The 68,154-nt window shown below is 47.6% G+C and overlaps 1 long non-coding RNA gene across 1 annotated transcript; it reads left to right on the top strand.

Annotated features, from left to right (window-relative positions):
• Nucleotides 1-21,007: 21,007 nt before the first annotated feature.
• On the top strand, nucleotides 21,008-59,645 carry LOC133246697 (uncharacterized). The gene is made up of 3 exons (XR_009736115.1): nucleotides 21,008-21,192; nucleotides 22,720-22,820; nucleotides 58,563-59,645. It is a non-coding gene; the product is annotated as an uncharacterized LOC133246697 (long non-coding RNA).
• The last annotated feature ends 8,509 nt before the right edge of the window (nucleotides 59,646-68,154 follow it).

Raw genomic sequence — 68,154 nt, 5'->3', positions numbered from 1 at the left:
CCTTTGTTGGCAAAGTAATGTCTCTGCTTTTGAATATGCTATCTAGGTTGGTCATAACTTTCCTTCCAAGGAGTAAGCGTCTTTTAATTTCATGGCTGCAGTCACCATCTGCAGTGATTTTGGAGTCCAGAAAAATAAACTCTGACACTGTTTCCATTGTTTCCCCATCTATTTCCCATGAAGTGATGGGACCAGATGCCATGATCTTAGTTTTCTGAATGTTGAGTTTTAAGCCAACTTTTTCACTCTCTTCTTTCACCTTCATCAAGAGGCTTTATAGTTCCTCTTCACTTTCTGCCATTAGGGTGGTGTCATCTGCATATCTGAGGTTATTGATATTTCTCATGGCAATCTTGATTCCATCTTGTGCTTCTTCCAGCCCAGCATTTCTCATGATGTACTCTGCATATAAGTTAAATAAGCAGAGTGACAATATACAGCCTTGATGTACTCCTTTCCCTATTTGGAACCAGTCTGTTGTTCCATGTCCAGTTCTAACTGTTGCTTCCTGACCTGCATACAGATTTCTCAAGAGGCAGGTCAGGTGGTCTGGTATTCCCATCTCTTTCAGAATTTTCCAGTTTATTGTGATCCACACAGTGTAATTGATTCCCCCAATATTTCAGCATTTTCAAACTGTTTCAGTTACTGACAACTAGTAGTTTAGTTTCAGAATGTGGTTTATCTTGACGAATATTCCATATGAACTTGTGAAGAATGTACATTGTGCTGTTGTTGAATGAACTATTCTTTAAATGTCAATTAAATTTGGTTGAATGATGGTGCTGGTCAGCTCAACTATGTCCTTAATGATTTTCTACAGGCTGGATCTGTCATTTACTGTCACTCCCATTTACTGTCACTACCATTTACTGATGGGAGGCTGTTGAAGTTTCCACTTATAATAGTGGATTTATCTATTTCTTCTTGCAGATCTGTAAATTTGTGCCTCACATATTTTGACCTGTTGTTAGGTACATACACATTAAAAATAGTTATGTCTTCATGTAGAGTTGACCCCTTTATCATTATGAAATGCCTGTCTTTATCTTTGATGATTATCCTCTCCTTAGGTTGGCTTTGTTTGACATCAATACAACTTCTCCAGCTTTCTTTTGATTAGTGCTAACATGGTATATCTGTCTCTATCCCTTTACTGTTAATCTAGCATTGTCTTTATATAAAGTGGGTTTCTTTTAAACAACATGTAGTTGACTGTTGTATTTTAATCCACTTTGTCAGTCTCTGTGTTTTAATGTAATACATTAAATCATTCACTTATAAAGTGATTATTATATAGTTGGATTAATATTTATTGCTATATATGTTTTTTTAATTTTTTTGGTATTTGTTGTTTCTTTTTGGTCTTTCCTTCTTTTTCTGCCTTTTGTGATTTTACTTGAACATTTTATATTGTTTCGTTTTCCCTCCTTTCTTAGTATATCAATTATACTCCTTTAAAAGTTATTTTAGTGGAGACTTCCCTGGTGGCTCAGATGGTAAAGCGTCTGCCTACTATGCGGGAGACCCGGGTTCAGTTCCTGGGTCAGGAAGATCTCCTGGAGAAGGAAATGGCCATCCAGTCCATTATTCTTGCTTGGAAAATCCCATGGACGGAGGAGCCTGCTCCAGTCCATGGGGTCTCAAAGCATCGGACACGACTGAGCGACTTCACTCACTCACTCACTCACTCACTAAGTCTACTGTATACATTTGCAGCTAACCTGATCTGATTTCAAATAACATTATGCTGCTTCATGGATATGAGTAGATGCTACACTCTCTGCCATTCCTTATAACGTTGGTGTCATTTCACTTATCTGTAGGCTATAAATCATCCAATATGTTGCTCTTTGTTGATTATATTGAAGAAACAATAGATCTATTAGATCAGTGAAGAACATGAAAAAATGAAAAATTTTGTTTTGCCTTCATCTGTTCCTTCTCTAACCATCTTTTTTATTCAAATGTACTTTTTAAAAAGTATATTTGAATTTCTGACCATGTCATTTCCCTTCTTTCTGAAAAACTTTAGGCATTTCTTGAAAGACAATTTTCCTGGGAGCAAATTCCTTCAGGTTTTTTTTGTCTGAAAAGGTCTACATTTCTCCGTTATTTTAAAAACAATTTATCTAGGTGAAATTTACACAGCATAAAGTTAACCGTTTTACAGTGAACAATTCAGTGGCATTTAACATCTTCAAAATGTGCAACTACCACCTCTGATTAGTTCCAAAACATTCTGATAACTCCATGGAGAAAATAAAATCCCATACCATTCCCTCCTCCCCCCTGGCAACCACCAGTCTGCATTCTAACTCTATGGATTTACCTACTCTGGATATCTCATATACATAGAATCACACACTATATGACTTTTTGTGTCTGATCTTTGTAAGTTAGCATAATGGTTTTGAGGTGCATCCCTGTTGTAGTCTATGTCTGCACGTCATTCTTTTTTCTGGCTGAGTAATATTCTACTGTATGTATGTGCCACAATTTGTATATCCATTCTTCATTCTCCGATGCCCGGGCTGCTCCCATGTTTTGGCTGATGTCAGTACCGCTGCTGTGAACACACATGTACTTGCATATGTTCAATATCTATTTTCAATTCTTTCGTGTACACGCCAGGAGTGAGATTGCTGAGTCATACGGTATGTGACCACCACACTGTTTTATGTGGCAGATGCACCATTTCACATTGTCCGTAATGCACCAGTTCAGTTTCTCTACATTATCTCCAACGCTTGCTATTTTGAACTTAAAAATGTTACAGCCATCCTAATAGTCGTGAGGTGGTATCTCACTGTGATTTTAATTTGCATTTCCTTAATAACTAATGACATTGAGGAGCTTTCCATGTGCTTGGAGACCATTTGTATATTGTCTTTGAAGAAATGTTTATTCAAGTCACTTGCTCATTTTTAAATTGGATTGTATGCTTGTTTTTGAATTTTAGGAGATCTTTATATATTCTGGAAATGAAACGTTTATCATATATGGATTTGCAAATATTTTTTCCCATTTTGTGGTGTGTCTTTTCACTCCCTTCATACGTCTTCTTCTATAAGCAGACGGGTCATAGTTTAATAGTCCCATTGATCTGTGTTTTCTTTTGTTGATGCTCTTGGTGTCGTATCCAAGACATCACACTAAATCCAATGTCATGCAGATTTTCCGTTAATGTTTTCTTCGAAGAGTTCTGTAGTTTTAGCTCTTACACTTAGTTCTTCAATCTATTTTGAGTTAATGCTTGTATATGGTGTAAGGCAAAGGTGCAGTTCATCCTTTTGCACGTGGATATCTATTTTTCCCAGCACCATTTTCTGGGAAGATACCACCCTTTCCCCATTGGATGGCCTTGGCACCTTTGCTAAAAATCAGTTAACCATAGACGTATACCTGGAATCTCAGTTCTAGTACATTGGTCTATGTGTCTGTCCTTATGCTGGTGCGAGTCGTATTTTGCAGTAAGTTTTGAAATTGAGCCGTAGGAGACTACAATTTTACTCTTCTGTTTCAGGATTGTTTTAGCTATTTTGGGTCCCTTGAGCTTCCATATAAGTTTTAGAATTTATTTTCCCATTTCCACAAAAATACTATTGGGATTTTGATAGGGGTTCATTGCAATGAATCTCTGCACCGCATTTGGTAGGACTGTCATTTTAACAGTATTAAGCCTTCCAATCCAAGAACACAGGACATCTTTCCATTTATTACGGTCTTCTTTGATTTCTTTCAGCAAGATTTTGCAGTTTTCAGTGTAAAAGCCTTACACCTCCTTGCATAAATTTATTCCTAAATATGTTATTCTTTGGGATGCAGTTGAAAATTGAATTATTTCCTTTTCAGATTATTGTTAGTGTCCCCTTCACTTTGAAAGGATAATTTCACTAAATACAGAATTCTAGGTTAGTGGGTTTTTTTTTTTTTTTCCAATGCTTTAAATATTTTACTGCACTTTTTTCTTGCTTGCCTGATTTCTGAAGGGAAGTCTGATGTAAATATTGTCCTTATCCCTCTATAGGTAAGATGGGTTTTTTTTTCTCTTGACTTTCAAGATCCCGTCTCTTCCTTTGGCTTTCTGTGATTTGTATGTGATGTGCCAGGCATACAATTTTTGGCATTTCTCTTGGTTGATGTTGCTGGGCTTCCTGGATCTGTGGTTTGGTGGCTACCATTAATTTTGAAAATTCTTATCCATTATTATTTCAAATATTTCTTTTTCCCACCTCTTTCCTTCTCCTTCTGATGGTCTAATTGCACAAATGTTAAATCTTTGGGAACTGTCCCACAGTTACTGGATGTTCTCTTTCTTTTTCCTTCTTTATCCTCTCTGCATTTCAGTTTGGGAGGTTTTCACTGGTGTGTCTTCAAGCTCGCTGAGTCTGTCCCTGGCCGCGTGCCACAGTCTCCTGATGAGCCAGAAGAGGCACTCAGTTCTCTACAGTAGTTTTGATTTCTCGGGTTTCCTTTTGACTCCTTCTTAGAATTTCCGTCTCTGCTTAAATTACCTGTCTGTTCTTGCGTGTTGTTCATTTTATCCCACTCGAACCATCATCCTATTTGTCGTTGTTCTAAAAAAGACCCATTTGATAATTTCAAAATCTGTGCCATATTGGAGTCCGGTTCACATGCTTGCTTTGTCTTTTCAGACCTCAGGTTTTTTAAAAAGCAGATTTGTTTCGTGAGTCTCTGGCTTCGCTGGGCTTGGTTGCTGTGGGGGCTTTTTCTGGCTGTGGCGAGCAGGGGCCACTGTCCGTCTCGGTGCTCGGGCTCCCTGTTGCAGCGGTTCCTCTTGTTGTGGAGCACAGGCCCTAGGGCGTGTGGGCTTCAGTAGCTGTGGTGTCTGTGGCATGTGGGAGCTTCCCGGACCGGGGATCGAACCCATGTCCCCTGCACTGGCAGGTGGCTCCCCATCTGCTGCGCCACCAGGGACGTCCCGACAGCGGTTTTTAAAGTGCCTTTTGTATGTCTTATTATTTTTGGTGGGAGCCAGGCATGTTTTGGGTAATAGGAAGTGAGGTAAGTAGACCTTGAGTGTAGTGTTCTTTGCTTCTCTGGTGAGGAGCTGTGCTGTGTTTAATCCTTGCTGTAGCTGGAGGCACCAACGCTTCCATTTCCACTGAGGTCTTTGTTCTTCTTTCCCCTACTGCCATTGGATTTCCCCTGAAACTCTTAGATAGATGCTCTGCCTCATCTCTCTTAGTCGTAATCCACTCTGATTATCCTGGAGCCCTGCTGATGTGGTGGCTGGGTATGGGGCAGGAGAAGCATTCTATAATCTTAGGATAAATCTTCACTTTTTAACGGGCCAGTGTCCATGGGCTGTGAACTTGACAAAAGTCCGTCAGCCTTCCTCGCCTCCCTCGTATGAGACAGGAAGAATAGCTGGGGATCGACTCACCCACCTGTCCTCTCCCCAGGTCCCTGGCTGCAACAGCGAAGTTTCCCATGAGGGCAGGTCTCTGGGCAAAGAAGAGAAAGCTCCGTGTGTGTTTCAAAATGCCGCTTCCTTTGCGTGTTCCCTCCCACTGCCATGGACCCCGGGGAGGGGAGTCTTCCTGCAAGATTCACCATGAGAACCTGGTGAAACTCCTGGTGGTGAAACTCGCAGAAGACCTGGCCTCCCAGTGGCTTTCAGCTCTTTTTTTTTTTTTATTTTGAAAGCTGTATTATTTACATCTCATAACACAAAACAGTACAGAAAACTCATGTTCTTTTTTTGACATTGACCTAATAATTAAGAAAAAAGTATTATGAATTTAGCTTTTATTCAAAATTAAATAAGCAAAAGCAAAATTTTTAAGAAACTTGGCTTTCAGCTCTTAAGCTGGTCCACGCGCCAGTGATTAGAGAGCCAGGTCTGTTTCTTGCGTGATGGCTTGCCCTCTGATCCTAATCTCTGGTCATCCTAAGAAAAGTTGTTGATTTTTTCAGCTCTTTCCTTGTGAGTATGGGAGTGATGTCTGCAAGCTATTTACGTGTCAAAGTAAAAGTCAGCATTGTGAGTCTAGATGTTTTGTCTTGTTTTTTTCCCCATATAACTGTCTTCTTCTTGGGTTACTTTCTTTCATTCCCTTTCATTGGGTAATTTTTCTTTGTCCCTCCCTCATTATCTGTTCTTTTAGTTTTTCAACCTTTTACTTTATATGATCCCTGAATTTTTTTACTTTCTCCCTTAGCTCTCTTGTATCTACTATTTATTTGGTATATATATGTTTCTAAACTCTTCCCTGATTGTTTTTTACTTTCATAAATTATCAGTAAGTTATTGAATAAATAGATGTTTATTTGTATACTTTCAAGTTTTGGGTTTTCAAAAAGAAAAACGTCACTGTTTTGTAAAATCACAGACCCTTTTAAACAACTTCTAGTAATATATAACTGTACAAAGAAGAAAGTGAACACACACACACGTATAAAACTACGTGGACAGACTTAAGGCCCCACCACAAGGAGTAGTCATCATGAACATTTGGTGAACACCATTTAGCCATCTCTCCAATGCATGTATACAAAGCGAGAGACTGTGAAAATGAATGTGTGATCAAGGGAATCACACTTGACATGCTATTTAAAAAATAAAAAGTATTGAGGGTTGTTTTTAGATAAAATTTTTTAATAGAATGTTTTTGTTTCCAAAAGGCCTTTCTAAAACATAAGAAGGTTATGAAAGCAGTGAAGTATCGCTGTCCTGGCATCATGATCGAAATTGATCTACCAAAGCGCCTACAGAACTAGCTCTAGAGAGACGTCCCCTCCACGCTGCACTATCAGCTGTGCCGCAGCTCCTCCGTCCACCTCTGACCGAGGGCGGACACTGTACACTTTAAGAACATGAGGCAAAGGATTGCAAAGCTGAGATTACAGATCTTGTGAGCATCACGACGTACTGTAGCTGATGGAAATGGCCTCGTGGGAAAAGCCATTGCTGATTGAAGATCTGGTGGATTCAGACTAGGTGGTGACTTTAGAGGAGATGGACAAGGATGATCACCAGGAAAGGGGCTTCGGAGGAGAAAGGCTTTGAGGCTGAAGGGTTAAGAGAAGCTCCTAGGCACACCGTGAGGAATGTCTCAAGTCATCTGCGACGAAAGACTCTGCTGTAAAAGGCAAAGCTGAAGCGAAAGGATGTGAAAACACAGCTTTTTGACCAGGCGCTTTTATTTACATCATGATTTGGCTCCTGGTTATACCTCTGTCAGAGCTGGTAATGACGTCTACACGCCTCTGCTCCCTCGTGCAGTGGAAGTAAAGAAAGACCGACCAGGAAGACGTGCTATTGATTAAGGGTTTTCTATCAAGGGGGCGTTGGCCACCAGCACTCCTGTTCAGCAGAGCCTCGAAGACGGGCAGGAGTGAAAGGGGGGAGGCTCAGTGTGCCCTGCGGGAGGCCGTGGGCACAGGGAAGCTGGAGATGGGGACATCTGGTGTGCCTGGTTTGGGGCACACTTAGCTTTTCTGCTTTGCCCTGACTTGACAGGATGGATAAAACACGCCAAAGCTGGAGTGGATCAATCCTGACTGCCTGGCCTGGTGGCTGCAGAGGCGATGGGCTGGCTTCCTGGCTGCTTGCTGCCAGACTGTGGGTCAGTATTCTGTTATCACATACGGTCTGGCTGTTGTCTCTCTGTAAGCTCAGTCCGTCCATGATTCCATGTCCGTTGTCTGTGGTCACAGTAATGACCCATCACAGCCCCTCTCCACCCGGGACTCAGCAGGTTTCAAGCAGTAAGACTCATCCGGGCTGTGAGTAAGTCCACAGGTTGGGGATTTTAGCTGGGCTTAGCCGGAGGCCTCAGCAGGGATGACTTCTTACACCAACAGGCAACTTACTCAGGAAGAAACCGAAAAGCGCTCTCATTCAAGTGGGCTTGGTGGCCTCGGCAACTGGGGTCACTCAGTCCTGCCGCACGAGCACTGCCGCTCAGGCCGGCCCAGGCGTGTTCTCCGCGGGGCTGCTCAGGGCTGTGTGCGCGTGTGCGGCTGCGCTGACAGCCAGAGCAGGTCCAGGCCGGGGCCCGGATCAGAGGGTGGCACCCCGGAGCGCCTGGGAGACCGTGGGTGCGCGAGGACGGGGGGGCCAGGCTGCGGGGAGCGCTTCGCCCGACTCTGCGCCCCTCCGGCCGCCCCTCCACGGCCCCTGTGCGGGGCCACAGCGTGTGCTTTGTCCGGGGAAGTGAAGCTGTCCGGGAAGACAGCCTCATTGACCGTAGTTCATTCGTTTACACGTGCGAAACGTATCATTACTAGTTTTTAAGTGAAATCTTAGCTCATGGGCCAGAATTTATTAATTAATCAAGAAATTATTTAGAACGAGTCCATTAAACTACTTTTATGCAGTTGCCTGTGTGTTTCTTCAGAGATAATTTGGAAGTAAATGTTTTGTGACAATTCAGTGTCATACATGTCATACATGTGGTATTTATTCTCACTGTTACTGAAATCCTCTAGAAGTTTCTATATGAAGTATCCATGATTTTTTTTGCCAACTGCACTCAGTTTCTTAGTTCTGAGCCTTTAGGTAGCAACGGTCTTACACACAGGTTATACTTTTCATTCATATTAAATCCTATTATAATAACTGTCACTGTCTCTTTATTGCCCTTAAAATGAATCATAAAGAAAGTGAGTTTGGAGTATATTTAAGTACAGCAGGTGTGTGAATTTTGTAAGAAGACGTCACGTTTTGTGTGCACAGCAATGCATGAAGTTGAATACTGAAAGGGTCCAGCTGCCTCTGTTGTGACAGTGTCGAGCAGGAAATAAACACCACGTTGGAACAAATGCCATGTTGAGAACTTTTACGAAGCTTAAACGCCTTTAACAGAAAAAGAGGTAGTCTTGTGTCAGTAGAGATACAAAAAGAAACTCCTAAATAAAAGATAGTACATAAAAAATGAGTTCTCTTTTTCTAAAGTTGATCTATTATATGATAATCCTCTGAGTGGCTTGGTTTGGAAGTATTTTCATGTATAGTATATTTTAAATAAAGTTTGTTCCTGTGTTGTTCTCAGCATAACTAATTTACATGGCCATTATTTCTAAATACATGTTTGATTGCCTAGTCATTAAACTAATATTTATGAAACGCTTAGTCTATGAAAGTATGATGCCAGGAACTCCAGTGACATCGAAGTGAAATCAGTTCAGAGTCCTGCCCTCAAGGAGATTATTGTTTAGAAAGAGAAGAAACCATGCACGTGAAGAACTGGCATTAAGATAAAAAGAGTTGCCGTCCACTCTTGGAGGAGGAGGGATAAGCTAGGGCGGGGGAGCTGGGGGCGGGCAGTGATGACAAGGGTTTGGGGTGAGAATGCAAGATCAGAGAAGACCTGAGGGGAAGTGGGCCAGAAGAGACAAAGCAACCTGAGCAGCATGTGCAGAGCAAGGTCCTGAAAGGAGCCACACAGGTGAGCAGCTGGGGCAGGCGTGTGTCCAGGGCCCGGGAGAGCAAGCTCGGGTGTGGCAGGAGGGGAGGGGGGACAGGCTTGCAGAGAGCGGGGTGGGAAGGGGAGGGCTGGAGGTGCAGCTTGAGGGCAGGCCTGGTGGCCCCGTGCTGCTCAGATAGGAGAGCCTGGGTTGGGGAAGGGGCGGGGGGGGGGGGGCTTTGGGGAAGGGATGCGGTGTCAGGGGCGCGGGTGGCCAGGAGGTGGCCCCATGGGACCCCCAGGATGGCCATGAGGGGCCAGGTACCCTGGAGCTCGGGGAGCACGTTTGCAGAGGCGCAGGAGAGAACGTTCAGTGCACAACGCCAGGTTTACCTGTGTGGCCTCACACCATCACGACTCATTAGAAATGGTTTCAATGTGGGAAAGAAGAAAGCTTTAGCTCCATAATCAAGGCTTATTTTTTTCTGTAGGGATTTCTATAATAACTTTAACAAAAGATGTCGACGGCCAAGAAACTAAGCGTCACTAAGCACGGCCAGTGAGTCCACTTTGCTTGAGAGTGAAGCGTGAAAGCGGCTCCTTGCTGTCACTTCTGGCGTTTCCACGGCTCAGGGCTTCCTGCGTGTTTCATCGATTCTGATCTCACGGAAACGGGCCAGCCGCTTTCATTCCACAGTTTGCAACTTCCCTATTTTTGTTCTCTGATTATCAATTGTCGCCCAAATTGTGTCACCTAATTTTTCTGGGTAGTTGTAGAGAATACAAGGATTATTCAAAATTTAAAATGTTAGCTCCAGTTTGAATTTACTGGTTTTTGGATTCTGGCAGGTGGAGAGGGCAATGGCACCCCACTCCAGTACTCTTGCCTGGAAAATCCCACGGACGGAGGAGCCTGGTGGGCTGCAGTCCACGGGGTCGCTAAGACTCAGACACGACTGAGCGACTTCACTTTCACTTTCACTTTTCACTTTTATGCATTGGAGAAGGAAATGGCAACCCACTCCAGTGTTCTTGCCTGGAGAATCCCAGGGATGGGGGAGCCTGGTGGGCTGCCGTCTGTGGGGTTGCACAGAGTCGGACACGACTGAAGCGACTTAGCAGCAGCAGATTCTGGCAGGACATCTGAATCCAAAACTACATTAAAAAAAAATCAAACCAAGAAGTCTGATGGAACTGAAAACTGTTTTACTTGACTTTCTTCACTGTGGTGTTCCCAGCATGCAGCTCAGTAACCCACCCACAGCAGGCACCTAGCAACCCAGTGCGGACTTCATCCTTTTCCAAGCTGGAATAGCCATGTAATTTAAACCTTCAGTTAGGGATAAAAAAGAAGGACTTTTTTCTTGGATTCTGGAAGGATTTTGAAATAAAAGATCTGCGTGTCAATTCTTAAACCATTATAGAGACTGTTTATTGGGCTCCCCTGGTGGCTCAGTGGTAAGGAATCTGCCTGCAGTGCAGGAGACACAGGAGATGCGGGTTTGATCCCTGGGTGAGGAAGATCCCCTGGAGGAGGGCATGGCAACCCGCTCCAGTACTGCCTGGAGAATCCCATGGACAGAGGAGCCTGGTGGGCTACAATCCACGGAGTCGCAAAGAACTGGACATGACTCAAGCGACTGAGCACACACGGTAAATATTAGGATAAACTGTTCTTACTGCAGAGCAGTAAGATTTGGGTTTTAGAAGTGAAAAGACTTCGGTTGGAGTCCAGGCTCTGTCACTTACGAGGTGTGTGTGGTCTTGGGCAGCACAGCCAACTTCCTGTGCCTTGGCTTCCTCCCTCGGCGAATGGGAGTAGTCACGTCTGCATTAGATCACGTGAGGGCTGCATGCACACCGTGAGGGACTCTGTAGGCTCACTGAGGGAGTGTGTGTAGAGCGCTCCCCCAGTGCCTGCAGGTAGCTCGTGCTTGTGGATGGGTGGTGTTTTTGCTGCGATTAGTGGTTACAGGTGGCGTGAGGTACGAGCCGGCTGAGCGGGTGTTCCTCTTCCCATATTATTTGACGACCATTCCTGATCGGAGCATCCCTGGTGAGTCCACAAGGTGAGAGCAGGTTGCGTGGTTCCATGCCATCTGAGTGGCCATAGATAAACTACAAATTATTTTCAACTATGAAAAGAGAGGGCTTCCCTGGTGGCTCAGCTAGTAAAGAATCTGCCTGCAACGCAGGAGACACAGTTTTGGTCTCTGGGTTGGGAAGATCCCCTGGAGGAGGGCATGGCTACCCACTCCAGTGTTCTTGCCTGGAGAATCCCATGGACAGAGGAGGATGGTGAGCTACAGTCCACGGGGCTGCAAGGAGTCAGACGTGACTGATCAACCAACAACAATGAAAAGAGAGGCAAATTAACACGTTTTATTGGAACTTACGCTACTTAGTTTAAACTTTACGACTGGATTTCAGACAAGAGCAGATTGAAATCACAGTTCTCTGAACAATGGAAACTTCAGTGCTTGTAGTCTGTGAGTTTTATTTATATCTTTTCCTTCTTATTTAAAGCTCTTCGTTCTTTGAGAATGTAGTCAAGTTCTATCATTTCAGACCTCAGAATTAGCATTGAAAACATGGGATTCTTTACCAGGATTGATGAAAGTAATTTATTGTTTGCCGGGTCAAACACAGCATGCTATTTGTCACCCTGTGGTTTGTGTATCTTTCTAGAAGCTTTCAACTTTGATCTGAGTCAAAGTACACTCAGTAGCACAGATGACAGAGTTAGGAAAAAACCAAGTGATGTACACTGTCACTCACAGAAACTCTAAGTCAACAAGCACAGAGACGCAGAGTGAAAAACCCAAGCCCTTTAAAGAGGCTTGTACGTTCTTGTGAGAGAGCAGGCCGGTCTTTCTCGGCGAGACAAAGGTGCGGGACAGTTTATTAGTTCAAGGCTGAGCTCCCTGGCTGCCACTGCCGGCGCCTCTTCAAGGCCAGCTCCCGGCCCTTGCCGGTCCTTCAGGTAAACACTCGCATTTAAAAGGCCTTGCACCGCAGGGCTCCCCGCACATAAAAGCAGCTTTCTTAAACTGTCATCAGAGCGGATTTCAGAACGTGCTTTTAATACTTACAAGGTTGATGTTTGCCTTTTAAAAATGCTATTTGAGATAGCTTTTTATTTAACTTTCCCCTCGGCCTGGCTTTTACCTGATGGGCGGCAGCATTAAGGAAACTCGCCTTGTTGTGAGACCAGACAAAGATTTAGGGAAACGGTGCTCATGTGACCTTTTGAAAGTCAAGGCTTTAAAAAAAATCCTTGTTTCAACACCATAAAAACTGGATGGAAAACAAAGGCATGTAATCTTCATCTGAACATTTGGTTTCAGATTCTTTTTATTGAGCCTGTGTTGATTATATTGGGAGATAAATTAATTGTTTTCTGGGATGCCCTGTACTTCTATTTCCTCTCAGGTTTTAACAAGCAATGGCTCAAATCAATAAAAAGGTGAAGGAGGGAGGAGTGGGACAGGGGACATTTGGGTATGCTTAACTCGTAACTCTTCTAGATTACGATTCTCATAAAAGAAATTTAGCTCTGCTCTTCAAGCTGCATTTGTAGAGTTAATTATTGGTAGGAAATTCAAGCTTGTCTATTACAAGTATAATCAATAGCTGCAAAGTAATCCGTGGTATGGGTGTACCAGAATTTACCCAGGTAAAAAATAATTTACCATTATTTTTTGACATTCCCTTTGTCTCCTCTTTGAAGCAATACTATTCCTTTAAATTTATATTTCTACACCTGGAATATTTATAAAGTTAAATATATCAAGGTAAAAAATACACACGCCTTTTTGATTGTACAGTTCCATGCATTTTGATGAACACAAACAATCACGTAACCAGCACCAAAACCAAGACATACAACCCATCATCATAAACATCTCCTTCCGTCCATTGTAACCAATTCCTTCCCTTTGTCCCCAGCCCCTGGCAGCCATGCAGCTGCTTTCTGTCCCTGCAGCTTTGCCCACTCTAGTGTGTCCTGTACACGTAGTCACACCGTATGTGACCTCTTGGGTCTGGCCTAGGTGTGATGTGGCTGAGATTCATCCGTGTTGCAACATGCAAGCCAAGTTCCTTTTTTACTGCTGAGACACATTCCATTTGGGGAGTGTGCCTCACCTTGTTAATCCACTCACAGCTTAATGGGCATTTGGGTTGATCTTAGTTTTTGGCAACTAGGGATAAAGCCCCTATAAACATTCATCTACTGCTTTCTGTGTGATCACGTGTGTTCACCTTTCTTAGATAGATATCTAAGAGTGGGGGTCTGGTGCGGAGCATGCGCAGCTTCACAGGATGCTGTCAGCGAGTCGCCGCCGCGTCACTTCCTCCCCAGCACCGGGTGCTGCAGGCTTGCCGGTCCTCCTCGCAGCGTCCCAATGCGTGTGGTGTATACATAAGTGAAAGTCGCTCAGTCGTGTCTGACCCCGTGGCCCACACAGTCCATGGGATTCTCCTGGCCAGAATACTGGAGTCGCTAGCCTTTCCCTTCTCCAGGGGATCTTCCGAACCCAGGGATTGAACCCAGGTCTCCTGCATTGTCGGCGGGTTCTTTACTAGCTGAGACAGCGGAAGCCCAATATATACACGTACCTGTATACACACATACCTGTATACACACATACCTGTACACACACATACCTGTACACACACATACCTGTATACACACACATACCTGTATACACACACATACCTGTACACACACATACCTGTATACACACATACCTATATACACACACATGCCTATATATACATATACCTGTGGCTGATTCACGTCGATGTATGGCAGAAACCAGTACAGCATTGTAAAGCAAATATCTAGCAATAAAAATTAACAAAACAAAACTTAACATTCAACAAACTAAAAAAAATTTTAAAAAAGCATTGCTTGAATCCATCGTGGTTTCTGGATACAAGTCTTCTGGTGGATAAGTGACTTACAAATATTCTCCACTACCCGCCCCCCCCCCCCCCCCTTAAAATTGGTTACTGGGAGTCCTCCAAGTTTGCTGTTCTTTTCCACAGTTGTTTGGCTATTTTGGCTACTTTGTCTTGCCCTATTTTTTTAAAAGCTTGTTTATTTACTGACTTCTGGCTGCGCTGGGCCTTCCCTGCCCCCCGGCTTGCCCTGGTCGTGGCGAGCAGGCGCTGCACTCCGCTGTGGTGCACAGCGTCTCCCCGTGGCGGCTCTTCCTGTCTCCGAGCCCAGCTCTAGGCACACAGGCTGCAGCAGTTGCAGCACTTGGGCTCAGTCGTTGTGGCTCACGGGCTTAGTTGCTCCTCAGCGTGTGGGATCTTCCTGGACCCAGGATCAAACCCACATCCCCTGCATTGGCAGGCAGACGCTTATCCACTGAACCACCAGGGAAGTCCTCCCTATTGGTTTTTGAATCAGCTTGAATGCACAGACAAAAGTTCTGCTGGAATGTTCATTGGAATTTCATTAAACCTGTACCACGGTTGAAGAGTGTTTTATAATCCATGAACATTGTATGTCTCTCCATCTAATTTATATCTTCCTTCCTTTCATCAAGGTTTTACAGTTCTCAGAATATGTTTAGCATTTATACCTAAATGTATGATTTTTGGAGCTACTGTAAATATTTACTATTTACATTTTTTTCTAATTGTTTATTGCTTATATACAGAAATATGATTCTTGTAGGTTGACTTCTTATAACTTTCTGTTATTTCCTCTTCTGTGAAATCCCTGATCATGTCTTCTTTTTCCATTTATATAATGTCACTTACCTTTTCTTTAGATGACAAAGGTCCATGTAGTCAAAGCTATGGTTTTTCCAGGAGTCATATACATATGTGAGAGTTGGACCACAGAGAAGGCTGAGTGCCAAAGAACTGATGCTTTTGAACTGTGGTACTGGAGAAGACTCTTGAGAGTCCCTTGGATTGCAAGGAGATCAAACCAGTCAATTCTAAAGGAAATCAACCCTGAATATTCATTCGAAGGACTGATGCTGAAGCTCCAATACTTTGGCCACCTTATGTGAAGAGTCGACTCTTTGGAGGACACCCTGATGCTGGGAAAGACTGAGGGCAAGAGGAGAAGGGGGGAACAGAGGATGAGACGGTTGGATGGCATCACTGACCCAATGGACACAAGTTGGAGCAAACTCCAGGATATGATGAAGACTATCCTGAGATATAATATGCAGGGAAGCCTGGCGTGCTGCAGTCCAAGGCGTCGCAGAGTTGGACACGACTGAGCAACTTTCACTTCCCTTCCTCAAATGTGCATGTGACAGGCACCACGCCCCTGGGCATTTTAGATTTTCAGGTAGGGGGGCAAACATGTAGGCGGATGATGTTAGTCAAGTGCGGTAATGATCATGATAAAGGGTTAGAAGGATATTTGCAAGAACCCTGTTCAGTCCGGGGACATGTACATCTGGGCCCGTCTGACTCAGGAAAGACTTCTGAGCTGAACGCTGGACCTTCCTTGGTCATGGATTCAGAGCATCCAGCACAGCTGGGAGGACACTGCCCCAGCCCTGCGTGGCGCCCCGTGTCCCTGGTCCTGTGGCCAGGCAGGGAAAGGAGGACGTGCTGAGGGTGGGGACTTGCACAGACAGGAGCTGGCTTGCCACAAGATGAGTCTCCCTGTCCAGAAGCAGTGTTACAAGGAATATCGGTTGATGAAAAGGGTATTGCATCATTCTATGGATGGCAATTTTGGCAAAAGCATTGTGGGCAGAGAAAGCGAATCTCTTTCTGGAGCCCCTGTCTGTTCTGCAGAACAGACAGGCCCGCCTCTCCCACGACGGTGACGCTGTCCACCCGCTGTCAGGGGCAGCTGGTTGCCCTGCAGGCTGGAACCACCTGAGGACTCAGCACTGGCATTTGCTGCTGGCAGCGTGTGGCTCAGGGTGGCATAGACACAGTGGCCTCTGTGAGTGGACACTGACACCGAGGAGCCCCAGCCCAGGCTCTATCCCCGTTGCTGTAGCCACTCTTTTTGAGAGTCTATCCACATGGCCGTGGTGGCTGGGAAGGAGGCCTCGGATGCTCACAAACCCGTCCTTCTGGGACAAGGCTGCCGTTTGGAAGCTTTCCATGGGACCCGGATCCTCTCCTTCTGTGTCCACTCCAGAGGTCTCTCCACGGGCCTCCTCACACCTCGTGGTTGACTCTCCACCTGTTTCCTTTCAAATCTCTGACCACCCAGCCCAGCAACAACGCCTCTCGGGGAAGCTCAGCTGCGCTTCCTTCCAGGTAGAATGAATGGACGCTGGCCCTGAAGTCCTGCCTGCTGGGTGGATCCCCTCAACCGCGGCTCTTCAGAGCAGCCTGCGTGGGGCCAGGGGCTCCTGCTGCCCACTTTTGGGAGGTACCAGCAGGCCGTCGCACACAGCCGTTCACACGCGAGGTCTCCGCATTCTGTTCCTGACTCAGCTGGTCCCGGGCACTCCTTCCTGAGGCCACTGGTGAGGGGTGAGCTGCCGAGGGGCAGGAATTGGATGCTCGTGCCCCGAGCACACATGCGCTTCCAGGAGTCTGTGTGGGTCTGATCTAGTGCTTGTCTCCTCAACATGAAGACAGAGAGCTGCTGTGTTGGCCCGATTTCATGGCACTGAGGTCAGACAACACGCAGTTCATGATGAAGAGAAAGAGAAAGACAGGAGACACAGGGAAAGGCAGAACAGAGAGGCCTGAAGCTGTCTCTGTAACCTGTCAGTCAGACAGTTGAGGACGCCCTGGTAAGTTAAGAGTCAACAGATGTTCTCCAAAGAAAGCCATACGCCTAGCTTCCTATCATTGAGTCCTGCAGCTCTTACCTCCGGCTTAAAACTCGCATCTCTCCTTGCCTTCCAACATTCTCTTTATCTTTACCAGGATCACCACTGTGCAAAAAAGATCTCTCATTTCCTGCTTAAATCTGTCTGAGGATCTACCTAAAATGCACACTCTGCCATGACATTCCCCACGGGCAGGATTTTAACGGCTCCCAGGTATCTCTCAGTAAATGCCACACTGAGGGCCTGCAGGTGCCGGTGCTGGCGGCACAACGGGCTGCAGAGCTGCTGGAGACCACGGAGCTGCCCGAGGTCCTCGCCTGTGCAGTGTGAGGTGGGCGGGGCCGAGGCCCACGCCCAGGGCCGTGTGATACCTGTGAAGGAGCTGGTGTAAACTGGGAGGACAAATCTGATGCTGTGTTTCCTGACTCCAGCTTGTTCAAATCTCATCAGTGGCCTTGATGGGGAATTATGGTTCCCAGAGGGGATGGGTGGGAGAGGGACAGTCAGGAAGTTTGGGGCTGTCACGCATACCCTCCTGTATTTAAGATGGGTAACCAATAAGGACCGACTGGAAAGCGTAGGGAACTCTGTTCAATACTATGTAACAATCTAAGTGGGAAAGACTAGACACACATATGACTGAATCACTCTGCTGTGACGTGGTTAATCACCTGGACTCCCACCTAGAATAAAAAGCTAGGACAAAAAGAATATCCGTGTGTCAACAGTGACACGAGGCAGGGAGAGGCAGCTCACGCCCTGACCAGGGTCCCCGGGTGTCACCTCGGGTGCACTTCATGGTCCCCTGGGAGTTTTACAGGCCTTTGGGGTGGGGCCCGGGCACCTGTACCCAGCAGTCCTTCCTGTCGCGGGGCCCTCTGCCTTGGCTCGTGCCCACCCTTGTGCCCCTGTGTTTCCTGGGCTTGGTCCCGAGATCAGTGACTTCGGGTCAGGTGGGAATCCGACAGAAAGGCAAATTCTTGGGCCACTGTGGACTCAGTGAACCAAGAAGTCTGGGAGCAGTCCATTCCAAAGCAGCTACGGTCAGAACTGTGCCCCGAGGGGCTGTGTCGCCCCCAACAAGTCCTCATCTTTTGAGTCGCAGAGCTGCCTCTTCTCATGAGACTGCTCAGCCACCTGCCTCCCTGCTCCACGACTGCCCCAGCTCTCGGCACTGGTGTCTCAGCGAGTGTAGGCGGCGGCACCTCTGCTAGACTCAGGGTTCCCCAAGGAAAACAGCGAGGGCAGCGATAAACGTGGCTGAACTGACTTCAACTAGGCTGAATCCCGGCTCCTTGGACACCGCAGCCCCGTCTCTGGGACTCATGTCCCAAGCCCACTCCCACCTCACTGGGCGCTGGGCAGAGCCGCTGACCCCGTGAGTGCTGGCGCCGCTCAGCATCTGCTTTCCTTCCTCACACCCTCTGGCTCCTGCGGGGCAGGACCCTTGGTCAGGCCGCCCTCTGTCCCAGCAGGGCCTCCGCACAGACCTTCCCACCTGCATCCACCTTTGCTTCTGCACCTGCCCCTGGCACCGGTGCCGTTCTTGCCCCGTGGAGACGGCGCTGACCTTGTGGAAGCTGGGGTCGGCCTGCCCCACACCTCCTTCCCTCCGCAGCCTTTCTTCTTAATTCTGGGAAGAATCTTCTACAAATGCAGGTGTTCTCTACGGCTGTGTCTCTATTTCTGCTTTGCAGCATGAGATAATATATATATATATATATATATTTTTTTTTTTTAATCCAGATTTTTGTGTTAGTATACAGTATCTGTCTTTCTCTATCTGACAGCCTCTAGGTCCATCCGCATCTCTACAGGCAAATATATGCACACCAAGGGGGAAAGGGGTGGTGGTGGGAGGAATTGGGAGACTGGGATTGACCCATGTACAGTATTGATAGTATATATAGAACAGATTACTAATGAGAACCTATTGTATAGCACCGGGAACTCTACTCAGTGCTCTATGGTGACCTAAATGGGAAGGAAATCCAAGAAGGAAGGGATACACGCCTCAGTCAGTTCAGTTGCTCAGTCGTGTCAGACTCTTTGTAACCCTACGAACTGCAGCAGGCCAGGCCTCCCTGTCCATCACCAACTCCCGGAGTCCACCCAAACCCGTGTCCATCGAGTCGGGATGCCATCAAACATCTCATCCTCTGTCGTCCCCTTTTCCTCCTGCCCCCAATCCCTCCCAGCATCAGAGTCTTTTCCAATGAGTCAACTCTTCACATGAGGTGGCCAAAGTATTGGAGTTTCAGCTTCAGCATCAGTCCTTCCAATGAACACCCAGGACTGATCTCCTTTAGGATGGACTGGTTGGATCTCCTTGCAGTCCAAGGGGCTCTCAAGAGTCTTCTCCAACACCACAGTTCAAAAGCATCAATTCTTTGGCACTCAGCTTTCTTTACAGTCCAACTCTCACATCCATACATGACCACTGGAAAAACCATAGCCTTGATTAGACAAACCTTTGTTGGCAAAGTAATGTTTCTGCCTTTTAATATGCTGTCTAGGTTGGTTATAACTTTCCTTTCAAGGAGTAAGCATCTTTTAATTTCATGGCTGCAGTCACCATCTGAAGTGATTTTGGAGCCCCCAAAAATAAAGTCAGCCACTGTTTCCACTGTTTCCCCATCTGTTTGCCATGAAGTGATGGGACCAGATGCCATGATCTTCGTTTTCTGAATGTTGAGCTTTAAGCCAACTTTTTCACTCCTCTCTTTCACTTTCATCAAGAGGCTCTTTAGTTCTTCTTCACTTTCTGCCATAAGGGTGGTGTCATCTGCATATCTGAGGTTATTGATGTTTCTCCCGGCAATCTTGATTCCAGCTTGTGCTTCCTCCAGCCCAGCGTTTCTCATGATGTACTCTGCATATAAGTTAAATAAATAGGGTGACAATATACATCCTTGATGTACTCCTTTTCCTATTTGGAACCAGTCTGTTGTTCCATGTCCAGTTCTAACTGGTGCTTCCTGACCTGCATACAGATTTCTCAAGAAGCAGGTCAGGTGGTCTGGTATTCCCATCTCTTTCAGAATTTTCCACAGTTTATTGTGATCCACACAGGTGTGGCTGATTCATTTCACTGTACAATAGAAACTAACACTGCATTGGAAAGCAACTATAGGCCAATACAATTAATTTAAAAAGAAAAGAAATAAAACCGGAAGAGGCATCCTGATCATCTGGTCATCCCCATGATGACACTCACTGCCCTGAGGATGAAGGCCCAGGCCTACTGTCCAGCCACCTTGCCCGGCACCTCACGTGGTCTTGTGCTCTGGCTGTGGTCATCCCTGAAGCGGGCCCCTCGGCCAGGGCAGGTCCCCGTGTGCCCGTTCTCTCCCCTCTGCCAGGCTGGCTTGGGCATCAGTCACGTGTGGCTCCTCCCAGGACAGGCACCTGCTCCTCAGGGTGCCCGCACCCCCGTGTTTGTCCCTGGCGGCACCCAGGGAACGCTGTGTTGACTGTGGCGTGTCATGTGCCCACCGGTCACCTGGCTCCGTGCCCGTGCGGATGCCCAGGGCAGACCTGCACACACCTGCACACACCTGTGCTGGGCACACAGGAGCTCCCAGTGGGGGCTAACTCCGGGTTACTGTAGGGCTCTAAAGAGAAGCTGCAAGTGAGAGAAAAGATGCTTGCTCCATGCTCACGGATGTCACCTGTGAAGGGTTAAAAAGTCACCTGCGGGGAGACGACCCCCGTGCGCCGTCCTCACCGAGGCAGTGGAGTTGCCGGCGGAAATAGGCCGATCCAGGGACTTCCGCGTGGGAGCCGCACACGCTTGGTGACGTCACGGGCCAGGCGTGACGCGAGGCGACGTCAGGGGTGGGGGGCGGGGCTTGAGCGTGCGTGCGCGTGTCTCGGGCCTCACCTCCAGCCTCCTGAACGTCTGGGTTGTTCTCGGAGGCCGGTCTTCAGAGGACCTTCTCCTCAGAGGTTGCCGCACGAGACGTTCATCAGCATTTCCCGCACTTTGAAAAAATGGCTTCCTTCCAGCCAGTGAAGACGGCCCCGCAGGTGAGGTGAGTGGAGTCAGTGACAAACCGGGCGTTCTCCCGGAGCGGCTCGGGGCCGGGCGGCCACATGGCCCCTGGGTACCCCCGACCCCTACCCCCGGCATCCGCCTCACAAGCCGGGTGGGTCGGGTGGGCTCCGTCCCCGCTTCCCTCGTGGGGCGGGGCGGGGACCCCGCGGGCCCCCCGTCGCTGCGGTGGCGGCGCTCTGCGTGTCGTCACCGCACACGGCCCGCTCTGGCGGCTCCGCAGAGCAGTCTTGGCCCTTGGCCGGAGGGGCTTACGTCCTCAAGGTCGTGGTCCTGGCTTAAAATAGCGCCTGAAGACCCAGCTGTCTAGGTAAGCCGGCCCAGGAAGGAGAGGAACACAGAACAAGGAGGAGGCCCTTTCTAGCTGCGCGAGGCCTCTCACGGTTCGGCCGGCGTGCACCCGCGCCCGGGGCTTAGTGCTTCGTTTCCAGGGAGGGTGGAGACGCCACCCCTGGGCGCTAAGTGCGGAGCAGGCGTCAGGCCGTGTTAGCGGGGGCGAGGGTGCGCCGGGGGCGAGGGTGCGCCGGGGGCAGGCAGCCTGCTGTCCTGACCGCACAGGTGGTAACCCGACCGGTGATGAGGTCAGAGCTGCGGCCCCACAGCTGACGGTGGGGGTGCCGAGCGTGAACGTGGAGAGTGAAGAAGCCACCTGGTGTTTCAAGGCTCTAAAGTCGTCTGTTCCCAACTGGCTTGGGAAACAAGGCATTTACCAGTCCAGTTGACTGGGTTGTGCACTGGGGTTGGGGCCAGCGGCCGGAGACGCCTGAAGTTCCACATGGCCTGGAGGGTGTTTCCCATGTTCACCCCTCAAGGCCTCAGGGGGCCTGAGGGCAAGACTTGGTGTCCCTGGCCTCCCTGCCCAAGGCTCATCACGTTGTCCCTTTAGTTTCAGTAACTGAGAAAGCATCCGCTGGCTGTAGGACCAGGTAGTTCAGAGGCCAGTCTTCTGCTGTTGATTTAAGTCAGAGTCACTAGTCACTCCTGTTTTTTGCAAGTAATTTTGCTTAATAATTGGGTGGATAAAAGGATTGAAACCTTGGAAAGGGTAAGTTAACCTTTTAATGGACAAGCTACATCGTGTGCTCATTTGGAATTGGGTTGTTTTTGTTGTTGACTTTTAGGAGTTCTTTGTATATTATGGATCTAAGTCCCTGATGAGGCATAAATGATTTGCAAATATATTCTGCTGTCCCATCAGCTGCCTTTAAACTCTTCAGATATTCTCTGAGACACAGAAGTAACATGTGTTACTTTGAAGATAAACAAGTGGGGGCCTTTCTTGAAAATAAAGTTCATTGGTGAAGTAGAATATTCTTATTAGTTAGCTTCATAATGCATTAAAAAATGAAGATCAGACTTTTAAACCACATAGTCCACAAATTAGAAAATTAGTGTATAATACTGGGAAAATATTACTCATTGTTCAGTGAATAACAACAGCAAAATTTACTTCCATCTTTATTAATACGTGTAATACCGGCACTGATTTTTTTCTTAATGTTTCCAGATTTAATGTTGCCATTTTACTCTGGAATCTGGTTAAAATGAATAACCCCTTTGGAGAACAACAGAAGTCATCTTTGCTCTGCCATCTTTCACCACTTCCAGGTGGGTTCCCTTGGGAATTCCCTCCAAAGAATTCTGCCAAATCGGGGCACAGTGTATCAAAACCTCATCTTTTAGTTACAGAAATGTTGAAGAAATAGTTGCTCAGGTAGCACAGATTGGCTCTTCAGCTGCTCTTTTATGGAGCTATTAACTCAGAGACAGCATTACTTAAATGTAATTTTTATTATTACAATTAAAGACTGATTTGATTTTATGAGATCATGCATTTTTATTTTATGGAAGTTTTATAGTTAAATTCAATTTAAAGATTACTTTATATTTAAAGTAAAATATAAGCAAGTACAGTATTACAATTATACTCTACATCTTTTGCAAATCTGATATTAAAACTTCCAGGCAGCTGATTACTTTGGTAGCATCAAATGTTTCCTGATATAACTACGTAATAGCCAAAGAAAAGCATCTTGGTTTATTCTGTTTGTGAAATGCCAAGCAATTGTTCCCTTATTAAATATGTCAGATCTAATTAAGTTTATTGCCAGACATACAAGTCGCTTCCCTTTCTGCTAATTCCCAGAGGAGCGGGCTTCTTTGGATCAAAGCAATCTTTTATTGGGCTGTATTGTTTGTGTGACACAAAGTTGTAAAAATGGAGACCAGCACTCAGAAAGCCAGCTTCTGGTCTTAACTTTTCACAAAGGGAGGAAGTTGGGAGAGCTGAGCGAGGCGTGTGTGTGCAGCTGAGATGCACACGACTGTCACGTGGCCTCGAAGGCCAGTTTGTGACTTTCAAGTTTCCCTGCGATTTTTGAAGGGCTTTGTTTCTGATGGAGGAAAAGAATGTAAGAGTATTTGCACTAAACAGATTAAGCTGCTGGTAAACATGTCCCCTTTAAATGAACTGATGTGGAGACAAAGAAAGCGCTTTGTCGTTGTCAGCTGGGTTTGTGTGAAGTCACAGGGGCAGACGAGAGAAGCGGCGGGCCTCTTCAGATCCCTAAATCAGAAAATCTGTGAAACGAGTCAAGACCGAGTTAGACTCTACTTCCCACTTATTTTGGCTAAAAACTTGCTTTTCCTCTCTCACTTGCACTTCTTGGGAGGGAAACCTGGTTTTTCCAAGATAGAGTTAGCAGAGGAGCAAATATTACTTGGGAATGGGAGCGCTTTTCAGGGTCTGAGCACTTGTGATGAATCAGTCCTGCTTGGTGAGGAGCTGGTGGCACATCGGGGGCCCAGCCCCTGGCTGGTGATGGCTATGATCTCACTGTCAGCACAGATGAGCAGAGGGAGCTTGTCCAGCTCGTGGTCTGGGGCTCATAAGGGGGTTGATGGGCCGATGGGGCACTGGTGGGGGCTGATGTGGCTGATGGTGGCTGATAGGGGAGTTGATGGGGCAATGATGGGGGCTGATGGCGGGGCTGGTGGGGACTGATGAGGGGCTGGTGGGGGCTGGTTGGGGGAGCTGATGGGGGAACTGATGGGGGACTGATGGGGGCTTATGGGACCCCTGAAAGAGGCCATCCTTTTTTGAGGGGGTGTGCTGTGCAAACTTGTAGGATCTTAGTTCCCCAACCAGGGATTGAATGCTGACCATGGCGGTGAAAACACCCGCCTGGGCCTCACAGAGATGCGAGCAAGCCCGGCTGGAAGCATGTTATGTGGACACAGAGCTTCTTTCCCATTCAGTGGGGTGTGTTTTTGTTGTTTTTTGTTTGTTTCTTTTTAAGGAAGTTACCTCAGTAAGTAAAGTTTGGGATTTGGGATGTTAGCTGTCAAAAGTTAGGGTTCACCAAAAAGAGTTCAGAGTAACGACCAGGGGGATGTCCTGATGTCCAGAGGTCCAGCAGGTCTTTAGCATCTCTCATGGGGACCTCGGACAAGGTGCCCTGAGGGGAAGGCTGAGTCACTCGGGATGGACGCTTGCGCTGGGGCCGCTGCCCCTGAAGGCGGCCAGGCCCCTTGGGGGTGGAGCCGGGTCTCTGGGTGGGTGTGGGTGGGGGCTACCAGCTCTGGACAGTACACGTGGCCTCTGGAAGCCCCGCATGTGAGGCCCCGCCGCCAGACACTGTATTGTGGATTCTGGGGACGTGTGACCTCAGACTCCACAGCCCTGGAATGGACGTGTCCATGCTGGAGTCACAGGGTGGGCGTGAGTGTGATGCCAGGTCCCGATGTGTCCACACCTGGCACAGGCCTGGCCCTAGGGTGCCATGGAGCTTCGTCCCTCCATTTACTGGGGCTGGCCTCCTGCAAGCCGAGTCCAGAGCTGAGGCCTCTCCTCTCTCGCTCTTGACCCACTAGAGCAGAGCAGCTGCCAAGCACGGCTCATCAAGGCTCTGCAGTGTCCTGACTGCTGACCCTTGACCCCAACCACAGCTTCAGACCAGTCACCTCCTGGGGTGACAGCGACCCATCTCGGCAACCTCTGGCTACTGAGGCCCAGGGAAGGTCTCAGAGGTCAGGGTGCTGAACATCTCCACCTGCACCTGGGTGAGGCTGTGATGGCTGGTAAGTGACTCCCGGGGTCAGAGGTCAGAGTCAGGGCCACCAGTGCCGGTCACATCACCTCGGCTTCATCTTGGACTCACAGAAAAACTTCCTTTCTGTGACTTGGGTGTGACCACGTGACTTGGTGGTAACAACAGACTTTGAGCAGAAGTGATGGGTTTGCTTCCTGTCTGGCCATGAAACCCAGGGCCAGTGCCTCACTTCTCTCTCCGGCCACTGACGCTGCCATGTGAGAGACCCCAGCACCACAGACTGAAGACCAAGAGCCGGCTGGCCTTGGAGGCAGCTTCGGAAGTGCTGGGGACTGCTTGTTACAGATGCTGGTGTTGTCTTAGTAAATAGAGGGTCTTGTTCGCAGTTGGGGGGGACCACCATCTGTCCAGTCCTGAACCAGAGAGCCGGCGACCACGTATCTCCTCCACTCATTCATGTCCAGGTCAAATCCAAAGCCAGTGTTTTGTTTTTCTCAAGCTTTTATTTTGAGATGATTTTAGACTTAGAGCCGAGTTGCTAAATACCACAGATTTGTGTGTATCTTTTACCAGGTCCCCTCTAATGTGAACACAGAACCATCCTGTAATCATCAAAGCGGAGAAAAACACCTAAGAAATCACCACGGGTACAGCTGTGTTAACCCAGCTGCAGACGTTGCTGGATGTCACTGGCTTAGATGTAGTGGGGACAAGGTGTGAGGCTCGTGCGCGGCTCAGATTCTAGCAGCAGAATGTGGTCCTCACGCTGGAAGGTGACTGCCCGTCCTCTGTGCCTCCAGCCCCGCAGCAGAGCTGCAGACCCCTTCTCGTGCTGCTGCGGTCTGCGAGCCAGGGGCGCTGGAGACATGAGCCTCATCTGCCCCCAGGATGGTCGCACTGAGGTCGCCACAAAGAGGGTGGTTGGTGGGGACCTCGGAGAAGTCAAGAGAAGCAGCAAAGGAGTGAAATCTTCTGTAGGAATTTAAGTGTTTATAGAAATTTAGAGTTTTCCATAAACATGTAAGCACAAGTGTGTTGACACAGACTTACTGGGTACAGCAGCCCTGTTGCTTCTCCTGGGGCGGGTCACAGGGCTTTATGGGCGATAAATCTCACAGCCGCGTGCCTCTCTGCCTCGCTTACTCCACCACTGCACCGGGTAAACCATGAGTCGGCCTGGAGTCGGGCCAGGCCGAGCATCCCCTCCCTTGGTGTGGCCTCTCCTCTTCCATCGTGTGAAAGGGTCAGGTGCCCCCCGCCCCACCGTGTGCTAGGTGAGTTCTGCTCCATTGCTGTGGCTGCCCACGTCTGTGTGTCCACGCGGAAGGCTGTACCCATGGGGTGGGTCCTTTGGTGTTGAGGGTGGGAATCTTCCCCAGATCCAGTGCAGGGTCTCCTGGGGAAGACACGTGGGGGGAGACCTGTGCTCTGCAGTTTGCTGGGGCCTGGAAGTGATGGGTGGGGGAAGGACAGGGCAGGTGCAGACACACAGGAGGGCCTTTGTCCGACAGCTGCGTGTGGGGCCCGTGTATTAGTCAGCTCGTGCAGCTGTAACAAAGCACCTGGACTGGCTGGCTCAGCCCCAGACGTGTGTCCTCGCACAGTCAGGGGGCTGGAGGCCCGAGCTCAAGGGGCCAGCAGGTAGGGTTTCTCCCAAGGCCTCTCCTCGGCTTTTTGCTGGGTCTTGTGGCCTCTTCTCTTGTCAGATTCCTGGGGTTTCTCCCTGGTCTCCTGTTGGATCAGGGCCTTACCCTCGTAACCTCATTTAACCTGAATTGCTTCTCCAAAGGCCCCATCTCTGAAAACTGTCACATTTGGGGTTAGGGCTTCAACATAAGAATTTTGTGGCTGACAGCCCACTGTAACTATAGCGATCTGGAGATTTGACATGGAGCCTGGTTAGGTAGTGCTAGTGGTAAAGAACGAGGCTTCCCTGGTAGCTCAGCTGGTAAAGAGTCCGCCTGCAATGCAGGAGACCCCGGTTCTATTCCTGGGTTGGGAAGATCTGCTGGAGAAGGGATAGGCTACCCACTCGAGTATTCTTGGGCTTCCTTGGTGGCTCAGATGGTAAAGAATCTGTCCACAATGCGAGAGAGCTGGGTTTGATCCTTGGGTTGGGAAGATCCCCTGGAGAAGGGAAAGGGTACCCACTCCAGTATTCTTGCCTGGAGAATCCCCAGGACAGAGAAGCCTGATGAGCTGCAGTCCATGGGGTTGCAAAGAATCAGACGTGACTGAAGCGACTTAGCACACGCAAGCATGCACTGGTTATGATTAGTTTAAAATATTATTAAGAGTTGAAGCTCTTATTTGCTGTAGAGATCCTTTGTTCCTGAGGACCTGGGTGTGAGAGGCAGATGCAGAGGCGGTAGTGCGTGTCTGAAACATGTGCACACCCCACAGAAACCTCACCCTGGGGTCATGCTCTCAGTGTTTTCTTGTGTGTATGGACCCAGCCCACCAGAAGGGGAAGTGCGTGTGCCCACTGAATCTGCCCCACACCAGGCTAGTCACTGTGGACAGTTCCTGCTTAACCTCTGTTTTGACCCAGAGTTTCCTGTAAGCTGGTTATTAATTACACCTGCTTTCACAAAGATTAAGATCAGTTAGTGAAACTCTTGGCCATTACTGGACTCAAATAACCTAGCTTGGCCCTTTGGTTCCATAGATATTTATAGAGAGCTTCTTATGTTACAGTTGGTGTTGGGGATACAGAATTGAAGAAGACAGGCCTTGTTTTCAGGACAAGAGAGAGACAAGGGAGGAGAAGATGGTGTCATCTAAGAAGCATTTTAGAGACGTGGATGTTGACACAGGGTGTGGTCCATGCCCAGAGTAAAGGGCGCTTGGCTCATCCTGGGCTGAGGATGGGGGTGGGTGGGAAGAGTCCAATTCTGCTAATGGGCTGAAATCTAAGTAACCTGGAAGCATAATTCCTAAACATTGCTTTAAAACACAGAGTCACACTGCTACCGAAGAAACCATTCAGCAGATAGAAAATAGTTCCAGTGTTTGATTCAGATTCAGTGTGCTCAGATGTTGTATTGAGTAGTATACATAGAAAATCCGAAGAATCTACAGGTGAATATTAGAATTGGTGGGTAAAGTTTTCACGGTTAGTACTTGCACTTCTATACACTGTCATTAGATAATTAGAAACAAAATCTTAATAAATTACTTGTAGCATCACAAAGATGAAATGGCTGACGGTTAATCTACTGAACAAAGTGCAGGGTCTCCATACGGAAAAGTGTAAAACTTGGTTGAAATAAATTAAAGATCCTTCTATGTGAAGAGACTTGCTGTATCAATGATTAGAAAACACTTTTTTGTAAAAATGTCATCACAAATACATCTGTAGATTCAGTGGAGTTCCAATAAAAATTGTGCAGTGTTTATGGAGACTGATAGGCTGATTAAAGAATTTGTATGAAAATGAAAACGGCCAAGAGGCGTGAAGGCAGTTTTAACATGTTTTATTGTTTACGGCTGTGTCTAGCTGCTGCGAGCGGGCGACTCTCCTGCGGTGCGCAGGCCTTTCGGGGTGGGTTCTCTCGTTGTGGAGCATGGGCTCTAGAGCTCAGCCTCGGTGGCTGTGACACATGGCTCTTCTGAACTGGGATCGGACCGAGTCTCCTGCATCGGCAGGCAGAGTCTTTACCACTGAGCCACCAGGGAAGCCGGGAGGCGATTTTTAAGAGAGGAAATAGTTGGAGAATGGCCTGTTTGTGAACATCCGGCATCGTTGACAAAGGCCCGAGCTGTAGAACAGCATCTCGCCTCACGGTTTTCCGTGTCGTGATCCTTCATTTCCTTCTGTGTCAGTCAGCTCAGCCCGACGTGACCAAGTACCGCTGACCGGGCGGCTTCGTCAGCAGGCGTCTGCGTCTCCCAGTTCTGGAGGCTGGACCTCTGAGCCCAGGCTGCCAGTGAGGTCAGGCTCTGGGGAAGGCCGCCCTCGCTTGGGTTGCAGAGGCCGACCTCTCCCCGTGACCTCTGTGGGCCTTCCCTCAGTGAGGGTCGGGGAGCTGTCTGGCATCTGCTCCTGTGAGGACACTAATCCTGTTGGACTGGGGGTCCTTCCCTTGTGACCTCATTTAACCTTTATCTCCTTCGGGGCCTCATCTCCAGATGTGGCCATGCTGGGGGTCATGGCATCAGCCTGTAAGTCCTCTGGGACACAGACATTCATGTCAGTGTCCTCTCCTCAGGATTTACAAGCTTAGGCTGGACTCTTGGTTATTAATTTGTAACTTTTTCTCATCCATGCACATAAGGTGAATGTTTTCCTTCAGGTGCCATGGGAGCCATTTCCAAGGTTTGTATCACGTTCCTCTGCATTTGGTTCAGAATCTGTCGTTTCTTTTCAGAGCATCCCCTGCCGGCCCAGATACATTTCCCTCCTACCCGCTTCAGCTGCAAGGGCAGCACTGCAGAGGTTAAATCTTGGACTTTACTACTGGGTTTTAATGACTCTGTGACCATACTGCCTGGGTTCAAATACCAGCTGTTTTATTTATTAGCTCTTGACAGTGGGAAATTACATAATTCCTCCGTGACACAGTCTTCTGAACTGGTCTGGGTGTGGTATGTGTGTGTGTGTGTGTGTGAGAGAGAGAGTGTGTGTGTATGGTGTGTGTATATGGTGTGTGTGGTGTATATGTGGGAGTTTATATATGGTGTGCATGTGTTTGTGGTGTGTGTTTGAGAGTGTGTGGTGTGTGTATGTGGTGTGCGAGAGAATGTGTGTCTGTGAGAGTGTGTGTATGTGAGAGTGTGTATATGGTGTGTCTATATGGTGTGTGGTGTGTATGTGAGTGTGTGTATATGGTGTGTGTGAGTGTGCATATGTGAGTGTGCATATGTGAGTGTATGTGTATGGTGTGTGTATATGGTGTGTGTGTGCGTATGTGAGTGTGTGTATATGATGTGTGTGAGTGTGTATGTGAGTGTGTGTATGGGATGTGTAAGGGGTGTATATATGGTGTGTGTGAGTGTGTGTGCGTGTGTGTATGGTGTGTGTATATGGTGTGTGTGTGTATGTAAGTGTGTGAGAGTATATAGTGTGTGTATATGGTGTGTGTGAGTGTGTGTATGTGAGTGTGTGTGTATATGGTACATGTGAGTATGTATGTATATGGTGTGTGTGTGGTGTGTATGTGAGAGTTTGTGTATGGTGTGTGTATATGGTGTGTGGTGTGTATGTGAGAGTTTACTTATGGTGTGTGTATGTGGTGTGTGTGTGGTTATGTGAGAGTGTGTGTGAGTGTGTGTGTGGGGTGTGGGTGGGTGCGTGACCTCCCTCTGGCCTGGTTTGCACCTATCCAACCAGACCGTCTGCTTCTTGGCTCTTTGCGGGGCTGGATGCAGGCGCGGTGGCTCTGGCGCGTGTAAAGGGGGCTCTCTGCCTGGAGTCCCAGGTCCCTCCCGGCGCTCACGTTCACGCCCCAGCCTCCTGTGCTGCGGCTGGTCCTCCGTGTCGTGTGGATAATCTTGCCTCTCCAGACCCCGTGGAGACAGCCGGCATCTTCACCCTGCGTCTGTCCCCGGTGCCTTTGGTGGTTCAGCGTTCATCCCTTGCAGGGTCTGTGCTCCCACTCCAGACTCAGGCCGCATGCTCAGAAGCTGAGGGGGGCAGCCCTGTCTCCGGTTCCCAGGGCCTCGGGGCACCAAAGTCCTGCTGACAACATCCTTCTCTTTTTACTCTTAGCTTCTGGTGTTTTCTATTCTTTCTGTTGCACTCAGCTATGTAGTTTCCTGAATGTTGTATTTTAAACTAGTTCTCCATGTAATATAGTGGGAGTTGTCCTGTTTTCATTAGTTCCACCCCCCAAATCCCTGGAAGTAGGCCTCATCAGGGTACCATTTTTGTTTTACTAAGTAAGTGACACCGCTTCAACTGGCCTGGAGTGAGTGAGGCCACATGAACAGTTCCTGAAGTTCGTTTAGTCTGTACTTTCCCCCAGAGAAGCATCAGCACCCCTCCTCCTTACTCAGGTGTGACTTCCCATCTCCGGATGCACCACTTCCAAGAGACACCTCGTCTTACTCAAAACTAGAAGTCAGGCTGACCGTGGTGCCCCCTGACTGGGCAGTGCAGGGCCATCCTGTCTGTGGACTTTGTCCACAGTAACTTTTCACATAGAGAGTTTGTCTAATGGTCTAATAACCCCAGCGTCTGCATCCTGGAACCCTCCTCATACCAGCCCTCTGCTTTCTTCCACATGTTGGTCAAAAGATCCATCAAGGACCAAGTATTTTTTTTGCAGCCTAAGTAGGTTCATAAGACAGCTCAGGGGTTCTTTGGGAGGAAGTGGATGGCTATCCAGACTGTATGTGCGAGTGCGTTGCACAGTCTCAAGAAGAGTGTGTATAGAGTGTAATGGGACACCTAAGATTGTTCAGATTCTCTTCTGTTTTGTTGAATTTCATAAAACTCTTAAATTATAACTATGAAGCAAGTATCTTGTACTCTTGGCCAAGTGCCTGGGGTTGTTTTAAGTTGGATCTTATAAATATTCCATGAAGTCCTCTGCAACGGGGTTGCTTTCTGCTGGCAGTCAGCCTGGGTGGATGGCATCTGAAACATTTATGCCATCTCTGCAAAACTTGACAAAAACATTTTAGGCATTAGTAGTTGTGTTAATAAATTACTCAGCACTAAGACCATATATTATTTAAGAAAATTCTTGGAACCGATTACTCTACTGTTTTACTTGTGACACTTGGCAAACCATTGAGAGCCTACAAAGATCAATTTAGCTCTGCACCTCCGAAGGGAGCATGGAAGGAATACCCAGTGCAGCGGCGCTGTGCTGTCTTCCCAGTGAGGAGAGGGACCATAGCACAAGGTCACTGCTTTGGTTTGAGGAGCTCATTACATCCTGACAGTCGTATTGAGCATTTGGAGTGAGATGCCCTTTTGTGCGTGTTCCAGTCAGGACCACCTCCACACGCCAAGGCAGGGTGCATTCATGCTGTGAATAGGATATTATCTTCATATAAATTTAAACTCTTTTATGAAAGACTGGAGTATAGTGGATTCACAGTGTTATGGTTCAGGTGTACAGGGCAGTGACCCAATAATGCATATACAAATTCTCTTAATATGTATTTTTTATATATATGATTCAGTTACAGATATATTTTTTATATACGTATGCTTTTCAGATTCTTTCCCCTTATAGGTTATTACAAAATATTGAGTATAGCTCCCTGTGCTACACTAGGTCCTTGCTGGTTATCTGCTTTGTGTATAGGCTTGTGTATATGTTAATCCCAAACTCCTAGTTTATCCCTCCCCTTCCCCTTTGTTCTTTGATAACTGTAAGTTTGTTTTCTGTTCTATGCCTGTGAATTTCTTTCTTAAGCTCCTCTTTTTTTTTTTTTAAATAGTGGGAAAATTAACATCCTCAAATACAAAATATTCTGTATTTTAATACATTGAAAGATATAAAAAGCCATTAGAATGTTGATTTATGCTTTCAGATTAATTCTTTTGGGAAAACTTTAAGGAACATCTTGCCATTGGGGGCATTTCTTATAACTCTGTAGCTTTATTGTTAATTCTAAAAATTTTGTCTCTTAAATGATCTTTTTTCCCCCTTTTTCAAAGAAAAATTCAGGCTTGTGATTCCTATAAAAGATCATGCTACCCAAGCGTGTGTAACCGTGTCTGTACTGTCTGCTGGCTCCGTGCAACGTGCGGCAGGCTTTGGAGTGTTGATCTGGACATGACCTGGGAGAGCCCGTCAGCCTGCAGGCTGAGGCCAGGTGTGTGGGCATCTCGGAGTCGTGCTCTTGTGCTTTAGCTTGGTGTAGTGTGTATTGTAAGTCCTGGGGCTTCTTATTTTTATAGTTTCCTATTCCCCTTCCTTCAGACTTGTGGATCACTTTGAATTGAAGAGTAGCTTGTGACTGCAACATAAAAAATGTTAATAACCCATTGCTTTTCAGCTGTGTTGAGTGCTGTGCAATGGAAACAAAATACAAGAGTAAATTGATGCAGAGCCTGAAAAAATCGCTACCATAACAGTAATGGCTGATTTCACATGCTCATCAGAATTCATTATTATGCTCATTGATTTACTTTATAATGGGGCGTGAATATATTTATTTGTGATTTATGGGTCCAGTATTTATGAGTGGGCTTCCCAGGTGGCACAGTGGTAAGGAATCGGCCTGCCCGTGCAGGAGACATAGAGGCACGGGTTCAAGCCCAGGGTTGGGAAGATGCCCTGGAGTGGTAAATGGCAACCCACCCTAGTATTCTTGCCTAGACAGTTCCATGGACAGAGAAGCCTGCCAGGGTGCAGTCCAGTGGGTCACAAAGAGTTGGACATGACTGAGAAGCATGGCATGGCTTGGAGTCCAGTGATTTGTTTTGTATATTGAGATTCCATGTACATTTTTCTCCAGAAAGGGGCCCTGTTACTAAAGATATTTAAAAACTCTGATATGGTGGCGAGAACACGGGGTGAGTCAGATCTGAGTCGAATTCGACCCTGAAAGGTACTAATGTGTCAAGTGTCAAGTTACCTGACTTCTCTGAGACTCAGTTTCTCTGTGGATTAAATACGGATGGTACCTACACCATAGGTCTATCATGAGGAGTAAATGAAGGGCTGTGTGTAATACATCCTTTGAATACAGTGCAGAGTATAGTCACAGATGGTACCTGTGGTCTTGGTACTGTGGTGATGTCATGGGATTCTTTAAACCGGCAAAATCAAGAATCAAGAATTCAGGACAAATGAGTGGAGAAGTCTCAAAGTTGTCTCTTCATCAAGAAACATGGTGTTAATTAAAACTGAAGTAAGTTTAGAAGTGAAGAGAGGTAATGAATCTGGTGTGGAATGGGCTGTTTTTATGTACATTGTGTTTACATTTGATAAACAAGAATCACCAGTTGGCTTTCAAATGATGAAACAATGAAGGCGTTGTTGGCAATGTTAATAGTGGAGATTTACCTTGCCGTATTTTGTGTTGTCTGCATGCACAGTCACGTACAGTCTAGAATTGCACAGTATACTTGTATACATTTAGTAGCTATTGTATTACTTTTATCAATTTAGAATTCAAGAATTGTGAATTTGGAAAGACCGTTAGCTATTACAGTAAGTCCCCTACATACGAATGAGTTTCATTCTGAGAGCATGAATAAGCCCAGTTTGTTCGTAAATCCAACAAGGTTAGCCTAGGTGCCCAACTAATGTAATCAGCTATGTAGTACCATATTGTAATAGGCTTATAATACTTTTCACACAAGCAATACATAAAAAAACAAAAAAACATTTTAACTCTTACAGTACCTGGAAAAGTACAGCAGTGCTTATTTAACTTACATGCAGAGCACGTCATGAGAAACGCTGGGCTGCATGAAGCACAAGCTGGAATCAAGATTGCTGGGAGAAATACCAATAACCTCAGATATGCAGATGACACCACCCTTATGGCAGAAAGGGAAGAGGAACTAAAGACTCTCTTGATGAAGATGAAAGAGGAGAGTAAAAAAGTTGGCTTAAAACTCAACATTCAAAAAACTAAGATTGTGGCGTCTGGTCCCATCACTTCATAGCAAAAAGATGGGGAAACAATGGAAACAGTGATAGGCTATTTTCTTGGGCTCCAAAATCACTGCAGATAGTGACTGCAGCCATGAAATTATAAGATACTTGCTCCTTGGAGGAAAAGCTATGACAAACCTAGACAGTATATTAAAAAGCAGAGACATTACTTTGCCAACAATGGTCCATATAGTCAAAGCTATGGTTTTTCCAGTAGTTACCTATGGATGTGAGAGTTGGACCATAAAGAAAGCTGAGCGCTGAAGAACTGATGCTTTTGAACTGTGGTGTTGGAGAAGACTCTTAAGAGTCCCTTGGACTGCAAGGAGATCCAACCAGTCAATCCTGAAGGAAATCAGTCCTGAATATTCATTGAAAGGGCTGATGCTGAAGCTACAATAATTGACCACCTGATGCCAAGAGCTGACTCATTGGAAAAGACCCTGATGCTGGGAAAGATTGAAGGTGGGAGGAGAAGGGGATGACAGAGGATGAGATGGCTGGATGGCATCACTGACTCCATGGACATGGGTTTGAGTAAACTCCAGGACATGATGAAGAACAGGGAAGCCTGGTGTGCTGCAGTCCATGGGGTTGTAAAGAGTCAGACATGACTTAGTGACTGAACAGCAACAACACTGCAAGCATACAGCAGCTGGCACACGGGCTGGCATCACGTGAACAGGCAAGAAGAGTCACTGACTTGGGGAGGGCGAGGAGGTACAGATGGTAGAGCTGAAGGGCTGTCAGCAATAGGAGACAGAAGGCAAGCTGCAGTTCCTCTCATGCCTGTTGTTGATGGAACACGCGTTTGCATCTCTGAAAGTTCAAAACTTGAAGTTTCGTATGTAGGGAACTTACTGTGTTTAGACTATGTTAGCTCACCTTAAAGATGATAGAAATGAGGCTGGAGGAGTGAAGAAACTGGTGTAGACTAATTGTTAGCTCATCAGCAGGAGGTGAGACCCAGAGCCCGATTTCCTGATGCTCGGGCTGGCATCCTGTCTTTGCCCTGGGACCACCCCAGGCTGGGCTGCTGAGACTGTCTGCTCCAGACATCCAGCCGCATCTTCGGGCTGGGCACCAAAGAGCATGCGGGTTGAGTGTCGTTACTTCTGGAAGGGGAGATAGGATCCCTCGGATGGGATTCCTTTGAAGGCTTTGCTTAACAGGGCGTACCTTTCTCTGTTGGGGTTAGATAGTGGTTCTTTGGTTTTAATTGATGGTCTATGATCAAATATTGTACTGTCCCACTTTCTGTCCTCTTAGCACGTCAGTTATACCTACTTCTAAATTTTTCTTTAGTGACTGTGGACAGTATGCAACATATGTTTGCAGCTAATCTAAGTTCACTTCCAGCTACCTTTTAACTAGGCACCCCAGTCCCCTGATGCCCCCGCCCACCCCCTTCTAACATTGCTGCCGTTCACTGCCTGTACCCCAGGACTGTAATCGCCTGCTACGTCCTTACTGTGATGACTTCCCACAAACACTTGTCTGTGACATGAATTAAGAATAAGGATAAAATTATTGTACTTTTTTCGCTTATTCCTTCTCTGATGCTCTGCCTCTCTGTAAGTAGAGCTGTGAGTGGCTTCTGACCTCTGCCGTGTTCCTCAGGTGAGAGGAAGGTGGGGCGGGCTGGACAGTGATCCAGGTTGGATGGGTCTTTCCCCACTGAGTAGACCTTTGTGACAGCGAGCGCCCCAGGTATCTTTACAGAATGATTCTTTTCCCTTTCTGCCAGAAACAGAGGAGGATTTTTCTTGGCTGCTCACCTGAGAATCTGGAGGTGTTCCTAGAGGTTTAGTGTGACTGTGTAGGGTCCCCCGGAGACTGTGGCCCCAGGAATCTCTCCAGCGTGTCCACCCATAACCCCAGCACTGACACCTCCACTCCCAAGTCCCTGCCGGTTACGGCTGCACTGCTTCTGTTTCAGGTAAAATCTCTCCATGACTGTCTGACTCTTCTGTCTCCAGTTCTCTGGGCAGTAGTTTGCCCTGTGACCCCAGTTTCTGATGGACCCAAAAAAGGTGACTGATTTTCCGTTCAGTAAATGTTTTCCTTGCTGTCGGGACAGGAGGAGCAACTTCTGAGCTCTTACGTGTTGGGATAATAGCAATGACTGACTTTTTATTAATGTCCTTTATAACAGTTGGACATATGAGGAAGGACTTGTTTTCAAGTCCTTTATCTGTGTCTGCTGCTTCATACATTTAGATAATTTTCCTATTAAAATACCTTACAAGCATTTGAAACCAGGAAGTTTGTTTAGGATATTCTGAATATTACCATTTTTATATTATTATTATTTTTTTCTTTTTGCAAAAAGTGGATTAATGTTATTTTTCTGCAGAATACTAGCCAGTGAAATTGAACCAGTGAAGTTGCTCAGTCGTGTCCAACTCTTTGCTATCCCATGGACTGTAGCCTACCAGGCTCCTCCATCCATGGAATTTTCCAGGCAAGAATACTGGAGTGGGTAGCCTTTTCCTTCTCTAGGGGATCTTCCCGACCCAGGGATCGAACCCAGGTCTCCCGCATTGCAGGCAGACGCTTTACTGTCTGAGCCCAATTCTGGAAATATCACGTAAGAATGTAATTCTGCACGAAACGGCTTTGAGCACAAAGTTGTGTACTGTAGTACTCTGTGTGCAGTGTCTGTTGGGGTTAGTATCTAAACCATTCGTCACTTATCTTACACTGTCTACTCTGTGAATTACCTTGTGACATGGTGACGTTCTGTCTGTCCAGCCATCTGTAGCTCCTTGGCTACAAGGATGCTGTGTTATATTTCTCTAAATGCCACCTCCCCCCTACCGCCATGAAATGTGGCACACTTGTGGTTTTTAGTCAGTGCAGATTAGCATGCTGGGCACTGGGCAGTGACGTGATGAGCAGGAAGAAGTGGTCCCAAACTGTGGGGTCTGGGTTCCGATCTAGAAGACAGCGATCCTGGGAAGACTGTGCAGATGGTTTTAGTTGAGTTGAGATAGGCACTGTGAAGGAAAATACCATTTGCAGAGTCGCACAACGCAGGGTGACTTAACTGTCGTAAGTGCACAGGCTCGGTCGGTTTATGCTGAGTAAGCTGTGTCTGAGGACATTTTTGCTTGTGGAGGAGGCACAACTTTCCAGTTCACCCACGATGCAGGTGACGTTTTTCAGAAGCAGCCCTACCCCTTCCCGTCGGACGCTGTGTCAGCAGACCTTGATGTCACCGAGGCGCTGCTGCGGAACTTGGCCTTCACTTTGTAAACTCCGTCAGAATCTCGCTGCTGGCTTGGTGTGGCTTCTCTTAGTGTTTTAGGGACTGTGTGGCTGGATTCCATTTATGCTTCCGAAAATCCATGGTCCTGGTGAGTCACCCACGGAAGCAGAAGTGAGCGCTCAGCCCAGGCGTGACTGAGCGTGGTTGCGACCCTGTGGTTTGTGCTGTGACTGCTGTTATTTGTGTTTCACTGCAAATATTCCAGACTGAAGAGATACAGATCTGGAGATTTCGAAAAGTCAAAAGAAAAAATCATGACATTTTACTTGATTGTATTTCTGATTTTCAAAATTGTGCATGAAAATTGACATGACCATTGTGCATTTTGACTGTTAACCTTAGATGTTTCTTACACCAGTGATCAGACTTGCTGAAAGAGGAGTTTATAAAAGCTGGGGAGCAGTTGCTGGAGGGGGGCAGGTGGTTTCTTGATGCTGAGATGGTGATGGGAAGATCTCTTGGCTCTGGGGTGTTGCCTGTGTCTGGGTTGCAGTCTCTCCGGGCCAGGTGTCCCCCATCCCGGCCCCCACCGTGCAGAGGCGTCCCTGTCATGGCGTCCACACAGGGATCAGCTGTGACTGCTTACCTTGGAACTCACTCATTGGATTGAAACCTCTTAGTGGGGGGTCACGTCTTCCTCGTGCACCCTTGTATCTCAACATAACATTGGTGACCTGGCAAGTCTCTAGAAATATTTGTTGCATGAATCAAATAGTGTTTAACAGCTATTATATACCCACTATATATTCAGTAGTAAGAATCAGTTCAGTCGCTCAGTTGTATCCAACTCTTTGCGGCCCCATGGACTGCAGCACACCAGACCTTCCTGCTGTTGCTGCTGCTAAGTCACTTCAGTCGTGTCCGACTCTGTGTGACCCCATAGACGGCAGCCCACTGAGCTCCCCCATCCCTGAGATTCCCCAGGCAAGAACACTGGAGTGGGTTGCCATTTCCTTCTCCACCAGACTTTCCTGTCCATCACCAATTCCCAGAGCTTGCTCAAACTCATGACCATTGAGTCAGTGATGCCATCCAACCATCTCATCCTCTGTCGTCCCCTTCTCCTCCTGCCTTCAATCTTTCCCAGCATCAGGGTCTTTTCCAATGAGTCAGTTCTTCGCATCAGGTGGCCAAAGTATTGGAGTTTCAGCTTCAGCATCAGTCCTTCCAGTGAATATTCAGGACTGATTTCCTTTAGGGTTGACTCATTTGATCTCCTTGCAATGAGAATAATGAAAAATAAACTTTAGCTTAACCATTTCATTGGTGGAGACAAAATACATGAGACAGTGATGCAGTAGTACGGCTCTGTACTTAGGGAGATCCCAACTGTATGCAGATGGTAAGTTCAGCAAGATTTCAGAGAAGAAGCTGAACGTGCATCCTTGTGGTCCAGATCTGTTTCATGGAGAAGGAGCCTGAAAACAGTCGAGGGTGAGGTGGTGAAACCGTGTTGGTGGACGTGTGTGCAGCCCTGAGCGTTTGAGTTCTAACGTATGAAACTTCTGGGGTCCAGGTCGATGAGAGCTGACATGTATGATATCTGTAGGGACAGGGGACTGATCGTATGAAGGAATTGGGAAAAAGTGACGAACAGAAACAAACAAAGCGGGGGGTATGGGAGCCGTCAGTCAGAACAAACTGGTGAGCCCTTTTTCCCTGGACCGAAAGGGCCTGAGTCCCGGCGGTTGGGTGTTCTGCTCTTGCTTCATGGGAGAGCAGATCCATGGTGACCGTGGCGTGTGTTTGGCTCCTTATGGAAGGTAGGGAAAGTAGGGATAGTCAGCCCAGAGCCTTCCTTTGTAAGTAATTTTAATGAAGAGAGGCTTGTAAAGATCCAGCTCTGCTCCTTGGACAGACCTGGGAGGTTGTTTTTTGCATCCTGAGATTCTGAGAAGCCTAGTGGCCATTCATTTGTCAGAGCCCTCACCTCTTCAGCCGCTTGTTGAATCGCCTCCTTGTTTGCCTGTCTGTTCAGTCATTTCCGACTCTTTTCAACCCCATGGACTGTAGCCCGCTGGGCTCCGGTGTCCATGGGATTATCCTGGCAACAATACTGGAGTGGGTTACCTTTTCCTTCTCCAGGGGATCTTCCCAACCCAGGGATCGAACCCGCATCTCCTGTATCTCCTGCATTGGCAGGCGGATTCTTTATCACTGGGAATCTGCCTCCTTGATTACATAACTGCTTTTCTTTTTTTTTAAATCTGAGGTTTCGTTGTTTTTCATGTTCCTTTAGTTTTTTGTTTTCTCCCTTACAATGTGACTTCTTGTGTATGTCCTAAATTTCCTAGAATTGAACCCTATGAAAAGACTATTTGATAAAAAATAAAATCAACAGGACTCCTCCAGTGGTGTAGCAGATAAGAATCTGCCTGCCAGTGTTCAGTCCCTGGTCTGGGAGGATCCCACATGCCTCGGAGCAACTAAGCCTGCGCACCACAACTGCTGAAGCCCCCGTGCCTAGAGCCTGTGCTCCGCAGCAAGAAAGGTCACTGCAGTGAGGAGTCCGAGCGCTGAAACAGGGTGGCCCTGCCTGCGGCAGCCGGCACGCCCGAGTGCAGCAGTGAAGACGCAGCCTGGCTGAAAGTAAATGCAGTGAGAAAAGAGCTGACCGTCGTGAACAACGACACAAACAAAGCCCCCGAGCCAGAGCACTGGGACACCGCCTCTGTTTCTTAGCACCCTGTGGCTTTAACACCGTTTCCTTTCTCGAGACCTAAGCAGCTGAGTGAAACTTCCGCAACAGCACGGCTGACCATTACAGCCACACTGAGTGGTGGTTCTATACTCCGATAGTTTCCTTAATAGTAATTACATTGAACGTGCCGTGTAATTTGATGTTTATTTGCTAGGCAACTTTTGTATTTCATTGAAATGATGTGACTTACACAGCAAAGGTAATTATCTTATGATTATGAGGCTTTGACCCTGAACTGGGCCTTAATAATTACTTGCAGTTTCTGATGTAATTAAATCATGAGCCAGATCTTGCCTGGCCGGCAGGCAACTAACAGCAGGCACATAAGGACTGAACCGCAGGGGCACGGCGATAAAACCCTGTGCGCGGGCTCTGGCAGCCGCGTGTGAGCAGAGCTACTCCCGGGACCCTCGCTGGCCACTGAGCCGTGACTGGCAACCACTCTGCTGTGTGCTTGGAGTGTTTTGAATCTGCCCATGTCTGTTTGGAGCTCATGGAAGGTCAGCAGCACATGAGGGATGGGCCTTAGCCATGGACCTGACATCCAGACAGCACCGCCATGTCTCCCCATGGATTGCTCAGGACTGGGGACGTGGCCCCGCTTTGGACAGTGACACTTAGAATTTGCTGGGGGCCGCGGGGCAAGCTCTTCCTCTCCTAAGACTGAAGGAAAATCTCGCCTCCTGTGGTGGCGTCTTCCGAAGGGGGAAGTACGGAGCCCAGGTCACCGCGGGGACCCACCTGAGCCTGAAGCCGAGCCCGGGATGCGCCTCGTGGGAGGGAGGTCGTCGGGGTCCTGCTGCTGTCTCTGGGCCCTCGGATGGGCCTTTGGAGCCCAGCTGACTGTGGCAGGCTGAGTCTCCTGTTCCGTGGAGGCGAAGGTGCAGTCGCTGACGTTGGTGATGGGTGGCTGTTTCTCAGGCAGCTTCCCGTGGTAGAAACGTCCCCTCTCTTCTCCACCTCCTGTTGCCTGCTGAGTGATTTCTGCCCGGGCCCAGCTTCCCCTGAACTGGGAGTGGAAAGAGACCCACACTACTGACAGCCGTCCAGTCAAGTGACTTGGAGGGACGCTTGCAGAGAGGCGGTTCCGGTAAATCCCAGCAGGCGCCCGGGCAGAGCGACGGTGTGGGCGTGTGTGCTGGTGCGTGTGTGCGGGTGCGTGTGTGTGGGTGCATGTGTGCTGGTGCATGTGTGCGGGTGCGTGTGTGTGGGCGTGTGTGCGGGTGCGTGTGGGCGTGTGTGTGGGCATGTGTGCTGGTGTGTGTGTGTGTGCATGTGTGTGCGGGTACGTGTGTGTGGGCGTGTGTGTGGGCGTGTGTGCTGGTACGTGTGTGCTGGTGTGTGTGTGTGTGTGCGTGTGTGGGCATGTGTGTGTGTGCATGTGTGTGCGGGTGCGTGTGTGTGGGCGTGTGTTTGTGTGCGTGTGTGTGCGGGTGCGTGTGTGTGGGCGTGTGTTTGTGTGCGTGTGTGTGCGGGTGCGTGTGTGTGGGCGTGTGTGTGGAGTGGTTACTTGTGGTAGCCATCCTAGTGGGGCTTTCCTGCTCCATCATGCACCCAGAGTTTCTGATTTAAAAAATTCACAATGGGCCAGAAGACATCATAAACATGAGGATTTTCTTCAGGAAATGCCTTCTTCATCTTCAGGGATCTATTACGTTCTCTATTTTGTAAGCTCCCAGTTTGGTATGGGGCAAACTTGATTTTTTTAATTAATAAAGTTTGGCGCTTTTCACGTTTTTAGTATGTCTTCATTTTAAACCTTGATTCAGCTAGCAGCTTCATAGATACCTTGTTTGTATTTTCTGGTCTTTCCAATTGTTTACACTGAAGGAGTCTCGACACCCCCCTCTGCCCGGCATCCACATGTTTGTAATTACTTATGGTTAGTTTATGTTTCTAAATTTAAGAAAACACTTATGGTGGCCCATCTATTTGATTAGGTATATCCTTGTGATTATAATATTGCTTCAGAGATTAATTTACAAAACATACAATTGACACTTTTAATTAATAGCCTGCCACAGAGCGGAGTTCAGTGATGTAACCTGGTGGTCCAGACCTACAATTTATGAGCTATTAGTTAGCCATTAACTCATCTGCTCACACGACCTGTTGATCCATCAGCTGATGGAGAGTAGAGACCTGAATGATCCTAAAAGATATTTTACAGAACTTTCAAAAAATTTCCAGGAAAAAGTTGATCCTTGGATGAAAAAGAGAGTAGAAAAAAAGTTCATTAATTTCCAAGGCATTTCCTGCCCTCCACCACAAAACAGGCATGTAGTCATTTCAGTAACGCTATACTTAAAAAATTATTTCCCTAACTGCACAGCTGAAGTGACATGACTATTTTTAATTCTTAAAAAAAGAAGGGGGAATCAAAACTGATTTTTGCAAATCTTTGGAGTGCGTGGTATGAGGCATCAATTTTAATTTGGCTTCATTTACTAAGTGTTTCATTACCTCATCCTTTGGTTTTAACTATGGATTTTCTATAAATCTTCGTACGGCTAAACATGATAAACTGCTTAACACGCCGCGGAACAAGGCAGTGCTTATTAGCACTTGAGAAGTTATTGATTGCTTGTCTTGATTAATCTTTTATGGGTCTCTGCTGTATTAATTCCAGAGAGGAGGCCCACTTCTACTGCAGTGGGCCTCATTCATACTTTCTACTTCAATTACAAGGTTTTTGCTCCCTACAGCTATTAGTCTAGTTATGACTTTCCCAGCACAAATTCTTCTGGTCTCTATTTGTCAATAGTGAGCAATTAAAAATTAAACAGACTTTCTGTTACGTGTCAGCCTAGATGGGAGAGGGGGTACTTTGGGGAAGAATGGATATAGGTACACGTATGGCTGAGCCCTTCTGCTGCTCACCTGAAACTGTCAAACATTGTTCATCGGCTGTACCCCAAAACAAAATAAAAAGTTAAAAAAAGTTAAATTGATTTTCAAGATGTGCCAATAAGATGAAAAGTGGGACCCAGATGTGTTTTATACACTTTAAAGCAAATTGAGATTTTAATTCATGTTTCAAAATAAAGTTTCCTTTCCTCCATTATGTAAATTTAAAATATATACACCCTTCTGCGTGTGTGCAGCTTCCAGTGTGTAAGCTGGGAAATCAGAAGTTCTTAAGCAAACAGCCAGTGGTACGTTCATCCTGATGTTCACTGCCAGTCTGGCCTGGGAGCTTCTGAAGCAGAGAGATCTCGCCTTGCAGGACTGAGTCGAGGGTGAGGGGGTGCTGGGCGTGGGGCGCAGGGTCCCTGGTGCAGAGGGGCCGGGGGTGTGGGTGCAGGACCCCGGTTGGCGCAGGGCAGCCTGGGGACACGCTTGAGGCCACACCTGCCAAGCTTCTGTTCCCAGACTACAGGGGGGCTGATGCGCCCCCACTTCTGGGCCACCATCGCCTGAGGAACAGCTGGAGCCCGGACATGTTAGCCATCCCACCCAGGGCCGGGGAGTCATTCCTCAGAGTAAAGCGTCCTCCACGTTTCCCAGCAAAGCTGTTCCCCGAGTCCACGTCAGCTGACTAAGATCTAGTCTACCACACACAACACGCGTTTATCTGCTTCAGCCTCAGAGCCGGCTGGTCAGTTAACACCGTCGGCCGGGATGCTGCGGCCAGAGGTGGAGAAGGATGGAGGAGAAGGAGCAGAGGGACGCCTCTGGGTAGGAGGCCGAGCACAGAGCTGATGGAACTTCAGAACCTGCCAGGCCCCTGCGGGCCGGCGCTCGCACGGGCTGGGGGAGGCGTCACATCGTGCATCAGCAGGCTCGAGGAGCAACACTCAGTGTCAGCGTCATGTCCGATCCTTTCTGAGCTCTTGTTTCCACTGCCCGTGGAACCACATATGCTCCAGAAGGGTCGTCGTAAGGAAAATTTTTAGGCAACCGTGTTTACCGACTGCCATGTCGTGTCATGGGCTGAAACCCCTTCTGTCTCTGTGTTGTCCTTGACCCATCTGGGCAAGATGGGACATGGATGCTCCCTCATCCCAGGAACAGCGAGCCAGCCTAGCAAACGGATCTTAGGCTGGAGATGCAAGTCACTGTGTTCACGGCCCAGCTCCAGAGGTGTGTTTCCAGCTGACTTTGGTTCTGTTGGTCTCCTTGAGGTCGTCAGTTCTGGGAACGAGACACCATGTGTCAGTGAAAGGGCGGGTTAACTGAGACTTAACCAGGAAGGGTCATTCATTTTTAGCTTTTAACTGAAATCAGAAAATCGTCTCTGTCCTTTACCAGCTTTCTGAACTTGGGCAAATCACTTAATCTCCTTTGTTCCTCCTGCTAATCTGTGCCTCTGAATGTTCTTGCAGGGATTACAGTAGGATAAGTGTGCCCCTGCAAACAGGAGATACTAGGAAGGGGAAGTGTGCCCTGGCACACAGGAGATGCTCAGAGAGAGAAGTGTGCCCCCCACACAGGAGATGCTCAGAGAGAGAAGTGTGCTCCACACAGGAGATGCTCAGAGAGAGAGAGGTGTGCCCCCCACACAGGAGATGCTCAGAGAGAGAAGTGTGCCCTGCGTACCGGATATCCTCGGAGTGTGGCAGCTTGATTTGAGTGAGCCAGAGTGTCAGTGAGTGTTTTGATGTGCTGCAATGAAAATAGCTGAATCCTTCAATAATGATGATGTTGCTGCTAAGTCGCTTCAGTCGTGTCTGACTCTGTGCAACCCCATATACGGCAGCCCACCAGGCTCTGCTGTCCCTGGGATTCTCCAGGCAAGAACACTGGAGTGGGTTGCCATTTCCTTCTCCAATGCATGAAAGTGAAAAGTGAAAGTGAAGTCTCTCAGTCGTGTCCGACTCTTAGCGACCCCATGGACTGCAGCCCACCAGGCTCCTCAGTCCATGGGATTTGCCAGGCAAGAGTACTGGAGTGGGCTGCCACTGCCTTTTCCATGATGATGTTGACATAGCTCTATCTGTGTGCCAGGGATGGGGTCGGTGAAGATGAAGTTCCCACACCCTGGGAGCCCGTGTTCTACAGCAGTCTTTTCCTGAGTGCTGGTTTCCAGACTGATTTCCCTTCTTCCGCATCAGAACAGTGGACCCTGGAGCTGAAGGCTGAATCCAGGGTGGTGGGTTGGCTGTGACGCCGAGGTTTCTTTTCTCAGTTAAATGCTGGGTCTCTTGCTGAGGAGGTGACGGAGGTGGTGAAGGCAAAGCCTGGGAGTCCACCTGGGGGACGGGGGAGGTCAGGTTAACCTTCCTGCTTCTGGCACGTTCTGACTCCTCCAGCTTGAAACTGTCAGGATGCCAAGGTGCCAAGTTTTGGGGTCCAGTGTCTTGAAACCCACCCCTTCCTTTCTTCCCTCAGCACGCTCGAGTCCCAAGAGAATACAGACGAATATGTGTTTACATTTGTTTGCAGTGACAAGTGCAGTCAGGAGAACATGTAACTGAGGGTGACCAGGGCCTCCTCAAGCTGGCCACTCAGGGAAGGTCTTTCTGAAGAGGTGATTGTTTTTTTAAATAAAAGTTTTTAATTTAAAAAAGTCAGAAGAAACAGTTTTATCAGAAGTGACAATGATTCATATCCTTAAGAGTGTCTTAAAATCAGAGAAAGTTTCCAAATTAGAAAGGCACCAAACCGCAGTGTCTGAGTGGGGAGGGTGAGTGGCGTTTGGGGCTGCCCGCGTCGCATGGCAGGGGCTGAGGCTACCTGAGCAGAGCCCCTGCTGTCAAGGGATGGCCCTCAAGTCCAGTGCTGGTCCCGTGGCCTTCCAGGAGAGGCAGCCTGGACGCTGGCTCCGGGGGACGGGCGCCCCAGCCGAGAGGGCAGTCACCGTCTCTCCCCAGTAGCGGGGCCGGCCTGCCCCCCACGCGTGTCTCATGCCTGTCTGCAGGGTCCTGTTCCTGCCGTTCCCACTGTCTGCTGAGTTTTCTCTTCCGCTGTGCTTCCCAGTTAAATCCTGCCTGGAGGAACGGGTTCAGGATCAGTCCTTAAATCAGCATCTTTAAAGGTTACATGTGTCCTGGCTTCCATGAGCTGTTCGTGGCTTGGATGTTGTTTTGCCCCAGTCATTCTTAAACCCACCTGTACTTCCTGCTCCCACTGCTGTCCACGGCAGTGACATGAATCAGTGTCACCTGTGAGGCTCCTGGAGCCCACTGGAGGCAGGCACCCCGACGGCGGCCCCGTCCCGGGAGGAGAGAGCGCTGGGCATGAAGATGCTCCGTGAACTTGGGGGGCATGAGCACCCCATTCTCTGGGACAGACGAGTATGTTTGGACCAGCCTGGCTAGTTCCTTCTTCCCGGTTCTGATCAGTCATTCTGAGAGCCTCTTGGAATGACTGAGTTCCTGATGAGTCTCCCACGATGGTTGTGAATGTGAATAACAAGATCGTGGTTATGTAGCTGCTCACCCCTGTGGAGTGAGAGGGGGTCAGGACTCCACAGGAGGCGGGGCTGGGCAGAGTCCCTGCCCGGGGCCTGCACCGTCATGGTCGTAGATGACTGAGGTAGTACACGCTCATGGTCACTGTGAGATGACCGGTAAATCTCTCTGTCTCATAACAGATGTCAGCATAAAGCCTTCATCCAAAGCATGGGGAGTGTGAGGGACAGCCACTGGGGTAGACACATTCTAGAGGCGTTTCCTTGACCTTTGAGCCAGCCCCCTTTCTCTGCGGCCCTCACCTGTCCAGGTGCGCTTGGGTGCAGATGTGTTTGTTTGATGTGCTCCGGCCACTGCAGGCTGGAGGGGCAGGACCAGGGTGGATGCTGGCCTGGGCCCTGCCATCAGGGTCTCCAGGAGATCTGAAGTTGGAGTCCCTCCGCCCCTCAAACAGTCACCTGTCTGCTTCTGTCTGGACGTGTGCGAGGTTCTCCCAAGCTGTAAGGTAGCTGAGAAGAGAAGGTCCAAGAAAGACAGGAGAGGGGGCCAGAGCAGGCGAGCGGCTGCGCTTCCCTCCCGCCACGGTTTCTCCATCCGCCAGCGCCGTGGGAAAGCTTGTGGGAAAGCTCGCTGCTGGAATGGAACCTGCCCTTTCCATAAGAAAGGCCTTGTGCTGGCTGGAGAGGGGTGTTACCTGTGGTCACGTTCGGCTAGTTTTCCCCTGCAAGGGCAGCCCACCAGCTTCGGTTGGGCTTAATGTTTTCCCGTCTTCTAATGGACAGTAATTGGAGTGGATTTATTATCTGAGTTACTCCTTCATTCAGGATATCACTTAGAAAGATGGGATCATAAAATGAGATGCTCCCACCAGAAAGTGCCTGTGAGGAGCAGGTGAGGGGGACAGCTGGGTTCCTGGGCCTGGCACTCTCCTTGTAGAGTGGAAAGTAGTTCTTCAGATTTGGAAAATTTATGATATCATAAATGGGATTTAATATCTTTCTTTACCCAATTTAGCAAAAATTGTCAGAAAAAAAAAATTCAATTTTACAGGCAATTTCAGATGTAGGTGCCTCTGCACGTGAATAAATCCCAGGCAGGGTCACCTTCAGAGCTGGCCTTGGACCTTCCTCCTGTTCTGGCCGAGTCACCCTGGTCCCCTCTGTCCCTCCCCTGGCCTGGCATCTCTGAGAGGCCACCAGGCCTGGGTTTAGGCCCGCCCCAGCTCTCATGTCCACACATCCGCCCTCCCCGCCCCCCCCCCCCCCCCCCGCAAAGCTGTCCCTTGAGAGGCTGGGGTGGACCTGGTGCCCCTTACCTGCTGCAACTCTAACTTCCTGAGCACCTCCCCCCCCAACACCCAAGTTCCTGGTGCTGGAGGAAGAGACCTGGAGCGTCACTCCATGGTAATTTCCTGTGAAACAGCAGTAAATGTTACCCGGGTTGGGCTTCCCTGAAGGCTCAGATGGTAAAGAATCTGCCTGCCAATGCAGGAGACGTGGGTTCGATCCCTGGGGCAGGAAGATCCCCTGGAGGAGGCAATGGCAACCCACTCCAGTATTCTTGCCTGGAGAGTCCCATGGACAGAGGAGCCTGGCGGGACTGCAGTCCATGGAAGTGCAGAGTCGGATGTGACTGAGCACACACATATGCGAGTTACCCTGGCTTTTCGAGCGGTGTGCATGAGTGTGGACGGAGCGTGTGCTTCGTTGGTGGTGAACCCCAGGGACCTAACAGTTAGATGATAGGCGCTCCATCTCTGGGAGCCTGCTGTCCAGGGAGATGGAAAGCGCTGTATGGAGGAGTTGGGGCCACCCACGGTAGAGACCCTGCAGAGTGGCTCCCAGTGGCCTGGGGTGGGGTGGAGTCGGCTGGAACAAAGGGGAAGCGAGGCCATAGGTCTCAGAGCTGAGTGAGCTTGTGAGGTGGGCTCTGGGTTTCAGGGCAGGCGTGGCGCTCAGTCCCCTCCCCACCTTCCCAGACATGTGGCTCTGCAGCTGGTCCAGCTCATGACGGGTGCTGGACTTCCTGGAATAAAGAATAAAGAACCCACCTGCTAGTGCGGGAGACCTGGGCTCCACCCCCGGGTTGGGAAGATCCCCTGGAGAAGGGCATGGCAACCCATTCTGGTATTCTTGCCTGGAGAACCCCATGGGCAGAGGAGCCTGGGGGGCTGTCCACGGGGTTGTAGAGAATTGGACAAGACCGAGCGACTAAACAGCAGCACTGTGTCTGCTGCTGGGTCTTCATTTTCAGCGGGTTACAGTTCCTGACGGGCAGCATGCTGGCTGTGTCCAGGAGCCAGGCAAGGCCCACCTGGCCAGCTTTCATCTCCCTGCAGGATGCAGCCCCCTGCCCACTGGGACCCTCCACACCACCCAGTAAGGCGGCCCTCCCCGGACCCACGCATCCACCCATGGCTTCGACCCTACAGGCGACACTTGGCCTTTACGGCCCTTTAGGTCCAGTCGGAGGAACGACAGCCTTAATTATTTTCGGGAGTACTTTATTTTATCTAAGCTCCCAAGATGAAAAATGATAAAACTGGTGCTTGAACACAGGCCTCGCACCCCGTCACGCTGCCTCCACAGCCGCCTGCTTACATTTCCCGCGGCTCCTGGATGGATCCTAGACACAGATTCTGTCACTTTTGGCTCTTCTGCAAGGAGGAAAAGTCACATGACCCAGGAGACGTCATGTCCCGCTGGGCACCTGCTTAACTTTATCCCCAAGTTTAGTGATCACAGGCAGGACTTTGATCATCCAGGGAACAGGCTGTGAAGAATTTGAGTGCTTTCATGAGATAACCATCACGCCAAGGTTTTGTTTCCTTCTGTGCTCTTTAGAATTCCCTCCTTCCCGCCCTCCCTTTCTCCCTCCCTTCTTGCCTCCTCCTCTTCCTCTCCCCCTCCTTCCATCGGTGGACTTGCGCGTTGTCATTGCCTGAACACCTGCCCGCCGGGGGACGTGTCCTCACCAGCTCTGATACCACGGCTCGTGCGTCAGGCAGCGGGCCGGCCTGGGTGAGATCAGCGTGAGAGGGAAGCCGGTGTTCTCGGCGCCCGAGTCCCCAGCTGTTGTATCAGTGTGGTCACAGAAGGATGCATGGGAACGGGCGGTGGTCCTTCTGCTCAATTTAACTGGCTTTACGGCTCTGATTTTGTAAGGGGTTGATGCTGGAAAGGCAAGGACTCAAGCGTATCTTTAAATCTAGAACTGAACCCTAGATTAAAGATTAATGTATGATCAGTATCAAAATACTCAACAGAGACAACTTCAGATGAGAAAAGAAAAATCACTCAGATCTTACTATCTGTTAATAATCATAATTAGCATCTTGGTTAAAAAACCCTTCCAGATTAATTTTTGGCCATGAAAATATACAGAGGTGCTGTCAAGGAAACCACAACTTATTTTTTACCAGGTATGTTACTTTATAACCTTTCAAATATATCTTTTGAACATATTTTGAATTCAGTAAATACAGGTAATCACCACCACCATAGAAATTTCATTTCATTGTCAGAATGTAATGGGTTTACACTAATTTAACTACATTGTTTTCATATTAGTTAATTTAATTGTATAGCTTATCAGTTTGTTTCCAGTTTCTGTTTTTGCAAATATGAACAGCCTGATGATGGATAATCTCAAATGCTCTTGCTCGTCCACTGCTGGGGTTAGTAGACGGAAGGCTTTGCAGAACATCCCTGCTCTTCATCCGAGTGAGAAGGTGTACATGTTAAAAAAAATTGATGTATGTTGTTGAATTTCCCCCCAGAGAGCTTGTGTTAATTTTCGTTTCTTCCAACAACACAAGAATGCCTATTTCTTCAAATTCTTTCCCACCTTAGGCATTATTTTATAAAATAAAATTTTTATAGGAAGGTTTTAAATTACAAAATCAGTTTCTTTTTTTGCGTCTTTCTACATTTTTAAATTTCTTGAGTTGGTTATTATTTGTGTGCTCCTTGAAATTCGTTTCTGCTGGAATTGTTAAATTGTTGTCATACGGTAGTTCCTCATATTTCCCTCTCATCTTTTTGTAACCTGTAGGATTTCTTCCGGCGTCTCCTTTTTTTTATTCCTGATACGGGAAATTTGTGTTTCTTCTATTTCTTCCTACAGTGTATTACTTTTACTTGTAATTCAAAAAGCAAATTGGTTTTTCTCTAATTGTTACTCAGATATTAGTTTTATTTCAGTTCTTGCCTTTATTACGTTCTTCCTTCTGTTTCCTTTAGGTTTTATTTGATTCATACCCATTGATCATCCAAAGTAATTTACTTTCAGAATACGTCATTCAGTTCAGTTCAGTTCAGTCGCTCAGTCATGTTTGACTCTTCGTGACCCCATGAACCACAGCACGCCAGGCCTCCCTGTCCATCACCAACTCCCGGAGTTTACCCAAACACATGTCCATTGAGTCGGTGATGCCATCCAACCATCTCATCCTCTGTCGTCCCCTTCTCCTCCTGCCTTCAATCTTTCCCAGCGTCAGGGTCTTTTCAAATGAGTCAGCTCTTCTCATCAGGTGGCCAAAGTATTGGAGTTTCATCTTTAACATCAGTCCTTCCAATGAACACCCAGGACTGATCTTTAGAATGGACTCGTTGGATCTCCTTGCAGTCCAGGGGACTCTCAAGAGTCTTCTCCAACACCACAGTTCAAAAGCATCCATTCTTCGGTGCTTAGCTTTCTTTATAGTCCAACTCTCACATCCATACATGACCACTAGAAAAACCATAGCCTTGACTAGACGGACCTTTGTTGACAAAGTAATGTCTCTGCTTTTTAATATGCTGTCTAAGTTGATCATAGCTTGCCTTCCAAGGAGTAAGCATCCGTTAATTTCACGGCTGCAGTCACCATCTGTAGTGATTTTGGAGCCCCCTAAAATAAAGTCTGTCACTGTTTCCACTGTTTCCCCATCTATTTCCCATGAAGTGATGGGACCAGATGCCATGATCTTAGTTTTCTGAATGTTGAGTTTTAAGCCAACTTTTTCACTCTCTTCTTTCACTTTCCTCAAGAGGCTCTTTAGTTCTTCTTCACTTTCTGCCATAAGGGTGGTGTCATCTGCATATCTGAGGTTATTGATATTTCTCCTGGCAATCTTGATTCCAGCTTGTGCTTCCTCCAGCCCAGCGTTTCTCATGATGTACTCTGCATATGTTAAATAAGCAGGGTGACAATATACAGCCTTGACGTACTCCTTTTCCTATTTGGAACCAGTCTGTTGTTCCATGTCCAGTTCTAACTGTTGCTTCCTGACCTGCATAAAGGTTTCTCAAGAGGCAGGTCAGGTGGTCTGGTATTCCCATCTCTTTCAGAATTTTTCAGTTTATTGTGATCCACACAGTCAAAGGCTTTGGCATAGTCGATAAAGCAGAATTAGATGTTTTTCTGGAACTCTCTTGCTTTTTCGATGATCCAGCGGATGTTGGCAATTTGATCTCTGGTTCCCTTGCCTTTTCTAAAACCAGCTTGAACATCTGGAAGCTCACGGTTCACGTATTGCTGAAGTGGTGTGTGGCGCAGGAGTGGCTGAGAGGAGGACCCCACGTCCCAGGTCAGGAGCGGCGGCCAAGAGGAACGCACTGGTCATAACAAACACCCTCTTCCAACAACACAAGAGAAGACTCTACACGTGGACATCACCAGATGGTCAACACCAAAATCAGACTGATTGTATTCTTTGCAGCCAAAGATGGAGATTATGTCACAGTATGACTTTATAAGGCATCCAGGTTGTAAAACGGTCAGAGGAAACGCAAGCTCACCTGCATGTGCTCTGCTCAGTGACAGCAGACCTCAGCACTCGGGAGTCAGGCGCCTGTGATTTTAACTGAGTGGAACTGTTTCGTGCAGAGTTCAGTTACTTCTGTCATTTCTCACGTCCGTATCCTTCTGGAGTCCTCTCTGGGTCCTCCTACGACAATATTATTAAAAACACGATGTGTGTAATTTCATAACGCTCTCCATGCTACTTAATAATAATTAGCACATATTTTGGCATATGTGCTTTTCTGTTCATTGTTTTATATCAATTCATATTATGTTTCCCTGTATCTTGATTTTTAAAAATACTTATACATAAAATATATAAATATATATAAAAAATATACTCATAAATGCATGATAGATAATCAAATAATAAACGCAGTAATCCCTCCAGGTCCATTGGTAGAGTTCTCGCTCATCGTTTTTATGGATTCTGTGGTGGTGTACAACTATTTCTGTACATAGAGCCATTTTTATTTTGTTTAAAATTTTTTTTTGGCCACTGAAAGCTTGTTTTTGTTTCTTAGTTGCTAAGTTCTGTCCAGCTCTTTGTGACCCCATGGACTGTAGCCTGCCAGGCTCCTCTGTCCATGGGATTCTCCAGGCAAGAATGCTGGAATGGATTGCCATTTCCTCCTTGAGGGGATCTTCCTGACCCAGGGATGGAACCCACGTCTCCTGATCTTCTGTGCTGCAGGTGGATTCTTTACTCATTGAGCCACCTGTGAAGTTCAGATCAAGAGCCCACAAAGTTCCTGAAACTGGTTTGTCCTGGTGGAAGGAGAGGTGAGAATAGCAGAGGAGCCAGGCTGTGGCCCCAAGTCTGGAGGGGCTGATACCCCGGTGGGACTGGCCCAGCGCTGCTCTCCTCGGGCACCTGCCTCCTTGGGAAGGGGTGTGCTCTGCGGGTTCAGGAACCGGCCCTGAGGTGCTCTGGGTCGGCTGGCAGCCTGTCCTCACCCTCCTTATTCTGGAGAGGTTGGAAAACTCAAGCTGCGCTTTTGAGACCTTGGGTAGCTGGGTGTGACTGACCAGGTCTGGGTGGCGAAGGTTGCAGAAGTAAGAGCGTCCCTTGCCCGGACTGTCCCTGCCGTCCTGCCAAGACAGCCGCAGTCCTGGGTGCAGAGACTGTCTGCAGTGCATCCTGCAGAGCTGGCTGGCCAGCCAGGGCCCTTGGGTGACGTCATGCCATAGTCTTCCACCCAGTGACTGTCTGGGTTGTGAAATGAGAGAAAAATAAGCTCCCATCTTACTTATCCCACTGCATTTTGGGTTTCCTTGGCCAGACTCTTATTAGAAGTGTGAACCTCTAGGTGGGTTTCTGCTGCAAAAACAAAAAACAAAAAACCCAAATACGTGCACGGACTAAGTGGTCAGGTGTGAAGAGCAGACTTTGCAGGCTGAGTGTGTGGTGCCCGTGCTAGGCCGTGGGAGACACAGCGCTGCTCGCGATGGCCTGGTGCCCAGGAGGCAGACTGTGGCCACGGGGCCTGTGGCTCTCGGGAGAGCTGTCTGGGCGAGAGCTGCTGCTTCCTCTCTGCGCCTAGCGCTCAGCGAGGGACTGGCTGCTGTGCCAGGGTTTGGAAGGTGAGTGATCTGCTTGTCTTTTAAAAACTGCATGGTCAGCCTTTGAGAACAGGAATGTGGTTTTTGATCTTCTGTGGGTTTTGCAGGTTGCAGAAGTCTTCTTTTGGGCTGCGACTCATTTGCCCTCTTCTGTCGTGCTTCAGACTCTCCCCAGTGAGCGCAGGGCTCCCTGGGGACCCCCACCCCATCTGTCCTGCTTGGAAGGTGCTCGGCTTCTCAACTCTGTGGCTTGGTGATGTCTTCCATTGGTTTTAGGGAATTTCGAGTCCTTACCCCTTCCAGCTGTCTTTTGCCTGCAGTGACTCCCATTTCTTCTTGGAACTCCAATTCCAAGAAGAAATGTAGATATTAACGTAATGTTGGATCTCCTCTTGCTCTTTTTTCTTGTTATGCTCTGGTTGGGAGACTTTCTTTTCATCCTGCTTCTGGTCCATGAATCTTTCCTTCTATTAAATGCCATCTCCCTCTGAACCCATCTTTGGAATTCCTAATTTCAGTTACTGTATTTTTCAGTTCTAATATTTCCATTCGGTCCTTTTTAACAAACGTCAGTTCTCTGATGAGATTATCCTTTATTCATCATCTTCTCCATCATTTCCCTGAGCATATTCGTGACCCTTGTAACTTCCTTATCTGATGATTTCAGTATTTCCATCACATGTGGGTCACTTTCTGTTGGCGTTTTTTTCCTTGATCTGGGGTCAGATGGCTCTGTCTCTTAATGTGTGAGTCACTGTTTTCCTGAACGTTGTGTATGAACGGCTGTAAAATCTGTGATGTCCTCTTGTCCAAGGCAGGGTTTACACTGCTTGTGCTGGAAGGGTGTGTGACAGCCTTTATCCATTGGTGGGCTGAGCTGCCGTGAGGCTGGGCTGGGAGGCTCTCGTCTGCCCCTCTCCCCACATTGGTCACCGGGGTCCCCCCTCCCGCCCGACCCCGCCTCCAGTCCTGATTTCTTTGCATTTGGCTGCACTTTGCTCACTGTGTCCTGGGGTCTCTTTCTGGCTGCATGCTACCTGCCCTCATGGTCTCACACCAGCAGGCCTCTGGAGGGAGAGACTGGCATGCGGTGGGGCCAGTTTCACCCTTGCCCTCTCACCGGGGTCCTGGCCCCTCGCACCTCCAGCTTCAATCGCTCCATCCTTTTAAGACAGTTGCCACCTTGGTAGGTGTCTCTGACTCTTAGCTGTGGCCTTGCACGGGCTCTTTGTTTAGGTCCAGAACCTTGCTGGTACTGGGACCAGCCGGTGCCTTGGTGGGAGAAGCTGCCGATGTCAGCTCAGCTCTGCTGTGATCTCCCTGCCCCACGATCTTGTCCCCTAAGTCCTGGTTCCCTCAGAGGCGCTCCAGCGCCTGTTTGGCACTTCCAAACAGGATTTTGTTTTCCCCAGATTTTGTGTTTGTTCTTGGTGAGAACACTGGTTTGCTGTAAGCACTTTCATCATAGTTGGGAGGGAAGCCTACCTTAGGTTTTGTCTTTTTCTGGGGCGGGGGAGTGTCAAGTTAAGGAAGTTCCTTTCTATTTCTACATGGTTTAAACACATGAATGATTGTTGACTTTATAAAATGGTTTTTCTGAATCTGTTGAGGTGACTCCATGGCTTTTCTTCCCTAATCTGTTGGGTTAATTGGTAGATGCCCTGATTAGATATTTTGATGCTGAGTCATTTTAAATTCTTAAAGCTAAATCCTACTCTGCCACGAGAGCTTATCTTTATACGCTGCTGATGGGCTACTATTTTATTTGGGATTTTTTCGTTTATGATCAAAAGGAGGGATGGGGTCGCTGGCCTCCGGCATCATCATCAGCGTTCTGTAGACCTTGTTGCGTGAGTCATGAGCTCTGTGCCCACCTCGCCCTGTGCGGCCCTTGCTACCGTGGTATCTTAGGGATGCCGACAGTCAGCTGGCCGGACCGTCCTGAACCCAGCTCCCAGGGAGCCCGTGGCTTCCTCTCAGCTCTGCGTCCGTGTGTCGTGCTGGTTCATAAAGCCGTGCAGCCGGTTTTGAGCTGGAGCCTGTCTGTTTTCCCGGTTGATAGATCTTATCCGTGGTGTTAGTTGTCAGGGCTGAGAGGGCTCCTGGAAAGCTGACTCTCACAAGTCCTCCACTGGATATCTGTTTACTGTTTTCAAGTTTTGTTTGGAAGCATTGTAAACACAGAGGGAGGTTTAAAGACTGAGATAAGGGACACTCAGACACTGTTGTGAGGGCCCTGAATGTAAACTGAAGGCTACCTGAGTGTGTGCCTCCACGAGGGGCTCTGGGGCTCTGCAGCCAGCCCGCCCCACTGGGTAACAGCGTCCCTCCCCAGCGGCCCCGCCCCGTGTCGTCTGTAACTGCTCCTTGCTGCGCGCGGGTGGCAGTTACAGCCGGGGCACGTGCCCGGGGTCACAGTGGTGCCCTCGCTCCACGCCTCCCACCCCCATCCGTCCGGTTAACCACAGGTCAGCACTGCCGTTCTCAGCCCCCTTCCCGGGGACAGTGTGTGTTTTATTTGTTCCTCTTCAGCTGACACTGAAATGTTTTAAACTGTTTGTAGGCCCCAATAATGCGTTTTCTCAGGCCTATACTCTGACACTAGTTCAGTTCAGTTCAGTTCAGTTCAGTCGCTCAGTCGTGTCCGACTCTTTGCGACCCCATGAATCGAGCACGCCAGGCCTCCCTGTCCCTCACCGACTCCCAGAGTTCACTCAGACTCACGTCCATCCAGTCAGTGATGCCATCCAGCCATCTCATCCTCTGTCGTCCCCTTCTCCTCCTGCCCCCAATCCCTCCCAGCATCAGAGTCTTTTCCAGTGAGTCAACTCTTCACATGAGGTGGCCAAAGTACTGGAGTTTCAGCTTGAGCATCATTCCTTCCAAAGAAATCCCAGGGCTGATCTCCTTCAGAATGGACTGGTTGGATCTCCTTGCAGTCCAAGGGACTCTCAAGTCACAAATCCACTTGTGAAATGTGTTGGATTCGGAATAAGTGAGCATCTAGTTCACGAAGATATGCTTGGATAAAATGCCACAGCAGTGGGAGAGAAAAGGCTCCTTCAGTCCCAGCAAACTGAAAACCATCTTACATCCAGGCCATTGACTAAACTCTTCCCAAATCTCTCACATGTATGTCCTTATTCCTAAGTTCTTTATAAAAAGGAAATTCTTCACTTTTTGATTCAGATTACAAATCCGCTTTGCTGTTCATTTCCGTTTTGAGTATGTGTTTCAGAAGCGCAGTTGCATGAAACTCACATTGACGCTCTGCGTGTTTTCTAGGATCCTGTGTAGTGAGAAGTGGTGTTCACGCGCCACGCAGGTGCCCATGTTGCCTGGGCAGTGAGTGTATGTGGACCTGAGTTCAGGGTGCTGAGGGGTTGTTGCACCAGGTCCGTGATCCTGGCCTCCCACCCCGTCTTGTTCAGAGGTGTTTGCGACAGGTACTTAGTAAGTTAAGTGAGTGGGTTCCAGCATCTGGGTGGGAGCACTGGCTGTCAGGAAAATCAGCAGCATGGACTGAAATCCCTGTCTTTGATTCACTTTTCCTGGCACGCGTTGGCGTGATGCTGGTGTTTCCGCCCGTGTCTTCACTTCTCTGTCCAGAGAGGGAAGTGATGGGGCTCGTCACGTGACTCTGCAGACTCCCACTGATGGAGGTTTGCCTCCCTGCCCCTCAGCTGCGGGTTCAGACGTGTGGCAGCTGCAGTGGCGCGGTGAGCACCTGCACTTGGAGACCCGTGTGTCTTGGCCCCTACCCTGAGGTATCCTTGCTTGGGGGGATTGTGCAGGAGGCCTCTGTTCCCCAGAGGAGCTGAGCCGCTCAGCTGGACTCAGCCTGCATCAGCTGACCCCTCACTGACCTTCAGACGTGTGAGACAGCTGCCTGCCTGTGCTGCGCTCCCGAAGCTCGTGGGTACTCCTTACGCAGCGTCGTGGCGCCTGTAGGTAACTGACGGTCGCCAGTGGGGGAGGAGGGCTGGAGTCTCTGTCTGAATCCAGGGATACCAAACGTTATATGTAACAATGATGTGTGCTTTCTGTGTTCTTTTGACAGCGTTTGTAATAAACATAATGTGAGAGCCATGGACACGAAACTGTTTGTGTGGTTGACTTCAGACGAGGGACTAGCACGATGAGTCAGTAACAGAGCTGGGCCAGGAGCGCCAGCCTCTCAGCTTTTCGTCTGATGCTCATTCTCTTGCATCCAGACTTTCCTCAATGATGAAGAAGGCTGTAAGAACCCCCGTTTGCCTGCTGAGTATGCTAAGAGAAGAGTTACCGCTGTGGTTTGTTCGCAGGCCCAGGGGCTTGCCGGACTTTGGAGCAGTCCGTGCTTGGCTTGCACAGCACGGGCCTGTTGCTGATTCACCAGGCCCGGGTTTTAACTGGGAGCGGCCGGGCTGCTGGTAACTCCTGTGCTCCTAGACACAAGATGTCACTATTGTGCTTACCGAGCGGATCACATTCTTGTTGTGATTTTAATGCTTTTAGATGGTCTGCCTTTTTAGCCCAGAGTGAACTAATCAGACAGCCTGCACGGGGGCATAAATCATAGCATATTGCTGGGGAACCTCAGGTGAAATAAATCAAGGAATATTTTCTTCAATCAGCTCTTCAATCATTCTTTTTAGTCACATAGAAAATACGGTCCATGCTGTATTTACAGTTTGATGGTAAGGAGATGTTTAACATCAGTGTAGGAGATTAAAAATGACAAGTTATATGGTGAAGAGTGTGAAAAGGTGTTTACACTGACATGTAATATCTAGGTTGATCTACAACCCAATAATAGATACCATAAATCTAAGCGCAGGCCCCCGAGACCTTGTGCTGGGTGAGTTACCGTGGCGGGTCAGTGCGTCCGAGCGGCCTGGGTCCCACGTGTGGGAGGCTGCGGCTGCTGAGCAGACGTCCGGCAGGAGGGGTGCGGGCCGCTCGGTTCTCCTGGTCTGGGGCAGGCTGCCAGCGTGCTCACACGTCTCCCCTCCCTCCAGACTCAGGGTTCCTGAGCTTTGTGTTGACATGTGTGTGTCTGATGCCCATTCGCCTGTTTGGTTTTTACTTAAAAACAATAAAAATCTAACCCAAGAGAACACTGTTTGTATTCCACCTCTGGCCCCAAACATATTCCAGTTCTTGCAAGAGATGACAGATGTTGTTGGATTTTATTTTAAAAAAATAACACTTTTATATATTTTGTAAAATGTAAACGTTTGACAGACTATTAAAATTATATGTAAAGGAAGAACTGAGTTCACTTTGAGTGAAAACCTGAAGTTACCTCTTACAAACTTTATGCTTTGCCTTGGAGAGGCTGTCCTTTCCCTGTTTCTCTTCCAAACAAAAAACCTATGGAAAAGAATCAACATTTATTTGTACACATGCATGCACGCACACACACACACACACACACACGTGCACTGACAGACTCATGTTCTCTGGTCTTCTGCTGTGTTACAGGTTGATGGTTTTCAAACTGGGGTGGGTAATGGGCTTGCACAGTCTGTTTACACTCATCTGCGCTCAGTTGAACTTAATACCCATAACAAGCGTTCATGAGATAATGACCAGGTTAGAAATGGAATCCCTGGCTATCAATAGTGGTCTGGTAATATTGTCTATACTTAGTAAGTATTTATTGAATACCTATCATAGTTACAGCAAAATGATAGCTGTTGTGTAGAATATGAAAGAAGTACAAGCCATGACTACTGCTCCAAGATTCTAATCTATTTGGAAAGGCAATAGAGAAATATAGTGCTAATTAAATCATATTATAATCAACCAAACTGACAATGCCATGTACAAAATAAAGATATTTGGCCATAGTAAATTAAAGGCTTTTAAAAAAGAAAGGAGTTTGACTAATAGCATGCTGTAATTTAAAACAAAAAAACCCTCAATTTCAAAATAATATATAATGTAAGGATTTCTGGGGCAGGGTAATTAAATATTTTCATAGCATATTATTTTTATCCATTCCACACTCTCCTTCAACTCCCAACTCCCCCCACTGCCTCCCCCCCATTTTTTAAAGGTGACTGTCATCCCAGGGGCTGATTTTTGCATGCGTCTCTCTGGGCCACTTTCACCATCGGGAAGAGCAGGGTCGGCCACCACCACCCCAGAGGGAGCCCTGTCCACGCTCCAGGCTTTCTGTGTGGCTTGGCTGTTGTGTGAAGCCTGTGGTTTCAGGGTGGCCGCTCCCACACCCTCAGTGAACAGGGGTGTTTCCAGAGCTGTCTCGTGATTGGCTCAATCCTCTTCATCATCTCAGGTCTCAGGACTTCTCTTAGGTCTGGGAGCGTCAGGCTGGTCCTCACTGTCTTGTCCTGTTACATCTGTGTTGCATCAGCATTGCTCACCTGCATTTCTAAGCCATTTGTGATCATTCGAATTCCTTACATATTATTTAACAGTAAAACATTAGAGGAGATCTGCTAAAAATAGGAAAAACATGAATGTTCGATAGTTTCATTCTTATTTCATGCTATTCTGAAAATCCTCAGTTCAGTTCAGTTGCTCAGTCGTGTCCGACTCTTTGCGACCCCATGAATCGCAGCACGCCAGGCCTCCCTGTCCATCACCAACTCCCAGAGTTCACTCAAACTCATGTCCACTGAGTCGGTGATGCCATCCAGCCATCTCATCCTCTGTCGTCACCTTCTCCTCCTGCCCCCAATCCCTCCCAGCATCAGGGTCTTTTCCAGTGAGTCAACTCTTCTCATGAGGTGGCCAAAGTATTGGAGTTTCAGCTTCAGCATCAGTCCTTCCAATGAACAACCAGGACTGATCTCCTTTAGGATGGACTGGTTGGATCTCCTTGCAGTCCAAGGGAATCTCAAGAGTCTTCTCCAACACCACAGTTCAAAAGCATCAATTCTTCGGCGCTCAGCTTTCTTCATAGTCCAACTCTCACATCCATACATGACCACTGGAAAAACCATAGCCTTGACTAGATGAACCTTTGTTGGCAAAGTAATGTCTCTGCTTTTCAATATGCTGTCTAGGTTGTACATAACTTTCCTTCCAAGGAGTAAGCATCTTTTAATTTCATGGCTGCAGTCACCATTTGCATTGATTTTGGAGCCCCCCAAAAATAAAGTCAGCCACTGTTTCCACTGTTACCCATCTATTTCCCATGAAGTGATGGGACCAGATGCCATGATCTTCATTTTCTGAATGTTGCGCTTTAAGTCAACTTTTTCACTCTCCTCTTTCACTTTCATCAAGAGGCTCTTTAGTTCCTCTTCCCTTTCTGCCATAAGGGTGGTGTCATCTGCATATCTGAGGTTATTGAGATTTCTCCTGGCAATCTTGATTCCAGCTTGTGCTTCTTCCATCCCAGCATTCCTCATGATGTACTCTGCATAGAAGTTAAATAAGCAGGGTGACAATATACAGCCTTGACGCACTCCTTTTCCTATTTGGAACCAGTCTGTTGTTCCATGTCCAGTTCTAACTGTTGCTTCCTGACGTGCATACAGCTGAAAATCCTAGGAATCGCAAATGACCTGATAAGAGTACTTAAAAAAGGTCAGTTTTCATTCCAATCCCAAAGAAAGGCAATGCCAAAGAATGCTCAAACTACCACACAATTGCACTCATCTCACACGCTAGTAAAGTCATGCTCAAAATTCTGCAAGCCAGGCTTCAGCAATATGTGAACCGTGAACTTCCTGATGTTCAAGCTGGTTTTAGAAAAGGCAGAGGAACCAGAGATCAAATTGCCAACATCCCCTGGATCATGGAAAAAGCAAGAGAGTTCCAGAAAAACACCTATTTCTGCTTTATTGACTATGCCAAAGCCTTTGACTGTGTGGATCACAATAAACTGTGAACAATTCTTCAAGAGATGGGAATACCAGACCACCTGATCTGCCTTTTGAGAAATTTGTATGCAGGTCAGGAAGCAACAGTTAGAACTGGACATGGAACAACAGACTGGTTCCAAATAGGAAAAGGAGTTCGTCAAGGCTGTATATTGTCACCCTGTTTATTTAACTTCTATGCAGAGTACATCATGAGAAACGCTGGACTGGAAGAAACACAAGCTAGAATCAAAATTGCCGGGAGAAATCCCAATAACCTCAGATATGCAGATGACACCACCCTTATGGCAGAAAGTGAAGAGGAACTAAAAAGCCTCTTCATGAAAGTGAAAGAGGAGAGTGAAAAAGTTGGCTTAAAACTCAACATTCAGAAAACGAAGATCATGGCATCCGGTCCCATCACTTCATGGGAAATAGATGGGTAACAGTGGAAACAGTGTCAGACTTTATTTTAGGGGGCTCCAAAATCACTGCAGATGGTGACTGCAGCCATGAAATTAAAAGATGCTTACTCCTTGGAAGGAAAGTTATGACCAACCTAGATAGCATATTCAAAAGCAGAGACATTACTTTGTCAGCAAAGTTTCGTCTAGTCAAGGCTATGGTTTTTCCTGTGGTCATGTATGGATGTGAGAGTTGGACTGTGAAGAAGGCTGAGCGCTGAAGAATTGATGCTTTTGAACTGTGGTGTTGGAGAAGACTCTTGAGAGTCCCTTGGACTGCAAGGAGATCCAACCAGTCCATTCTGAAGGAGATCGGCCCTGGGATTTCTTTGGAAGGAATGATGCTAAAGCTGAAACTCCAGTACTTTGGCCACCTCATGCGAAGAGTTGACTCACTGGAAAAGACTCTGATGCTGGGAGGGATTGGGGGCAAGAGAAGGGGATGACAGAGGATGAGATGGCTGGATGACATCACTGACTCGATGGACGTGAGTCTGAGTGAACTCTGGAAGTTGGTGATGGACAGGGAGGCCTGGCGTGCTGAGATTCTTAGGGTTGCAAAGAGTCGGACATGACTGAGCGATTGATCTGAAGAATAAAATTTAAAAAGAGAGTGCAAAAATAAGTCAGTATGTTAGAACTGAAAACTCTAAAAGGAATAATTTAAAAACCATTGGATTTCATATGTAATGTTGCTGGATACATAATAAAAACACAAGTGTCAAGGTTATTACTATGTACAGGGATAGAGTGTGGATAATACAACGAAAAGCGACCCCTGCTCATGGTAGCAGACTTGTGGATAATGTATAGCAGCACCGCTGGACAGGCCTGTCGTTTCCTGACCTACTTGGGGCGCTTGTGGAGGCCTGGTCCTCTGCTGTGCACACAGCAATCCTGCTTGTCACATCTCGCTGCCTCGCTCAGCTCATTGCACCATCTTAGACCCGAGATGTGACATTGGTCCAGGAGTGAAATTGCTAATCTGAATTAGCTGTTGACTAGCCAATAACATTGAAGGTCAGGAAGGGCGGCGGTGAGGAGATGCCCATCGTCCAAGGTAAGGAGAAATGGCTGCGCTTTGCTGGAGCAGCTGTGAAGAGATTCCCCACGCCCAAGGTAAGAGAAACCCAAGTAAGACAGTAGGTGTTGCAAGAGGGCATCAGAGGGCAAACACACTGAAACCATACTCAACAGAAAACTAGTCAATCTAATCACACTAGGACCACAGCCTTATCTAACTCAATGAAACTAAGCCATGCCCGTGGGGCAACCCAAGATGGGCGGGTCATGGTGGAGAGATTTGACAGAACGTGGTCCACTGGAGAAGGGAATGGCAAACCACTTCAGTATTCTTGCCTTGAGAACTCCAGGAACAGTATGAAAAGGCAAAATGATAGGATACTGAAAGAGAAACTCCCCAGGTCAGTAGGTGCCCTATATGTTACTGGAGATCAGTGGAGAAATAACTCCAGAAAGAATGAAGGGATGGAGCCAAAGCAAAAACAATACCCAGCTGTGGATGTGACTGGTGATAGAAGCAAGGTCCGATGCTGTAAAGAGCCATATTGCATAGGAACCTGGAATGTCAGGTCCATGAATCAAGGCAAATTGGAAGTGGTCAAACGAGATGGCAAGAGTGAATGTCGACATTCTAGGAATCAGTGAACTGAAATGGACTGGAATGGGTGAATTTAACTCAGATGACCATTATATCTACTACTGCGGGCAGGAATCCCTCAGAAGAAATGGAGTGGCCATCATGGTCAACAAAAGAGTCCGAAATGCAGTACTTGGATGCAATCTCAAAAATGACAGAATGATCTCTGTTCGTTTCCAAGGTAAACCATTGAATATCACAGTAATCCAAGTCTATGCCCCAACCAGTAACACTGAAGAAGCTGAAGTTGAACGGTTCTATGAAGACCTACAAGACCTTTTAGAGCTAACACCCAAAAAAGATGTCCTTTTCATTATAGGGGACTGGAATGCAAAAGTAGGAAGTCAAGAAACACCTGGAGTAACAGGCAAATTTGGCATTGGAATACAGAATGAAGCAGGGCAAAGACTAATAGAATTTTGCCAAGAAAATGCACTGGTCATAACAAACACCCTCTTCCAACAACACAACAGAAGAATCTATACATGGACATCACCAGATGGTCAACACCGAAATCAGATTGATTATATTCTTTGCAGCCAAAGATGGAGAAGCTCTATACAGTCAGCAAAAACAAGACCAGGAGCTGACTATGGCTCAGACCATGAACTCCTTATTGCCAAATTCAGACTTAAAGTGAAGAAAGTAGGGAAAACCACTAGACCGTTCAGGTATGACCTAAATCAAATCCCTTATGATTATACAGTGGAAGTGAGAAGTAGATTTAAGGGCCTAGATCTGATAGAGTGCCTGATGAACTATGGAATGAGGTTCTTGACATTGTACAGGAGACAGGGATCAAGACCATTCCCATAAAAAAGAAATGCAAAAAAGCAAAGTGGCTGTCTGGGGAGGCCTTACAAATAGCTGTGAAAAGAAGAGAAGTGAAAAGCAAAGGAGAAAAGGAAAGATATAAACATCTGAATGAAGAGTTCCAAAGAATAGCAAGAAGAGATAAGAAAGCCTTCTTCAGCGATCAATGCAAAGAAATAGAGGAAAACAACAGAATGGGAAAGACTAGGGATCTCTTCAAGAAAATCAGAGATACCAAAGGAACATTTCATGCAAAGATGGGCTCTATAAAGGACAGAAATGGTATGGACCTAACAGAAGCAGAAGATATTAAGAAGAGATGGCAAGAATACACAGAAGAACTGTACAAAAAGATCTTCATGACCCAGATAATCACGATGGTGTGATCACTGACCTAGAGCCAGACATCCTGGAATGTGAAGTCAAGTGGGCCTTAGAAAGCATCACTACGAACAAAGCTAATGGAGGTGATGGAATTCCAGTTGAGCTATTCCAAATCCTGAAAGGTGATGCTGTGAAAGTGCTGCACTCAATATGCCAGCAAATTTGGAAACCTCAGCAGTGGCCACAGGACTGGAAAAGGTCCGTTTTCATTCCAATCCCAAAGAAAGGCAATGCCAAAGAATGCTCAAACTACCGCACAATTGCACTCATCTCACACGCTAGTAAAGTCATGCTCAAAATTCTCCAAGCCAGGCTTCAGCAATATATGAACCGTGAACTTCCTGATGTTCAAGCTGGTTTTAGAAAAGGCAGAGGAACCAGAGATCAAATTGCCAACATCCCCTGGATCATGGAAAAAGCAAGAGAGTTCCAGAAAAACACCTATTTCTGCTTTATTGACTATGCCAAAGCCTTTGACTGTGTGGATCACAATAAACTGTGAACAATTCTTCAAGAGATGGGAATACCAGACCACCTGATCTGCCTTTTGAGAAATTTGTATGCAGGTCAGGAAGCAACAGTTAGAACTGGACATGGAACAACAGACTGGTTCCAAATAGGAAAAGGAGTTCGTCAAGGCTGTATATTGTCACCCTGTTTATTTAACTTCTATGCAGAGTACATCATGAGAAACGCTGGACTGGAAGAAACACAAGCTGGAATCAAGATTGCCGGGAGAAATCCCAATAACCTCAGATATGCAGATGACACCACCCTTATGGCAGAAAGTGAAGAGGAACTCAAAAGCCTCTTGATGAAAGTGAAAGAGGAGAGTGAAAAAGTTGGCTTAAAGCTCAACATTCAGAAAACAAAGATCATGGCATCCGGTCCCACCACTTCATGGGAAATGAATGGGGAAACAGTGGAAACAGTGTCAGACTTTATTTTAGGGGGCTCCAAAATCACTACAGATGGTGATTGCAGCCATGAAATTAAAAGACGCTTACTCCTTGGAAGGAAAGTTATGACTAACCTAGATAGCATATTCAAAAGCAGAGACATTACTTTGCCAGCAAAGGTTCGTCTAGTCAAGGCTATGGTTTTTCCTGTGGTCACGTATGGATGTGCGAGTTGGACTGTGAAGAAGGCTGAGCGCTGAAGAATTGATGCTTTTGAACTGTGGTGTTGGAGAAGACTCTTGAGAGTCCCTTGGACTGCAAGGAGATCCAACCAGTCCATTCTGAAGGAGTTCAGCCCTGGGGTTTCTTTGGAAGGAATGATGCTAAAGCTGAAACTCCAGTACTTTGGCCACCTCATGGGAAGAGTTGATTCATTGGAAAAAACCCTGATGCTGGGAGGGATTGGGGGCAGGAGGAGAAGGGGATGACAGAGGATGAGATGGCTGGATGGCATCACTGACTCGACGGACGTGAGTCTGAGTGAACTCCGGGAGTTGGTGATGGACAGGTAGGCCTGGCGTGCTGGGATTCATGGGGTCGCAAATAGTCGGACACGACTGAGCGACTGATCTGATCTGAGCCAATAACACAGGCTTCCCTCATAGCTCAGTTGATAAAGAATCCTCCTGCCATGCAGGAGACCTCAGTTCGATTCCTGGGTCGGGAAGATCCCCTGGAGAAGCTATAGGCTATCCCCTCCTGTATCCTTGGGCTTCCCTGGTGGCTCAGCTGGTAAAGAAGATGCCTGCAACTTGGGAGACCTGGGTTCGATCCCTGGGTTGGGAAGATCCCCTGGAGAAGGGAAAGGATACCCGCTCTAGTATTCTGTCCTGGAGAATTCCATGGACTGTATAGTGGGGTCCATGGGGTCACAAGGAGTCGGACACGACTAAGCAACTTTCACTTTCACTTAGCCGATAACACACCGGATTTTATATCTCATGAATTTGACCTAAGAGACACAGAGACTTCTTTGGTGGAAGGAAGCAGAGGTAGAAATTCATGAAGAGTTAGGGGTGGAATTGGGCCATGAAAAACCCAAGCCATGTGCCGACTAAAATTATAGAGAAACAGAAGCTGTGAGGAAGCAGAGAAGTTGGTCTGAAGAGAGAAGCACAAGAATGAAGCAGATTCTCGACGAGCAGAGAGGAGGGACCACTGGCTCCAGAGATGGAGGTGGGAGGAAGAGCCTGGGCTCCCGAAGGCCCCGTTTCAGTCCCTGTGATGGGGTCTGTGTTATCTTCTGTCTTTGAATTCCACGAGAGGCAGTCTAACAGTAAAATCTCTCTTTTTCCTTCTTAGCTTGAGTGGTAATTCTTTTTATTGAAGCCAGTGATTCCTGCCTGAAATAATGATATTGAGATGAAAAGTGTAGAAACTATTAGAAGGAAATATCATTTATTTTATTGGAAAATAGGAAGAAATAAAGAAGCATTCCATGTTGATGCATAGGAAAACTGAATACTATGCAGATGTCAGTTTTTCCACAGTTATTTGTTGGGGGTAAAAATTCAATAAAAAAAATTGGATAGAAATCCCTCTTCTTTACTTTTAT

Source organism: Bos javanicus, chromosome 4, assembly GCF_032452875.1.
Source record: "Bos javanicus breed banteng chromosome 4, ARS-OSU_banteng_1.0, whole genome shotgun sequence".
NCBI lineage: Eukaryota > Metazoa > Chordata > Mammalia > Artiodactyla > Bovidae > Bos > Bos javanicus.
The sequence above is the reverse complement of the archived record's forward strand: the minus strand, read 5'-3'. Positions and strand labels throughout refer to the sequence as shown.